Source organism: Salvelinus namaycush, chromosome 19, assembly GCF_016432855.1.
Source record: "Salvelinus namaycush isolate Seneca chromosome 19, SaNama_1.0, whole genome shotgun sequence".
NCBI lineage: Eukaryota > Metazoa > Chordata > Actinopteri > Salmoniformes > Salmonidae > Salvelinus > Salvelinus namaycush.
Genome location: NC_052325.1, coordinates 14461844 through 14533932, shown reverse-complemented (window position 1 = coordinate 14533932; position 72089 = coordinate 14461844). Strand labels below are relative to the sequence as shown.

The following is a 72089-nucleotide window of genomic DNA, read 5'->3' as shown; positions in this document are numbered from 1 at the left end:
CCCAGATCCTCTCATGACTGCGGCCAACCGTCTGCTAGAGGCTTCAAGAAGCACTCAAACCGACTTGATCTAACTGATCTAACTGCTGGTGAAGCCTATGTATTACTTCTTGTCGTTTATTTAGATTTTCATGTGCTTTGAGATTCTGTAATGAAAAGTGCTGTAAAAGTTTTTAATAAATTATTATTATTATTATGTAAATTGACATCTTTGTGGTAGTAACTGGAAGTTACAATTTAAATTCAATAAAAATGTAAATGCTGTACCAGCTAAATTGCAGGAGTCTGAAGGGATAGATCCATTCTGTAAATCCTACTTCTATGATTGAAATGACCTACCTTCTATTCAAGAGGATGCTGTGTCTCAACCAATGTTGGCCGCAACACAAACACCTCCGATTATGTTAATTCGGGTCTAAGACAGAAGATTTGTGAATATTAACTAAATCTGAGTTTAAATGTTAAGACAACTGGGGTTAATGGTAAAAAATTATATATTTTTATTAAAACACAATTTTTCAAGAAATAAAAAAATATTTTGACAAACCTGTTTGTTACCTTTTAAATGATAACAGTCTAAACTGTTAATCTTTTCCCGTGATAAAGACAACTCTTATCTCCGAAATGTTTTGTCATTCAGGTTCAAAAAGTAACTTTCTGACCAGTTTCACTCAAATTAAAAGGGGTGCAGTCAAAAAGTAATTGAAATCAAATGGAACAACCCTTCAGTGTTTCAGATTCCCCACCTCTGCAGTTCTGCTCTCCCACATCACTCCATAATCCACGCCTCCTCCTCTCTCTCCTCATCCCCCTCTCCCATCCCCCAACCCTTTTTCACTCCCACTCTCTTAAACCATGTCTCTCTCTCTCGACCACTCTCACCTCTCTATTTTTTTGTCCCCTTAATATCTTAATTTCTTAGTTCTACTCCCTCTCCTCTCATACCTTCACTCTCTTATTTCATCCTTCTCTCTCTCTCTCTCTCTCTCTCTCTCTCTCTCTCTATGCCCCGACCAGTGGGGGTCCTTACTGTATCATCATATTATTCCATGGGAAAAGCATGCACCATTTAACAATGACCACATTCAATTATGGTTTAATATGAGACATGATATGTTTGAAATCTTGCACACACCCACACAGCTGTTAACTTTCATGTGTGTGTTTAACCCCCCCCAGATACACACACCCCACTCAAGCCCCATTCTCCACACTCCACTCCTCTTACGATCCCAACAGCCACACACACCCCACAGTCCCTAAACCTCTCCCTCTCAAACACTCCTAACACTCAGTGACAGTCCTCCTCCAACACATTAAATGATCAGGGAGCCTATTCTTTCACACCACCACACAACCTTTTCTCTCAGTTGCTCTCTGCCACCCTGTTTCCAATACCACTACTTTTACCCCAGCTCCCTCTCACCCTCCCCCCACACTCCGCTCCAGTTTCATATTTACTCCTGCAAACCGACAGCCCAGGTTCAAATGCGTGTGTATGGACAACACCAGGCACACGCGCACATACACACACGCGCATGCACACACACACACACACACACGAGCACACACACACACACACGAGCACACACACACACACACACACACACACACACACACACACACACACACACACACACACACACACACACACACACACACACACACACACACACACACACACACACACACACACACACACACACACACACACAGGTCCTGACTAGCCCAGACATTGACCCTGACACACAGCCCCTGGCCCACTGACACAGCAGCCAGTTATAGCCCAGGGAAAATAAACAAAGTCTGGAAGGCCACATATCACGTGGCAGGAACAGGCGGCTGATCATCACACAAGGAAGTGTTCTACTCAAAATAACCACTCTTTCACTGTGAGGGGGTGAAATTCATGACTGTAGCAGCCTTTGATGTGTTATATTGACTTGGCAGTGATTAAAGGGATACTGTGAGATTCAGGCAATTAAGACATTTTTCTACTCACCAAATGAACTTGTGGACACCATTTTCATGTTTCTGCGTGCAGTACGAAGGAAGTAAGACGTAGTTTCACAAGCCAACGCTAACTAGTGTTAGCGCAATAACTGGAAGTCTGCAGGTACAGTCATTGCGCTAACGCCAGTTGCCATTGGCTCGCACTACCTTTAACTTCCTTCATACTGAACACCAGGACATAAACATTAGTGATGGCGCCGGAGGGGATGGCTGCCGTTTTATGGGCTCTTCACCAACCGTGCTATTTTGTTCATTTTTTCGCATTGTTTGTAACTCATTTTGTACATACTGTTGCTGCTACCGTCTCTTATGACTGAAAAGAGCTTCTGGAAATCAGAACAGTGATTACTCACCTTGAACTGGATGAAGAATTTCTCTTTAATGAGTCGGACGAGAGGGATTTACTACAGACACACAACCAGGCCCTCATACCCCTTATTTGCAGGAGAAAGAGATGGAAAAGGTATCACAGAAGGAGATCGGAGTGCCTTGTGAGGATCCGCTGACGAGTGGCTAATCTGCCTTTGCCTTTGGTACTATTGGCCAATGTACAATCACTGGATAATAAATTGGACAAACTAAAAGGACGTATATCCTACCAACGGGACATTAAAAAATGTAATATCTTATGTTTCACCGAGTCGTACCTGAACGACAACATGAATAACATACAGCTGGTGGGTTATACACGCTATCGGCAGGATAGAACCGCCACCCCTTGTCTTACCAGAGGCTGCTGTCTATGTATACTTGTAAACAACAGCTGGTGCACGATATCTAAGGAAGTCTCGAGGTTTTGCTTGCCTGACGTAGAGTATCTCATGATAAGCTGTAGATCACACTATCTACCGAGAGAGTTTATTTGTATTTTTCGTAGCTGTCTACATACCACCGCAGACCAATGCTGGCACTAAGACCGCACTCAATGAGCTGTATAACGCCATAAGCAAACAGGAAAACGCTCATCCAGAGGCGGCGCTCCTACTGGCCGGGGACTTTAGTGTAAGGAAACTTACATCAGTTTTACCTCATTTCTACCAGCATGTTAAATGTGCAACCAGAGGGAAAAAAACCTCTAGACCACCTTCATCCACACACAGAGACGCGTACAAAGCTCTCCCTCGCCCTCCATTTGGCAAATCTGACCATAATTCTATCCTTCTGATTCCCGCTTACAAGCTAAAATTAAAGCAGGATGCACAAGTGACTCGGTCAATAAAAAGTGGTCAGATGAAGCAGATGCTAAGCTACAGGACTGTTTTGCTAGCACAGACTGGTATATGTTCCGGGATTCTTCCGATGGCATTGAGGAGTACACCACATCAGTCACTGGCTTCATCAATAAGTGCATCGATGACGTTGTCCCCACAATGGCTGTAGGTACATCCCCCAACCAGAAGCCATGGATTACAGGCAACTTCCACACTGAGCTAAAGGGTAGAGCTGCCGCTTTCAAGGAGCAGGACTCTAACCTGGAAGCTTATAAGAAATCCCGCTATACCCTCCGACGAACCATCAAACAGGCAAAACATCAATACAGGACTAAGATCGAATTGTACTACACCGGCTCCGACGCTCGTTGGATGTGGCAGGGCTTACAAACTATTACAGACTACAAAGGGAAGCACAGCCGAGAGCTGCCCAGTGACACAAGCCTACCAGACAAACTAAATTACTTCTATGCTCGCTTCGAGGCAAGTAACACTGAAACATGCATGAGAGCGTCAGCTGTTCCGGACGACTGTGTGATCACATTCTCCACAGCCGATGTGTGTAAGACCTTTAAACAGGTCAACATTCACAAGGCCACAGGGCCAGACGGATTACCAGGACGTGTACTCTGAGCATGCGCTGACCAACTGGCAAGTGTCTTCACTGACATTTTCAAGCTCTCACTGTCGGAGTCTGTAATACCAACATGTTTCAAGCAGACCACCATAGTCCCTGTGCCCAAGAACACTAAGGTAACCTACCTAAATGACTAACGACCCGTAGCACTCGTGTCTGTAGTGCTTTGAAAGGCTGGTCATGGCTCACATCAACACCATTATCCCAGAAACCCTAGACCCACTCCAATTTGGATACTGCTCCAACAGATCCACAGATAATGCAATCTCTATTGCACTCCACACTGCCCTTTCACACCTGGACAAAAGGAACACCTATGTGAGAATGCTATTCATTGACTACAGCTCAGCGTTCAACACCATAGTGCCCTCAAAGCTCATCACCTAGCTAAGGACACTGGGACTAAACACCTACCTCTGCAACTGGATCCTGGACTTCCTGATTGGCCACCCCCAGGTGGTAAGGGTAGGTAACAAAACATCCGCCACGCTGATCCTCAACACGGAGGCCCCTCAGGGGTGCGTGCTCAGTCCCCTCCTGTACTCCCTGTTCACTCATGACTGCACGGCCAGTCACTACTCCAACACCATCATTAAGTTTGCCGATCACACAACAGTGGTAGGCCTGATCACCAACAACGACGAGACAGCCTATAGGGAGGAGGTCAGAGACCTGGCTGTGTGGTGCCAGGACAACAACCGCTCCCTCAACGTGATCAAGACTAAGGAGATGATAGTGGACTACAGGAAATGAGGACCGAGCACGCCCCCATTCTCATCAACGGGGCTGTAGTGGAGCAGGTTGAGAGCTTCAAGATCCTTGGTGTCCACATCACCAACAAACGAACATGGTCCAAACACCAAAACAGTTGTGAAATTGGCACGACAAAACCTATTCCCCCTCAGGACACTAAAAAGATTTGGCATCGGTCCTCAGATCCTCAAAAGGTTCCACAGCTGCACCATCGAGAGCATCCTGACTGGTTGCATCACTGCCTGGTATGGCAACTGCTCGGTCTCCGATTGCAAGGCACTACAGAGGGTAGTGCGTACGGCCCAGTACATCACTGGGGACAAGCTTCCTGCCATCCAGGACCTCTATACCAGGCGGTCAGAGGAAGGCCCTAAATATTCTCAGACTCCAGCCACTGTAGTCATAGACTGTTCTCTCTGCTACCGCACGGCAAGCCATACCAGAGCGCCATGTCTAGGTCCAAGAGGCTTCTGAACAGCTTCTACCCCCAAGCCGTAAGACACCTGAACACTATTTGCATTGTCCCCCCCATTTTTTGACGCTGCTGCTACTCTGTTACTGTCTAGGAATAAGTCCCATTAATAACCTACATGCACATATTACCTCAATTACCTTGACTAACCGGTGCCCCGCACATTGACTCTGTATATAGCCTCGGTATTGTTATTTTACTGCTCCTCTTTAATTATGTTACTTTTATTTCTTATTTTTCTTTAGGTATTTTTCTAGAAACTGCATTGTTGGTTAAGGGCTTGTAAGTAAACATTTCACTGTAAGGTCTACTACACCTGTTGTATTCTGCACATGTGACAAATACAGTTTGATTTGATTAAAAATCCCTTTGAAAAAGCCCCTTGTGAATCCAATCCATCAACATAATAATCATCATCATCACTCCTGGATAATGTGCTAATGTGAATTCCCAGTCCAAACACAGGGTAAGGTGCAGGTTTTCCTGGCAGTATTCCAGACACGGTATTCCCATTCTTCTTATTTCAGCTGTCTGTCTGTCCCCTCAGCTGTCAGCCCTCTAACATCAGCCACATGAAATGGATCCATCTCGTGTGTGTGTGTGTGTGTGTGTGTGTGTGTGTGTGTGTGTGTGTGTGTGTGTGTGTGTGTGTGTGTGTGTGTGTGTGTGTGTGTGTGTGTGTGTGTGTGTGTGTGTGTGTGTGTCTTTGCAGAGATTCTAGACAAGCCTCAGATCGTGTTCTTAATTTCACCTGCCACATTATTTTACATTATGAAGCTTACCGTAGTTCCCCAGAACAGTTGAGCCAGTCAAGTGTTTGTTTGGAAATAGCACAACGGAAGAAAGTGGGAGCAGGTGAGTCCAGCTGTGTATCAACAGGGGTCACATTTTAGATTGAAAGTCAACAGTGTTTTTTTGCTACAATAGAGTTATCAGGGGCGTGTAACTATAGTTTTTTCCACAGAAAGTACATTCGTGCAACATAATATGCAGAAAATAGCTTCATTTACATCAGATGACAACAGAAGTGCAACGCTATTTGGCTGGCAGCCACACAAGTAAATGAGAGTAGAATGAAAAAGCAAGGTATTTTTGGGCAAAAACAATGCATGGACATCATATTTCTAATGTTTATCATAGAAATGATGTAACCAGCTACAATTCCTAATGTTTTGCTTAAAGGTAATCTTGCATTTTACCAGAGAAAATAGTAGGCTATAGGGCTGTTACGGTGACCATATTACCACCACACCAGAGTCATGACAGCAGTCAAATTCCATGTGACCGTTTAATCACGGTAATTCGGCTTTTCCAAGCTCTGATGCTGCTGATGATCATTAGTAGCATATCAAACTTGCTAACTGCCCGCACTTGTCCCTCTAACCACTCTGACATCAATTCAAATGTAATCACAAATCTGTTTCCAGACAGGTGCATGATAATGGTCCATTCTAAATCAAAACAAATTTCACACATATATGATTTAGTACATGTAAAGACAAGATTAAATCAAGAATAGTGTGATGAGTGACAATATTATCCTTTCACTTGTGAAGGATATATTATAACTTGTGAAGGATATATTATAACTTGTGAATGATATATTATAACTTGTGAATGATATATTATAACTTGTGAATGATGCCCAGCTTAAGGAAAACAGCGCATTATTTTTTTAGCGTCTTTTTCAAATCATAGTCTCACACCTCATGTAGCCTAGCCCGTAGGCCTATATGTTTTGATAAGGTTCATATCACAACTAAAGTGGCCAAATACCGTCTTAAAATTATGCACATTCATCCGCTTTACAAGGGGTGTAGAGCCTAACTGGCATACATAAGCAGCGCGTGAGTTTCAAGTTTGGGGAATATTATTTACACCACAAAAATACACCTTTATAATAAAAGCAATACATGCATAATCACATTTGTGGTCACTTTTGAGAATGGTGTTTTCCTGCTAATGGAACATTTGTGCCTGCCGTGTGTGCATTGCTGTGCTTATTATGTGAAGAAATAGCCTAATAGTTTATCAATATTTTAAGCTAAACGTTCTCATCTGTTGAGGCCGGCTCGTTGCTTAAAATATGTTTTTTGATGTTAGTGGTTGTATTAATTTGGGATCGATTGCATCCCACAACTGTCCCAGACTATGTTAGGAATATTTATATTTCTCACACAGGTCAATAGGTTAACTTTTGTACTATGGGGGATAGTAGATTGACATAGGAGAGTGCGTTTGCTGTTCAGTAAGCCTACTCATCTTGTTGGCTGATGAAAAGTAAATGTGGACTGTTCTTCCAATATCTTCAAAATGCACCTCAGAATTGGATAAGGAAGAGCATGTGTCTGATGTGTCTGTCTTCACTTGTGGCCTGTGACAGAAAGGTGCGTCAGCACACAGCTGGGGGAATTGAAATATAATTATTATATTCAGTCCAAGGGCACAATGGCCACTGGCCACAATAGGTATAGATTTTTTTAGGGGGCATTACGGCCACACAAAGGGGATGCAGCCAGGTAATTCGAGGCATTATCAGGTGCTTGTCAAACTGTGAATGAGAGACTGATGACGTGTGTACAGCCTGCGCAAAACACAAAGCAGAGCTCATGCCTTTCATGCAACTTTTTCCAAATGATTATTAGTCGCATCATACAGACTTAGAATGTATAACACATCTAAACATCTAGCCCAACATTTGTATCACAACGAAAGTTTCATAAATAACTTTAAATTACGCATATACAGTTGAAGTCGGAAGTTTACATACACTTAGGAAGGAGTCATAAAAACTCGTTTTTCAACCACTCCACAAATTTCTTGTTAACAAACTAGTTTTGGCAAGTCGATTAGGACATCTACTTCATTATTGACACAAGTATTTTTTCCAAAAAATTGTATAACCTGTCTGGCTCCGGCGTTCCGCTAGCGGAACTCCTCCCACATTCCACTGAAAAGGCAGAGCGCGAAATTCAAAAGATATTTTTTAGAAATATTTAACTTTCACACATTAACAAGTCCAATACAGCAAATGAAAGAAACACATCTTGTGATTCCAGTCAACATGTCCTATTTTTAAAATGTTTTACAGCGAAAACACCACATATATTTATGTTAACATATATATTTAACATAAATTAATTCACATATATTTATTTTATTTCACATATATTTATGCTCACCACCAAATACAAAAAAGGACAGACATTTTTCACAGCACAGGTAGCATGCACAAAGTCAACCTAACTAACCAAGAACCAACCAAACTAACCAACAAACAACTTCATCAGATGACAGTCTTATAACATGTTATACAATAAATCTATGTTTTGTTCAAAAAATGTGCATATTTGAGGTATAAATCAGTTTTACATTGCAGCTACCATCACAGCTACCGTCAGAAATAGAACTGAAGCAGCCAGAGTAATTACAGACACCAACGTCAAATACCTAAATACTCATCATAAAACATTTCTGAAAAATCGATGGTGTACAGCAAATGAAAGACAAACATCTTGTGAATCCAGCCAATATTTCCGATTTTTTTAAAGTGTTTTACAGCGAAAACACAATATAGCATTATATTAGCTTACTACAATAGCCTACCACACTACCGCATTCATTCATCAAGGCACGTTAGCGATAGCAATAGGCACGTTAGCGATAGGGAATAAACCAGCAAAAGATATTAATTTTCACTAACATTCATAAACCTTCATCAGATGACAGTCCTATAACATCAGGTTATACACTTATGTTTTGTTCGAAAATGTGCATATTTAGAGCTGAAATCAGTGGTTATACATTGTGCTAACGTAGCATCTTTTTCCCAGAATGTGCGGATATTTTTATGACACTCCAACTATTCTGACCAAATAACTATTCATAAATGTTACTAGAAAATACATGTTGTATAGGAAATGATAGATACACTAGTTCTTAATGCAATCGCCGTGTTAGAATTCTAAAAATAACTTCATTACGACATCCAGCTTAGGTATAGCGAGAGAGTGCCCAAACTCTGGGCGCAAACGACTATTTCACATGTTCGACAGATATATGAAATAGCATCATAAAATGGGTCCTACTTTTGATGATCTTTCATCAGAATGTTGTACAAGGGGTCCTTTGTCGGGAACAATCGTTGTTTGGATTTAGAATGTCCTCTTCTCCAGTCAATTAGCACGGAAAGCTAGCAAAGTGGCGCTAAGCTCTCCTTCCTGAACAAAGGCACACAACGCAACACGCCTAACGTCCCAAATAAATTTCAATAATCTAATAAAACTATATTGAAAAAACATACTTTACGATGATATTGTCACATGTATCAAATAAAATCAAAGCCGGAGATATTAGTCGTCCATAACGACAGCTTATCAGAAGGCAAATCCAGGTCCCTTCACGCGCTCTCCAGAAAACAGGAAACTGGTGACACGTCATGCCGAGAGCTATTATTCGACCCCAGATCAAGTTACACACTCCATTTCTTCTCTCACTGCCTGTCGACATCTAGTGGAAGACGTATGAAATGCATGTATTCTAATAAATATCAAGGACATTAATAGGCAGGCCCTAGAACAGTGCATCGATTTCAGATTTTCCACTTCCTGTCAGGAAGTTTGCTGCAAAAGGAGTTCTGTTTTACTCACAGATATAATTCAAACGGTTTTAGAAACTAGAGAGTGTTTTCTATCCAATAGTAATAATAATATGCATATTGTACCAGCAAGAATTGAGTACGAGGCCGTTTAAATTGGGCACGATTTTCCCCCAAAGTGAAAACAGCGCCCTCTGTCCTCAACAGGTTAAAGACAGATTATTTCACTTATAATTCACTGTATTACAATTCCAGTGGGTCAGAAGTTAACATACACTAAATTGACTGTGCCTTTAAACATTTTGGAAAAATCCAGAAAATTATGTCACGCTTCTGATAGGCTAATTGACATCATTTGAATTCAATGATGAGTTGTAGCTGTGGATGTATTTCAAGGCCTATCTTCGAACGCAGTGCCTCTTTGCTTGACATCATGGGAAAATCAAAATAAATCAGCCAACACCTCAGAAAAAAATTGTAGACCTCCACAAGTCTGGTTCATCCTTAGGAGCATTTTCCAAATGCTTGAAGGTACCACGTTCATCTGTACAAACAATAGTATGCAAGTATAAACACCATGGAACCACGCAGCCGTCATAATGCTCAGGAAGGAGACGTGTTCTGTCTCCTAGAGATGAACATACTTTGGTGAGAAAAGTGCAAATCAATCCCAGAACAACAACAAAGGACCTTGTGAAGATTCTGGAAAAAAAGATCTAAAAAGTATCTACATCTACAGTTAAACGAGTCCTATATCGACATAACCTGAAAGGCCTCTCAGCAAGGAAGAAGCCACTGCTCCAAAACCACCATAAAAAAAGCCAGACTAAGGTTTGCAACTGCACATGGGGTCAAAGATTGTTCTTTTTGGAGAAATGTCCTCTGGTCTGATGAAACAAATATAGAACTGTTTGGCCATAATGACCATTGTTATGTTTTGGAGGAAAAAGGGGGATGCTTGCAAGCCGAAGAACACCATCCCACGGGGGTGGCAGCATCATGTTGTGGGGTCACAAACTTGGTTTGCTGCAGGAGGGACTGGTGCACTTCACAAAATAGATGGCTTCATGAGGAAGGAAAATAATGTGGATATATTGAAGCAACAGCTCAAGACATCAGTCAGGAAGTTAAAGCTTGGTCGCAAATGGGTCTTCCAAATGGACAATGACCCCAAGCATACTTTCAAATGTGTGGCAAAATGGCTTAAGCACAACAAATTCAAGGTATTGGAGTGGCCATCACAAAGCCCTGACCTCAATCCCATAGAAAATTTGTGGGCAGAACTGAAAAAGCGTGTGTGAGCAAGGAGGCCTACAAACCTAATTGTTACACCAGCTCTGTCAGGATTCACCTAACTTATTGTGGGAAGCTTGTGGAAGGCTACCTGAAACGTTTGACCCAAGTTAAACAATTTAAAGGAAATGATACCAAATACTAATTGAGTGTATGTAAACTTCTGACCCACTGGGAATGTGATGAAATAAATAAAAGCTGAAATAAATCATTCTCTCTACTATTATTCTGACATTTCACATTCTTAAAATAAAGTGGTGGTCCTAATTTTTACTAGGATTAAATGTCAGGAATTGTGAAAAACTGAGTTTTAAATGTATTTGGCTAAGGTGTATGTAAACTTCCGACTTCAACTGTAGGTGTACCTGTTTCATTGTTAACTGTTCAAAACAGAACAGCCGCATGTGCGCACTCCCTCAAATCGTTTGGAGAAAATATCCTTTCTATTTTATTCAGCTTTTTTCAATTGTATTCTTCATACTATAAAATAATGACTCGGAATTCTAAGTAACTCTTGTCTGCTAAATGAACTAGTGTAGCCCACAGCCATTTGGCATAGCCAGATCAGGGCCTAACATAACGACAACTCAGAGTATGCTATTTTGTTATTTTGAAATAGACTACATTTTCTTCATATCATGCTTCTTTAGACCTGTCTAAAATAAATAATTGATTCATTGTTAAGGTGTAGGCTATATTACATCGACTTATTAGACTTCTTAAAATGTAGATGTTCCAAAGGTCTGCATCAGTGGCTTGTAGGCTATTCGTGGAAGCCAGGAGATGCTAAATGTGTTTGTTAAATAACGGTCAAATCCGTGACACCGGCAGTCATTTGCTTGACAATCACCAGCTGACAAAATCTGCAATGTCTGCTGAATTCCCATCTGAGTGGAGAAGTGCAACTGAAATACAAAATGTTTCTGAGGCCGAGCAGAAATTACCGTAAGAAGCATTTTAGATCTGCATTTACAAAACGCAGAAAGACATTTCTTATGTATTGTATCTTTTGTCTCTGCTAGTTATCTAAGTAAGTGGCTGAATTCTGGATATCGCCCAACCCTACCCAGACTAGTTAGATCAGAGAAATACCCAGCAAGAGTCAGAGGCCAAATACTGTAGATCCAAGCCACATCCATCCATCCAAAAGTATCATACTTCTGAACACGCTTCTCATATCCTTCAAAAACTGCTGCCGTAATCAATCATGCAAAAAGGAGCTCATTTATACTGATCAGTAACTGTGGTAGGTGAACATCTCAACATGGGGGAACTACTTTACATTAATGTCACAACGGGGGAATTATTTTAAGTGAACACCTCTGGAGTTCCAATGGCAGCCAATCCATCAAGCTTTCCTCTGGGGAACCCTTGTCACATATCCCTTCCCTATCTATCCGGTTTCCAGGACAGCCAACAGCATAAATCATCCCATAATTATCATAGGGGGTTGTGACTTGGCAACATGTGTCCCAACAGCTGACCTAAGCCAGGGTCTAAGAGGGCCCAAGAACAATGTGGACTGAGAGGGAAAGGTCTAGAGCTCTCACCATTAGCCTCAAGCTGGCTATACTCGGACCTCATCAGTTGGCACAGACTTTTGGACGGAAACATCTATAGAAATTCAGAATAAAAATGGAATATTAGAAGAAACATATTAGGAAATATATGGTGTATGTGATCACTCAAAATGCAGACAGGGAAAAAATAAGCTTTTTCCTTGCTTTCTTACCACTTCTAAAAACAAACAAACTGTTCTTCTGGGGGTAGACTACACCTGACAAGGGAACAGAGAAACAAAGATGGGTATCAAAGAGAGAGAGGAGGATACGTGTAAGACGGAGGCAAATAGAAAGATAGAGAGAATGTGATGAAGAGAGAGAGAGAGTCAGACGGAAGGAAGGAGAGTAAGTGAGTGGAGCTGGTGATTTCTCCCTGGTGACGAGGAGGCTCCATGCTGTGCTGCTAGTGCCACAAGCCCACACCCTCTACCACCCTCAACCAATCTGGACTGAGCAAGCAGCCAGATGGGTACACACACACCCAACACACATGCACACAAACGCACACGCACGCACGAACGCACATGCAAGGACACACACACACACACACACACACACACACACACACACACACACACACACACACACACACACACACACACACACACACTGAGAAGGGGAGATCCCTGTTGAAAGGAGGCAACAGGGAGACAGCAGAAGGGAGCTGTCAGTGAAAGAGGACCTCTTAAATCAAGTTACCATGATGGATCAGTTACTGAGGCTTCTCCAAGACCAGCCCACATTATACAGCCCAATAAAATCAGGTTAAACGCCAGCAACCTCAAATCTATACACACACAAATATGCATGCACTCGCACACATGTGAGCACGCCCTCACACACACTAGTGTTATCTCAATACCAGAATTTTGATTTCAATACTGATACCAGGTTAAGTATTACAAAACTCAATACCATAACGATATCACCGCCAAATACATAAAGAGGGGGAAAAAATGTGTCTCTATATTTAGTGAGCTTTCAGACCCATCCAGCAACTTTTATTGGTAAAAGAGGCTAGTGACAAATTCAGCTACTTTTCAGGCTGCCTTTGGGGAGTTTTGACACCAAGACTTTCTATGGTTTTGATAGGATTTAGGGACTTTTCCCACTCAATTCTGAGTGGGAGAAGCTGTCCGTGCAACGGAAGTCACAGCAAACAGCGATTCTCACTGGAATAGTTGGCAACACTGCCAGAGTGGTGTCTGAATGAGAGACAAGAATTTTAGACGTCTCTTCGCTAGCAGTTGCTTCCAACTCAAACATTGAAAAACAACCTAACGTGTGAACAAAACGGTATAAATAGCCAAGAAACACCAGGACAAAGTCACACTTCAGTAGAGTTTCGGGTTAATTCGACCAACTTCTATGCCTGTGAGCTTCTAAAAATGAATCAATCAGCACTTCACTCATAGTGCGCAGAGCAAGGCACTGCATCCAGATGGGTGCACGCACGCACACACACACGCACGCACGCACACACACACACACTCTCTCTCAGCATCTGGGTGAGAGCAGCCCAAGGACCTCTGAAAATGGGATGATTCCCAAATGTTGTACTGCCAGAGGGGGGTGTGTGTGTGTGTGTGCCAATAAACCTGGTTTCCCTTTCTGTGGTGCCGCGGGCATGGTCTCAGAGCAAACAACAGCACACAGCAACAACAAAACGTCTGAAATGAGAGAAAACCCCTCCCTTTGAAAAGAAAACAACAAACGGTCTCAACATACTGGAAATACTAGATGATTTTCATAGAGATATGCAGAACAACAATTAACATAGATTTCCTATTTCTACAAAATCATGTTCCCTAAACTCTTAACAATTATGTTCAGTACATTCAGGCATGATTTACATGTTTTATTTTTATTTCACCTTTATTTAGCCAGGTAGGCCAGTTGAGAACAAGTTCTCATTTACAACTGCGACCTGGCCAAGATAAAGCAAAGCAGTGCGACACAAACAACAACACAGAGTTACACATGGAATAAACAAGCGTACAGTCAATAACACAATAGAAAAAAAGAAAGTCACTATACAGTGTGGGCAAATGCATGAGGAGGTAAGGCAATAAATAGGCCATAGTAGTGAAGTAATTACAATTTAGCAAATTAACACTGGAGTGATAGCTGAGCAGATGGTGATGTGCAAGTAGAAATACTGGTGTGCAAAAGAGCAGAAAAGTAAATAAAAACAATATGGGGATGAGATAGGTAGTTTGGGTGGGCTATTTACAGACGGGCTATGTACAGCTGCAGCGATCGGTTACCTGCTCAGATAGCTGATGAAGGGACCATCTAGTACACCTCATGAAGTTAACAAATGAAGTGAGCCTACATTCTTACACACACTGACACACACACACACACACACACACAATCTTGAGCGGTGAACGCTGACATACCTCATAGTGACAGATCCGTGCGCTGCTCGATGCTTCTCTCCAGGTGGGAAGTACAATCCAGGAACTAGCTGGTAGCTTCTCCAAAGAGATGAACACGGTGAGAGAGCGATAGAGCTAGAGAGCGAGAGAGAGAGAGAGAGCGTGCGTGAGAGAGTGAGTGAAATAGAGAGAGTGTGGGTGAGTGAGAGAGCGAGACAGAGTGCAACTCCCTCTGTAACAGCTCTCTCTGCATCTACTCCCATAGGCTAAGAACCTCCACTACTAACCCATCAGAGTCCCTCGCTCAGCAGAGAGAGAGAGATAGAGACAGAGCGAGACAGAGAGCGAAGCCGTAAGCATGTGGGTGAGTGTGGAAGATGGGGGAATAGACAGAAGGAGAGAGCACCAGAAGGGTGTACCAAAGAGAGAGAGAGAGAGAGGCATATCATATCAAATATAAATTCATGCAGAAAATCTGAGAAATGGTTTGATGAAGAATGCAAAAACCTTAGAATGAAATCGAGCAACCTTCCCAACCAAAACACAGACACCCAGAAAACCTGAGTTTTTACTATGTGGGAAAATTAAATCAATACCGGAATACAGTAAGAAAAAGAACAGAAAAATATGGAACTGCATGTCAAAAAACAGCTCAATGTGATTGAAGAATCCATAGAATCTAATATATTCTGGGAAAATTGGAACACACCAAACAACAACACAAAAAGATACCTGTCCAAAATGGAGAGGTATGGATTAACCACTTCTCCAACATTTTTGGCCATATAACAAAGAACAAAAACATATACATGATAATTTACTAAATGGGGGGCTCACCAAGTGGCACAGCGGTCTAAAATACTGCATCTCAGTGCTAGAGACGTCACTACAGAACCCTATAGGGCAGCGCACAATACTTGAATCAGTCATAGAACCCATTGCCCTCCATGGTTGCATGGTCTGGGGTCCTCTCACCAACCAAGAATTCACAAAATGGAATTGAGACTGCATGCAGAATTCTGCTAAAATATGCTTTGTGTACAACAATAAATTCCAAACAATGCATGCAGAGCAGAATTAGGTATATACCCACTAGTTATCAAAATCAAGAAAAGAGCTGTTAAATTCTACAACCACCTAAAAGGAAGCGATGCCCAGACATTCCACCACAAAGCCCTCGCCTACAGAGAGATGAACCGAGACAAGAGTTCCCTCAACCAGCTGGTTCTGGGGCTCTGATCACAAACACAAACAGACCCCAAGAGCCACAGGCCAACAACACAATTACACCACCAAATTATGAGAAAGCAAAAAGCTAACTATTTGACACACTGGAAAGAATCAATGGAGCAAATTGGAATTCTATCTGGCCCTAAACAGAGAGTACACAGTGGCAGAATACCTGACCACTGTGACTGACCCTAAAATAAGAACATCCTTGACTATGTACAAACTCTTGAAAGAAGTCGCTATAGGCAGACCTGGCTCTCAAGAGAAGACAGGTCACTGTCCACAAAATGAGGTGGAAACTGACCTGCACTTCCTAACTTTCTGACAAATGTATGACCACATTAGAGACACATATTTCCCACAGACCCACAAATCATTTGAAAACAAAACCGACATTGATAAACTTCCATATCTGTTAGGTGAAATAGCACAATCTGCGAACAAAGCAGCAAGATTTATGGCCCGTTGCGATGAGAAAAGGGCAACCAATGGAGCACAAAAAACATTGTAAATACCACCAATACTTAACTGTTTATTCATCTTTCCCCGCTAACATACTAGAACTATTTGCATATTGCTGAAACACAGTACATACAGTTGAAGTCGGATGTTTACATACACCTTAGCCAAATACATTTAAACTCAGTTTTTCACAATTCCTGACATTTAATCCTAGTAAAAATTCCCAGTCTTAAGTCAGTTAGGATCACCACTTTATTTTAAGAATGTGAAATGTTAAAATAATAGTAGAGAGAATTATTTATTTCAGCTTTTATTTATTTCATCACATTCCCAGTGGGTCAGAAGTTTACATACACTCAATTAGTATTTGGTAGCATTGCCTTTAAATTGTTTAACTTGGGTCAAATGTTTTGGGTAGCCTTCCACAAGGTACCCACAATAAGTTGGGTGAAATTTGGCCCATTCCTCCTGACAGAGCTGGTGTAACTGAGTCAGGTTTGTAGGCCTTCTTGCTCGCACATGCTTTTTCAGTTCTTTCCACAAATTTTCTATAGGATTGACGGCCGGGGCTTTGTGATGGCCACTCCAATACCTTGACTTTGTTGTCCTTAAGCCAAATGTCCACAACTTTGGAAGTATGCTTGGGGTCATTGTCCATTTGGAAGACCCATTTGCGACCAAGCTTTAACTTCCTGACTGATGTCTTGAGATATTGCTTCAATATATCTACATCATTTTCTCTCCTCATGATGCCATCTATTTTGTGAAGTACACCAGTCCCTCCTGCAGCAAAGCACGCGTCCAACATGATGCTGCCACCCCCGTGCTTCACAGTTGGGATGGTGTTCTTCAGCTTGCAAGCCTCCCCCTTTTTCCTCCAAAACATAACAATGGTCATTATGGCCAAACAGTTCTATTTTTGTTTCATCAGACCAGAGGACATTTCTCCAAAAAGTACGATCTTTGTCCCCATGTGCAGTTGCAAACCGTAGTCTGGCTTTTTTATGGCGGTTTTGGAGCAGTGGCTTCTTCTTTGCTGAGGGGCCTTTCAGGTTATATTGACATAGGACTCATTTTACTGTGGATATAGATACGTTGTACCCGTTTCCTCCAGCATCTTCACAAGGTCCTTTGCTGTTGTTCTGGGATTGATTTGCACTTTTCGCACCAAAGTACGTACATCTCTAGGAGACAGAATGCGTCTCCTTCCTGAGTTGTATGATGGCTGCGTGGTCCCATGGTGTTTAGACTTGCGTACTATTGTTTGTACAGATGAATGTGGTACCTTCAGGCGTTTGGAAATTGCTCCCAAGGATGAGCCAGACTTGTGGAGGTCTACAGTTATTTTTCTGAGGTCTTGCCTGATTTCTTTTGATTTTCCCATGATGTCAAGCAAAGAGGCACTGAGTTTGAAGGTAGGCCTTGAAATACATCCACAGGTACACCTCCAATTGACTGAAATGATGTCAATTAGCCTATCAGAAGCTTCTAAAGCCATGGCATAATTCTCTGGATTTTTCCAAGCTGTTTAAAGGCACAGTCACCTTAGTGTATGTAAACTTCTGACTCACTGGAATTGTGATACAGTGAATTATAAGTGAAATAATCTGTCTGTAAACAATTGTTGGATGTTGTCATTTTGGATTTTGTCATGCACAAAGTAGATGTCCTAACCGACTTGCCAAAGCTATGGTTTGTTAACAAGACATTTGTGGAGTGGTTGAAAAACGAGTTTTAATGACTCCAACCTAAGTGTATGTAAACTTCCGACTTCAACTGTAGCTAATAACATAAAACTTGAACCGTCTTTATCTTTTTGAAACCTCTGAGTGCAATGTGTACTGTTAATTTCTGATAGTTTGTTGATGTTGTTCAATTTGTTTCTTCTCAGTTTTGTTTGTTTATTTCACTTGCTTTTGCGATGTAAACATATGTTTCCCATGCCAATAAAGTCCCTTTGAATTGAATTGAATGAGAGAGAGAGAGCTAGATAGATAGAGTGTCTGTGTGAGTCTGTGTGTGAGAGACAGAAAAACAGGAGTCTAAATCTAAAGCCCACAAGCAGCTGGTGAGAGTGAGTGACACAGAACTTCCCGACATTCTGTGTTTGTGTGTGTGTGAGTGTGTGAGCGTGTGTGTGTATGCTTAAGTACGGCTGGAGGCTCAGGGGTTGTCATTAATATTGCGTCTCTGATCTGCCTCTAACACTCTCACAGAAAATCTTCATACAAAATAACACACACATACACACACACACACACACACACACACAGCAATAGACACAGGAACTGAGGCAGTTAGGGACTGAACTAATGATGAAAAGCACAACATAGGAGAACAAAAGGTATGTGCAACAGAGGTAATGAGCCAAAGGAACCTTCATCATGCCATCCTCCCCTCACGCTCTCCTCCCTTCTACTCTCTCCCCTCCTCTTTTTACTCCCTCCTTTCAGGGGCCTTGTCTGTTTCTCCTCCTCTCTCTGTTGGTTCTGCCCGCCCTGGCCTTCATCAACATGACAAAGACTGCTGGCTGACCTGCAGAGAGAGAGGGGGGGGGGGGGTTAAAGAGAGAGAGGGCAGGAGTGGGAGAGCGGGGGGTTGAGAGAGAGAGAGATGAGGGGAGGAGGAGGAGTGAGTGAGTTTGGAGGAGGAGAGGGGAGATATACACCAGTTAAAAACTTGTGTGAGTAAAACTAAACATAGCAACATCAATTCAATCTAAGTACCAAACACAACGTTTGTGAACTATCTCCAGCTGTCTCGCTCAGAATGTTCAGTTTGAGCTGGTCAGACACTGCCCTATTACTCTACCATGAAAAATACAACCCCAGTTCCTCTCAGGGGGGACCTCTTTCAATGTGACACCAGCAACTAAACTATACACAGACCACTAGCTTTTATGTGTTTACTGTATATCTGCCAGTTCTCTAGCGTAGACCCTTAAAACAGGACTACAGAAACCAGGGGATGTAGAGAGGGGAGAGAGGGAAAGAGAGGGGGGAGAGGAATAGAGGGGGGGTTGAAGGATACAGCTAGAAGGGGGGAAGAGAGGGAGAGAAGGTGTGAGTGGGGAAGAGAGCAGAAGAGAAGAAGAAGAAGGAGGAGCAGATAGAGAAAGATAAGAGAGGGATGGGGGAGAAGATGTGGAGATGTTCATACCACAAAAAAAGCTGAGGGCCGTGAAGGAAGGCCAGAGTATAAAGCATTATTTATCAAACGGACATAATCTGGTTCCACTGTTTTGTCACACGCACAGACACACACAGCTTGTCTTGTTTCTCCAGCTCCACAGTTGGATTCCAGGCAAATGCAGCTAGCGCCATATGAATTATAGATCACCTTATTTGAACAGATCCCATCATGCAGTTAGTCTGGAGAAAAAACAACTCTATGAAATGGTAATGTTACAAATAGCTCCTAAATAAACAAACAACCATTTCAGTCACATGCTGTGGCGAGTATCAATTAGTATCCATACTATCAAATTAAATCACAACAGAAGAGGCAATGTTAATGGCACTATAATGATGATGGTAAGAGTTGCCGGACAGTACCACAGTGTTTGGACTAGCAATCAGACTAGTTCTAACCGGTCTGGTTGGTAACAAGTCAAAGCCCCACTTGCATCAAAAATCCACACTCCAGTCTGCCAGTTCTGCTAGAGGATCTTTGGATTAACCTGATTATGGTGATTTGCTTCGGATCAAAGTAAAGCTGCCTAAATACAAGTGTAGTGCAGAGCGAGTGTGTGTGGTGTTGTAGGGAGGCGTGTGTGTACTGTAGGTGTGTAGATGTATGTGTGTGTGCATGCTTGCGTGCGCTTGTATGCCATGCATGGTGGAGTGTGTGTGTGTGATAGCATGATGCATGGTGGAGTGTGTGTGTGTGTGTGATAGCATGGTGGAGTGTGTGTGTGTGATAGCATGATGCATGGTGGAGTGTGTGTGTGTGATAGCATGATGCATGGTGGAGTGTGTGTGTGTGATAGCATGATGCATGGTGGAGTGTGTGTGTGTGATAGCATGATGCATGGTGGAGTGTGTGTGTGTGATAGCATGATGCAGAAAGAGAGAGCGTGCTGGAGTATGATCCAGATTCAGGAATCACCTTTAGCCCCTATCATCAGCCAGACATGACCAATAGGAGAAGGGGGGAAATTAGAGGGGGAGAGGTAGGTGGGAAACATTGAAATGGTGGTAGAGAGGGAGATGGAATTGGAAAGACCATAGATAGATTGGGTACGGAAGGGGCTGTGGAAGAGAATTTGGGCAATCTCAGGCGCTTGTGTTTTTGTAACTGTGTGAGATTAGATGAGTTTATTAGTCACATGAGCAGTGTAGCAGATGTAGTCGCAGGGTACAGTGAGATTCTTATGCTCCGAGCTGCAACAGTGCAGGTCAAAAAGAGAAGTGAATTAAACAATACATTAAAATAATAATCTATACATATTTACAACTGTAACAATGATACAAGTATGTGTGGGGGGTTTGGGTTAGAATGTCCAAAGGAAATGTCCAGAGGGGGAGCAGCAGGGCGGGAGAAGTGGATGAATAATACATATTTACAACTGTAGCAATTATAATATCTCCACGGCGGGGGCGTGTCCAGGCTGGTTCCTCCTGAAATCCACAATCAGCTCCTTTGTTTTGTTGACGTTGAGGGAGAGGATCAGTCTGGAGGGGGTAAAGTTGCCTACCTTCACCACCTGGGGACGGCCCGTCGGTAAGTCCAGGATCCAGTTGCATAGGAAAGAGTTCAGTCCCAGGGCCGTGAGCTTTGTGGTGAGCTTGGAGGTGTTGGAGGTGTTATTTTTTTCCAAGTGGGAAAGGGCAGTGCAATAGAGATTGCATCATCTGTGGATCTGTTGGGGTGGTATTCGAATTGGAGTGGGTCCAGGGTGTTTGGGATGATGATAACCAGCCTTTCAAAGCATAGAAGGCATCTAGCTGGTATGGTAGGCTAGTGTCACTAGACAGCTTGTGGCTGGATTTCGCCTTGGTAATCTGTGATAGTTTGCCACATCCGACGAGCATCAGAGCCGGTGTAGTAGGATTCGATCTTAGTCCTGTATTGACACTGTCTTTTTGATGGTTCGTCGGAGGGCGTAGCAGGATTTCTTATAAGTGTCCGGTTTAGTGTCCCGCTCCTTGAAAGCGGCAGCTCTAGCCTTTAGCTCAGTGCGGATATTGCCTGTAATCCATAGTTTCTGGTTGGGATATTTACGTACGGTCACTGTAGGGACAATGTAGTCGATGGACTTATTAATGAAGCCATTGACCGAATGCCATCAGATGAATCCTGGAACATATTCCAGTCTGTGCTAGCAAAACAGCCCTGTAGCTTAGCATCATCTTCATCTGACCACTTCTGACTTGAGCGTGACACTGATACTTCCTGTTTGAGTTTTGCTTGTAAGCAGGAATCAGGAAGATAGAGTTATGGTCAGATTTGCCAAATGGAGGGTGAGGGAGAGCTGTGTACGCGTCTCTGTGTGTGGAGTAAAGGTGGTCTAGAGTTTTTTCCCTGGTTGCACATGTAACATGCTGGTAGAAATTAGGTAAAACTGATTTCAATGTATGTGTTTGTGTACACAGTCTCAGCAAGTACACAGCAGGTTTCATTTCCTGATTTCCACCCTGCCACTCATTTCTCTTTGAAAATCGGCTTCCGCCAACACACCAGTCGTTGCCATGGCGCTACACAAATATATTTTTGGGGAGAGGGAGGGGGAGCATCTTGCTTGACACATTCACCCATTAGGAGGACCGATCCCCCTCTCCCCTTCTCTTCCTCCTCCATTGGCGTTTGCACAGCCGGTTGGTGTTTGTAAAGCCATCAAAGAGCTTTAGCTCTCCTTATTTGTTTGAGCTTTGCCTCCACCACTCTCTCTCTAGCTCTCCCTCTCGCACACTGCTTTCTAAACGCCATTGCTCTGTTTATCTAAAATGGTGAATCTCTCTCTCAGTAGTAGTAGCTGGGCGCGATGCCAATGGTCTGATGGGGAGGGGAGCGGGAGACACAGGGCCCAGACTCCAGGGGCAGGACGCCCAGTTAAGAAGTGACTAACCAGGGTGCTTTGTGTCTCTCTCTCCCTGGTGCCCTCACAGACAGAGGGAGTGTGCGGCATGTGTGTGTGTGTGTTTATTGAGAAGGGGGGGGGGGGGGGGGGGGGGCACCATTAGTTGGAACTGGAAAGGGACAAAATCATTGCAGATATATCAAGGTTACAACACAAATCCAAAACACTATGATACAATGCTAGAACCAGGGAAGAGAACACAGTTATACAACCCGTGTGTCCCTTTTTCTGATCCCTGAGGAGGACTTAGTGAGCCGGGGTTTGTTACAATGGCTTCTACAATCAACACATAAAACAACAATACAGCACATTCTGTAACTATAATTCTGACACGTCTCTTTGCTTCTGTATTTCTCTCTCTCTTTCTCGCTCTGTGGCCGTCTGCCACACAGAAAATGATCTCTTTGTCCTCTTCTCTACCTGTAATATCTTAACTCTCACCCCTCTCCTCTCCCTAAGGGTATGTCTCCTCTCTCTCAGACACTGGAACCGAGTTTACGATTTGCCTGGCAGGCACGCATGCCGCACATCTCTCCTTCTCCAGACAGTCTGTGAAAGTGAAAAATAATGACTCAGAAACATTATAATGAGAAAAAGATGTATATATTTTGCATACAGAGGAAACAGATAAGGTCAGTTAGATTAATCTAAACCAGTAAAAGTATTGACTCTATAACAACCAGAAATTACCAATATCATACTGATATTACTAATGATACATGGCGCATGACTCAACATCATCACTACCATCATTATCAGTATAATCAGGCCAGTTGGCCCAAACCATTGACATAATTCATGTCACATATATCTGGTTGAGGGTATAAGGAAGAGAAGAGTTTAAATGTCACCCAATTCTTCTGACAATCCAGGGTGGCGTACAAAGTATGATGATACAGTCTCAGAGGTGAAAACTGTGGCATTTTGATATTTCTATGAGGAGAGAAAACAATTGAACGCTTTAGGGCTGTGGCGGTCACGAAATTTCGTCAGCAAATAACTGCTGGTCTCAAGGTAATTTACTGTAAATTAACACAAACACATTTAGCATCTGCTGGCTTCCACACACAGGCTACAAGCCACTAATGCAGACCTTTGGAACATCTACATTTTAAAAACCCTAATAAATCCATGTAATATAGCCCACACCTTCACAATAAATCCAGTATTTATTTTAGACAGGTCTAAAGAAGCATGATATAAAGAAAATATAGTCTATTTCAGAAGCAAAGAATAGCATACTCTGAGTTGTCCTTATGTTAGGTCCTGATCTGGCTATGCCAAATGGCTGTGAGCTACACTAGGTCATTTAGCAGACAAGATTTGCTTAGAATTCCATGGCATTATATTATATTATTTTATAGTATGAAGAATACAATTGAACAAAGCTGAAAAAATATAATTATTTTCTCAAAACGATGAGGGAGTGCACACATGCGGATATTCTGTGTTGAGCAATTAACAAAGAAATAGGTACTCCTATATGCTTAATTTAAAGTTATTAATGTGACTTTAGTTGTTCTACAAACGTTGGGCTATATGTTTTGATTTTTAGTACATTGTAAGGCTGCATGATGCGACACTAATGATGATTTGAAAAAAGTAGCTTGAAAGGCATGAGCTCTGCTTTGTTTTTTGCGCAGGCTGTACAGTTTATTAGTCTCTGATTCACAATTTGACAAGTACTTGATAATCCCTCAAATTTCACGGTGGCATCCCCTTTGTGGCCGTAATGAATCCTAAAAAAATCCATGCCTTTTGTCCATTCCTTTTGCGGCCGTTGTTCATTATGCCCTGGGCCTGGAGTGCTGCGTTGTGCCCTTCTCCCAGAGTGCTGCCCACTTCTAAGCACCTCTCACTCACATAGCTCTCCATCACTTCTCACTCACATGGCTCTCCATCACGTGATCGGGTCTTTCTCACAGGGTACAAGTGAAGACAGACACATCTGGGACGCAACTGCACACCTCCTTATCCAATTCCCAGGTGCATATTGAAGATATTGAAAGAACTGTCCACATTTACTTTTCATCAGCCAACAAGATTAGTAGGCCTTAACAAACAGCAAAAACACTAGCCTATGTCAATCTACTATCCCCCATAGTAAAAAGGTTTACCTATTCTATTCTGTGATAGAAATAAATATTCCAAACATAGTCTGGGACAGTTGTGGGATGCAATAGATACCACATTAATACAACCACTAGCATCAAAAAAACTGTTTTATGCGATGTGGCTGACACAACAGATCAGAACATTTAGCTTAAAATGTTGATAAACTATTAGGCTATTTCTTCACATTATAAGCAGAGTATTGCGCACATAGGTTCGAAGTGCGAATGTTCCATTAGTGGGAAAACACCATTATAAAAAGTGACCATAAATGCAATTATGCATGTAATGTTTTTATTATAAAGGTGCATTTTTATTGTGAAAATTATCTTCCCCAAACTTGAAAACTCATGTGCTGCTTATGTATGCCAGTTAGGCTGTAAACCCCTTGTAAAGCGGATTAATGTGCTTCATTTTAAGAAGTTATTTGGTCACTTTAGTTGTGATACAAACCTTATTAAAACATACAGGCCTATAAGTGATAATATATCATTCACAAGTGATAGGCTAATATTGTCACCCATCACACTATTCTTGATTTAATCTTGTCTTTAAATATACTAAATAATATATGCATGACATTATTTATTTATTTAGAATGGACCATTATCATGCACCTGTCTGGAAACAGGGGCAGCAGGAAAAAATACATGTCATCTATGCACTTAAGTAGCGAATGGAGGACACTTTTCCCATGGTTCATTTTCATGCCAGCCAGGTAGGCTATACTCCTGTGGTAAAGATAAACAATGTGCTTAATATTAGGAAAGTTACAAAATAAATATAGTAGGCCTAACATCACAGAGCTTGGAGAAGCTTGGAGAAGCCTAATGACCGTGACTAAACCGTGACTAAACAGTCACGTGGAATTTGACTGCCATCATGACTGGTGACCGCCGGTGTGGCGGTAATACGGTCACCACAACAGCCCTATGTTTGACCGATAGATAATGCTATCAAGGGCCTATATTTGACAGAAAGTTGAACATTTTAAAAGATGCCGGTATTTAAAGAAAATACCTCAGCACATCTCCAGTGACTGAAGATGATAGTGCAGCTATTCAGACAGCAACTCATTTGACTGCAACACTGTTAATATGTTTGAAATCGCAAATTGTTTGCATAGTCAACTTACACACACACTTACCCCACCAGATATGCCACCAGTGGTCTTTTCCCATTCCCAGGTCCAGAACACATTCAAGGAAATGAACAATATTATACAGAGAAACAAGTGCTTGGAACTTCCATCTTATACAGTGCATCGAAAGTATTCATATCCCTTGATTTTTTCCCACATTTTGTTACGTTACAGCCTTATTCTAAAATCCTCAATCTACACACAATACCCCATAATGACGAAGTGAAAACAGGTTTTTAGAAATTGTTGCAAATGTTTTAAAAATAAAAAATAGAAATAGCTTATTTACATCAGTGTTCAGGACGTTTGCTCTGAGACTTGAAATTGAGCTCAGGTGCATCCTGTTTTCATTGACCATCCTTGAGACGAACTCCAATCAAGTTGTAGAAACAACTGTGGTAAATTCAATTGATTGGACATGATTTGGAAAGGCACACACCCGTCGATATAAGATCCCACAGTTAAAGTGCATGTCAGAGCAAAAACCAAGCCATGAGTTCGAAGGAATTGTCCGGAGAGAGTAGAGTGCCGAGACAGGATTGTGTCAAGAAAGCATTGAAGGTCCACAAAAACACAGTGGCCTACATCATTCCTAAATGGAACAAGTTTGGAACCCCCAAAACGTTTCCTAAAGCTGGATGCCTGGCCAAACTGAGCAATCGGGTGAGAAGAGCCTTGGTCAGGTCAGGGAGGTGACCAAGAACCCAATGGTCACTCAGAGAGCTCCAGAGTTCCTCTGTGGAGATGGTTGTCCTTCTGGAAGTTTCTCCCATCTCTGCAGCACTCCACCAATCAGGCCTTTATGGTAGAGTGGCCAGACGGAAGCCACTCCTCAGTAAAATGCACGACAGCCTGCTTGGAGTTTGCCAAAACGCCCCTAAAGGACTCTTAAGACCATGAGAAGCAAGATTCTCTGGTCTGATGAAACCAATATTGAAGTCTCTGGCCAGAATGCCAAGCGTCACATCTGGAGGAAACCTGTCTAAACCTGTTTTTGCTTCGTCATTATGCGGTATTGTGTGTAGATTGAGGGGAAAAATATATTTTAATCAATTTTAGAATAAGGCTGTAACATAACAAAATGTGGAAAAAGTCAAGGGGTCTGAATACTTTCCAAATGCACTGTATTGCGCAAGTGAACAGCAAACCTGGTTTCAAAACAAATAAAGCAACCCCTCACTACACAACGTGGTGTGACCTACTTGTTGTGTGGATGTACTGCGTGTGTAACTAATAGATGCGCGCACACACACTACATGTTGTTTTCAAATGTATGGAAATTGTAAAGCCTTTTGTCTGTAATGTCTTTTTCGTTATGTGTCGGATCCCAGTAAGACTAGTTGTCGACATTGGCGTCGGCTAATGAGGACGCAAAAAATTCCAAATGAAATCTCTCAAGGTCTTTTCAGAGGCTTTTCAGACACTTACTGTAACCTACAGACATTAATTAATGAGTCACTCACAGTCACAATCCTCTGTTAGGAATTGCGTTATTTGAACAAACGACTTTATCATACACTAGCTGTATACAAGGAAGTTCAGTGGTAGAGACAGGATGTCCTATCCAAATGACTGTATGAATTATGGGGGGTGAAAGACTCCCTCTCTTATTTGGAAAGGGTAGCCCCATGTCTGTTTGGGCTGTTTAGCTAGACCCACATTATTTATTTGCAAACAGGTACAAACAGGTGCTGTGAATTAAACAAAGAGGCATACCACTGTATCCTCTGAACATAAAATTCCACCAACAGGTCCAGTCTTTGCTGTGCATCTTGTGTATCTTATTCTCCCACTCCCAGGATTTCCTGACAACATTCTCTCTCAGAATAAGACTACAACTCCCCCTGTTTTCAACAGCACCTGTGGTGCTTTGGGATTTCACAGCGGCCATTTCCCTTCCTGTACAGCTACAGTCATTCAGTTTCTATTGAGATAGTCAAAACTATTTTTAAACCTGTACAAAAATTCAGACTTCCTCAGAATTAAGGCCAGTCCAATTCAACATAAAGCAGTATGGATATTCCAAAGATAATGTGATGTTTGTGATTGTGAATCAAGTCTCCCCAAAGACCGCAGAACTAGGCCACATTGAAACGCCTAGGAGCATTTAATCATCACTGCCACAGTTAATATGTATATATATTTTTATTTATTTAACTAAGCAAGTCAGAACAAATTCTTATTTACTATGACTGCCTACCCCGGCCAAACCCGGACGACACTGGGCCAATTGTGAGCCGCCCTATGGGACTCCCAATCACAGCCGGATGTGATACAGGCTGGATTCGAACCAGGGACTGTAGTGACACCTCTTGCACTGAGATGCAGTGCCTTGACCGCTGTGCCTCTCGGGAGCGTTATAATATAGTGCTATTTCTATAGTTTTTTTATTACAATTTTAGTTATTTTATTTCACTTAGTCCTGCATGTTGGAGCTTGAAGCCTAAGATAATCACAACTGCAACCCTGTACATGTGACTATTAATCACGGAATCTGAGCGAGATTCACCATAGAAGCACCAGTACTGTACTGTGCTACACTGCTGTTTCCTGTGGGAAGGTTTCCCTCTGGTGGTCACAAAGGGTACAACTAACCCCCTCTCAGGACGGGATAATATTGCTATCATTACCACCAGCCATAGTGATTAACTGCATTTATTGTAATACATGGTCAGGTGCTGCTTGGGAAACCAATTAATTGAGTGCTGCTGCTCCCTTCTGGTAGAATGATGACAACTCACTCTGCACCATTCAATAACATTGTCATAGACAGGATACAATACCATGAAATACAACAGGGCCTATTTTACTAGTATGCAGGTGGTCAAAATGATCATCAAGGCATCAAAGTGTAGTCATGGCTGGGGCTGTGTAGTCATGGTTGGGGCTGTGTTGTCATGGCTGGGGCTGTGTAGTCATGGTTGGGGCTGTGTAGTCATGGCTGGGGCTGTGTAGTCATGGCTGGGGCTGTGTAGTCATGGCTGGGGCTGTGTAGTCATGGCTGGGGCTGTGTAGTCATGGCTGGGGCTGTGTAGTCATGGCTGGGGCTGTGTAGTCATGGCTGGGGCTGTGTAGTCATGGCTGGGGCTGTGTAGTCATGGCTGTGTGCATTGTATATGATCATAACATTTAAGAAGTTATTGAGTGAATGGTGAGACACCTGCCAGTATAAGCATCAAACATTTCAGATCACACACAGTGACAGAGGCTGACACTGCTGTCATCATCATCATCACTGGCATCATCAGCCAGGCTCTCCAGTAATAGGCCATGATTCTGAGTCTGTCCGTCCGTCCCTCAGTCACTCTGTAAAGCAGATGGCATCATAGTAGAATAGATAATGTTCCATCAGACCCACAAGCCATGGTTCATTTAAAATAATTATTGTACACCACCACCAGTATCTACCAGATCAAAACTTCTAGTACCAGCAGTGTCCATTTCCACATGATGGCAATTGTATCTCCTAGTCCCCCCAGTCCAACTCCCCTGGTCAGGGTCAGGCCAGTCTGACAGCGCCCAGGAAAGTGGAGTCTCCGTCCAGAGAAACTTTGGCTGTAGAGCGAGGGATCAACAGCTCCACACTGTCCCCGACCTCCAGCTTCACTATACCTACAGAGAACACAGTTAACACACTCAGAAACAGCACACAAACACACGCATTCACACACAAAGACAGACTCACCTCCTGTGTAACAGGTGTTGTATGGGTAGACAGGGTTCATGTTCTGGATACAGCGGAACAATGTGACATGCTGAGCTTCATCTCCCACCACGTTCCTCTTCTTCCTGATCACCACATGACCCATGGCAAAGGTCGTATCCATGTAGTACACCTACATGGGGGGGGGGGGGGGGGGGGGGTGATAGTTACTTTTGGGTTTTTGAGCCATTGTGAACACTATTGCAGTACACCTGGAGAGGGGGAGAGTTAGGGCTTGTGAGCTGTCTATGTGATACACCTATTTTCCACCTGAAGGAGACTAGCTCTCACCTGACTGTAGACAAAGTAGTATCCCTCCTCTCTGACCAGGATGCTGTCGCTCTCTGCCTCCAGGGCGGAGCCTCTTCTAAGCCCCGCTTGCCAGGGGATCCCTGTGTAAGGCTCCAACGCAAACTCTGCACAACACCAGAACACACACACCATGCATCAGTCAATCTAAACATGATGAACTATCTAGCCTCAGACTGTATGTCCTTCAATCAACTTAAGTATTTCTGGTTTAAAAAAAAGAATGTGTCTGACTGCATTTCCAGGTTCAGTACCTTTCTGGAATGTTTTCCTGTTGCTATCTGCCAGCATCTGTAGACAAGGCTGAGACACTAGCGGGAGGGGAAGACAGAGGGACAGTTTTGCATTGATTCAATAACCTCACCATGTACAAGATTAGTTATTTCTAGTCAGAGAGAGAGGAGAGGAGAGAGGAGAGAGTGAGCAAGATTATAAACATGAAACTTTGCAGCTTGCCAGAAATAACTCAGTTCAGTGTTCAAATGTTCAAAACAACAGACCCGTTTCACAGAATATGAGCTAAAAATAGCACAGCATTGACACTGACAAAGTGTTATATGAGAGAAAAGTAATGTCCACAACTCTAGTATGCTCCCATGGTGATTTAATCAAATGCACAATAAGACAACGTTTTGATACGAGGTGGATCTTCGTCAGGTTAAATCACTATGGGATCATACCAGAGTTGATACCAGAGTTTGATACGAGGTGGATCTTCGTCAGGTTAAATCACTATGGGATCATACCAGAGTTGATACCAGAGTTTGATACGAGGTGGATCTTCGTCAGGTTAAATCACTATGGGATCATACCAGAGTTGCGGACATTACTTTTTTTCTTTGATACGTTCTTCGGTCCTGCACCAGATAAGTGTGTGCATATTTAAATTTTTTCTAACGTGCTATATGACCCACTTCAACATGTCAAACAGACACAAATAGTCCCACTGAATAGTATTGTTAGTCTTGCCTGAGTTCTCAGTTCCTGTGCCCACACTCCTCTTCCTGACGAAAGACAGCCCAGGCTGGGGGTCAGGGGGGTGTGGAGGGTCTGGGCTGCTCCTTCTGGCTCTGCTGCTCATCTGCTGCATTGTCTGGGTAATGCATCAGAAACTGAAGGTTACTTCCGTAACCCGGGTTCTCTGATAATGAGTGATATGTCTTACAATGAGGGAGTTCGATTAAATGCAACGAGCTATCGGCCTGTGACATAAACAAGCAAAAGCAATGAGGGAGGAACGCCCTTCTCAAATCGCAACAAGCTCTCACAGTCATGTCAGAAGACATTTATCCATGTTTCTCAAAAGTCACATTTCAAAGTTTTTCCAAAGTCAAATTTCTAAATGTTTGGATACTTTTCTGTATCGTTCCAAGGTTAAGTTGAGGCATTAACTCCAAATTCTTACGGTTAGGCATGAACTCTGAATGGTTAGGGTAATGGTTAAGGTTTGGGACGAGCTTAAAACAAAATGATCAAAAACAACTCTCTAGCACTGGATTCGAACATGCAACATTTGGAACCAGAGGTAGATGCTTGTAATCATCCACAACACCCAGGCCAGGGCAATTCCAGTCCTCGGGGGCCTGATTGGTGTCACACTTTCCCCCCATCCCCAGCAAACACACCTGATTTAAACTAATTGCATTTTTAACTGAAGATCACGATTAGTTGATTATTGGAGTCAGGTGTGTTTGAGGTCTTGGCTGATTTATTTTTGGCTGATTCATTACAGTGAATTATAAGTGAAATAATCTGTCTGTAAACAATTGTTGGAAAAATTACTTGTGTCATGCACAAACTAGATGTCCTAACCGACTTGCCAAAACTATAGTTTGTGAAAAATGCATTTGTGGAGTGGTTGAAAAACGAGTTAATGACTCCAACCTAAGTGTATGTAAACTTCCAACTTCAACTGTATATTATGTATGTATGTATGTATATATATTACAGACCACAGCATCAGATATGAACATGTAAATGTCTTACCTCTCCATGCCTAGCCTCTTGTTGCTCCTCTCTCCTGCGGAAGACCTCTGACCGGAGCTCCTCAACCTCGGCCCTAAGGGCCAGCAGGTGGTACAGAGACAGAGCAGAGAGAGACGAGGAGGTGACCGCTGCAAGAGTCAGCAGCAGGACCAGCCAGGACAGCCTCCGACCTCCAGACTCCTGCCCAGAAGCAGGTCCACCACCCTCGGGATTTGGACCTGCAGATGCCATCACAGGGCCCAGACAGCCTCCTCTGTAGTCAAACAGGCTGCATGACCTGCCTTCTGAATCAAATCACATGTATTTGTCACATGTGGCGAATAGAACAGGTGTAGACCTTACCGTGAAATGCTCACTTACAAGCCCTTAACCAACAATGCAGTTGAAGAAATAGATAAACAGCGAGTAGCAGCAATGTAAAAACAAAAGGATGGGGGGGGGGGTCTCCTCTTGGGTTAGTAATGCTGGATCTTTAGCCTTTAGTTAATGTTACTCTCTCTCCGGTCTTACCTTCTCTCCTGTCTCAGTGTCTGCACCCTGTACTGTAATGTTGCATAAGGAAGGGTAGAACAGCAGCTTCCCTCCTCTGTTCCGCTTGATTAACCACACGCAGAACTTCCTGCTCTGATGACGGCCCAGCCAAACCACTCTCCTTCACTTTTTACCCGTCTACGCGCTGTCCATCCTCCCCACTCTAAACGACAAACTCTGCTTGCTCCATCCACATTAGTCTGAAAGGGCACAGCAGGGGTGAGACATCTGATCCAGATTATAGTCACAGCTGATATGCCAAGCTTTAAAACGTGTCAAATCACACAATGTGGCGTGGAAGAGGAAAGGGTAGAAATATGATGACTCTTAGATGGCTAAGTAAAAAAGGAAGTGCAGAAATCACCCTTGCCTCTTAAAAACCTGCATAGCAAAACTAAACTGCATTAACAAAAAGTATTTGCAGCCAACTTCTTTCAGGGAATGTGGAACCAGACATTTTACAGACAAAAACATTTGTCTGAACATCACAGACAGTTGAGCAGAATCCTGACTTTATTCAGTTATTGCATGTTACTGTACAGAGAATAGAAAGTGAGATTGTGTACTTAGAAAAGAAGAATGAATATAAAAAAAAACATCAACACTAGAGTAGGGAAATGAGTGCAATGGTTGTTTTCCTAAACAGAATGGATGAACAGTACAAATTCAGTTAATGAAAAGGTACAGAGCGCTCAACTACAATACCCATAAGCCTCCTGTTCAGAGAAGAGTGAACATTCATCACCATCATCATGCATTTAGTGCTTCAACATATCAGTATGTTAACATATGAACACTTCAGTACATCAATAATACCCATGCATCCTTCTCTCCTGCATATTGTCAGCTTCCACACCATTCTGAGAAGAATTCATCATCGAATAACTGTACAAAGGCTATTTTACACAATGCCAGTGCAAACATGTAGAATAGCAATTGCTTTGAGACAAAACATTCAGTTCGATTTTAAATGATTTCACAATGGGACCTCGTCGGTGGTTGGTAATCGGGCAGGGCCAAAGATTCTATCAGCAAAGTATTTGAAAAAAAGTCCCACACCTATCAACTCGATCAACAACTTTGGTGTGAGTCTGGGCCAATTCCAGTCAATTCAGAAATTGCATTGCACTCTTAGAACGTCTAACTATGTCCAAGTTATCTTACAGTAATTTAAAAGAAATGGGTATTGACTCCCGCTGTTTATGGCACATTGCCAGGTCATTGTCTACAGGTAGTGGTGTGTGTAACTGACAGGATCTGATTGTGACAGCACAGCACACACTCACACACACTTTGATATGGCAGCAAGCCAGTCAGTTCCTGCCATTGAAATATTTTGGCAGTCTACTCTCAGAGAGGGTAGACTGGTACTATAAGGTCTATAAACACAAATGCATCAACACAGACTCAGTAAAGTGTTTGTCCATCATACACACACAACAAGCCAACCACTGCAGACAAAGCATGCACCCCTTGCTGGGTTACAAAACGTCCCACATAACGCTGTATAATGCTGGGGATCTCACACTGTGCAGAGCTTCTCTTCATGTAAAGCACACTGGTAGACTCACATCCACACTGACTGTACATTCAGTAGGTAATTGCCTATATATTGTAAAATAAGTGCGCTATTTAAAAGTTAACAGTTAAAACCAGAAACGTCACCAACACTGAGACGGTTTCATCTCACTGTGATGGAAAGAGTTTAGTCTGAAGTTAGACTCTAGAGCCAACATGTCTGCTGAGTGTCTCTGTTGTGTCAGAATGGCTTTGATACTGTAGAACTGCACTGCAGCATGCTGCACTGAGACTGAGAGCAGGGTCATATTCATTAGGGCACAATGTAGCAAAACATTTTACAATGGACAACTAAACATTAGCATTTCTTTTTGGACATGTTTCATTACATTTCCTTTTGTTTGGTGCATAATGAATAGGACCCAGCACAGTAAGAGTGTATTCTTGTCTAGCTCACAAGCACACCTGAATCAACTTCTCAACTAATCATCAAGCCCTCAATGAGCAGTGTTTTCCAAGGCTACAACAAAAATGTGTACTGTTGGGGGTACTCAAGGACCAGGGTTGGGAAACACCGGTCTAGCTCACCTTCAGTCACTGGGAGACATGCAGGAAAGGTTAATTAGCTTGTGAAAAGCACTCCAAGAGGATAAAGGCATTTCTCCACAAGAGCCATGGGGAGAGATGAGACACTAGCCTACTTGAAGGAACAATTATGTTGAGAAGAATAGAATACAAATAATAATACAACTTAGTCCCACTCAAGTCTCAAGGCAATAACACAGGGATCAGAATTCAATCATTACACACCCAACACACACTCTATCTAACCAAAGCCTGTGTGTACCTGGCTCAAAGGAAGTATAAAGTAGAGCCAGGTGTTTTTTCAGGCCATGGTATTTGGAAGAGTGCACTTTGATTTTTAATAGTGTGCAGAACATTGCAGATAGATGTGTATTGTACAGACAGACACGGCTCACGTCATAACCTGAAGTTCACATCCAACTAAAAGCCCTGGTGTTGCCGACCAAGATAAAGGGTCATGGGTAAACTACGCAAAAAGTTGACAAACAGTTCCGGCCACATCTGAGTTTATATTTATTGTCAGAGAACATAAGAACGGGACCTTTGCAAAAAAGGAATATAATCTGGGAATTTATAACAAAACAGTTTGGGAGTGAAACTTGCAGTTTGTGCATGCAGCTTTTCAATGTGCCACACAGTCTACAGAGAACCAATATGGTACAGCCCATATGGTAATCTACCAGCTGATATGAACATGATTTTATATTATGAAGCCTTTAAGATACTCACACATTTAACTTTAAACAGCGTGTCCTGAAATAGCATAGATTATATAATTTTAAAAAATGCCAATATCTTGGGTCTTACGTCCTTACAACAGGCACAACTTTTATTGAATTAGTGAAAAGCTATCATATTTGTCAAACATTTCTTATTGAGTTACTGAAATGCTATTACGCTAATCAAACATTTTTATTGATTTACTGAAATTCTGTTATGTTCTTTGCAAAAACTGTGGTTGTGTTGTGTCTGACAGTATGAACATGGTTGTGTGTATGGTGTGTGTGTAAGCCATTCAAAGAAGGCCATAACAAGTACATATTCACCCATGCATTCATAGTTCAAACACAAAAGCATTTCCATGTTAATCATCCCCCCACATCAAACACTGTCCCCCTCCAAAAATACTCCCCAATTGTTTGATCTGGTACAATTACACCAACGGAATAAGATGATAAAAACCAAACCCCCCAAAAAACATAGAAATGTACATTCTCTCCAACCTGACCCTAGTAGTTGAGCCCAGTTTAGTTACTCCTGTTCATTCAAATGGAGTCAATACCCACTCTCCTGTATCCTACTATCACACCAACTCCATGACCTGGTCCAGGAACAACCCATAACCCACCATAGGTACTTAAAGTAGATCATAAAGAACTGGACAGGTATAAGCAATAAGGTAGTGGTTGGCTGCACCTTGCCCTAGCTTTTCCATTTTGCTTATTAGACTTATTCAATCATTTCCGATCTACACAACTGCCTAGGGAGTATGGAATGCAGGGTTATCTCTAGACCAGACACAGTCTTCCTCCGTCCCCACTAGACTAGATGATGGTGACGCTGGCAGTGGACTGGACGCTCTCCTCGTGGGCGTGGCTCTTCATCAGGTCCTTGACAAACTGCTCGAGGGCGGCGAAGTAGCCCTGGCACTGCCACGTGTCGTTGTGCGTGCCCTCTGGGAAGATGGCCAGCCGTTTAGTCCGCGCCGGCGACAGCTCGTACAGCTGCTTCATCATGACGGGTGGGATGAGCTGGTCTGACAGGCCTGACACGAACAGCGAGGGCATCCGGCACAGCGCCACCTGTCTGTAGGACAAGAACTGGTTCCGGTAGCACAATAGGGGCAGTAGCCTCATTGGCAAGAAGGAGAAGAGTGTGGCGGCCATGTGGGGGATGCTGAGGAAGGTGTTCTCTACCACGATGGCCGCCACGCGGTGAGGGTTGGCCGAGGCCAGGCGTACCGCCACCGCCCCCCCCAGAGAGCGGCCGAACAGCATCACCTTGGTCTTGTCTAGGTCGGGCCGGGTCATCACATAGTCCAGAGTGGCCTGTGCGTCCAGGTACAGGCCATCCTCACTTGGCTCACCTTCACTCTTCCCATACCCCCGGTAGTCCACCAGCACCACGTTGGCCTTCAGGTTCACCAGCATCAGGAGTGCGTTGGGCACCCGGTGCCCGATGTTGCCCGCATTGCCGTGGAAATAGAGGATGGTGGGTGGGGCCGTGGAGCAGGGGTTAGATGCATTGCCGGGGGCGACCCCGGGTTTGCCCAGGCTGTCTCCACCGGTGTAGCGGAGCAAGATAAGATTGAGGCGCACGCCGTCCTTGGTGTGGATGTAGACATTCTCATGGGGGATGCCTATGGGCAAGGGCACGTATAGACGGGAGGAGGAGGGCTGGTCGGGGAAGTAGAGCAGCACGTCCTGGAACTTGTAAAGAATGCCAGCCACCGAGGCCAGGATGAGAGCCAGGAGGAAGAAGCCTCCATAGAGGTGGAAGGTGAGGATGAGGGCCAGGAGGGAGATGCGACAGGCACCCCAGGACCAGGAGGCCAAGGCCAGGGCACAGCGCTCCACCGAGCCCCACAGCCTCCACGGCTTCTCCATGGCACAGAGAAGACACACAGGATCACACCACCACACACACTCTGTGCAGAGAGAGAGGAGGAAGTAGATTGGGGGGAAGGGGAGTGGGGGAGAAGAAATTGAGTGGGGGAGAAGAAATTCAAAGTTGTGACTCATGCACTGCACTAGACGATACCACTTGAGGTTCTTCACCTCCTCTCACAATTTACAGATCAGCCAGCCTACCACAGGTGGTAACAAGGTCATTAAATAAATAATGTAAACCTTAGAGATATGAGACACCAGTGGAGCCAAACACACACAAAATGACACTATCAGCCGATATGCTGCCTGGCCTCAATGTTAAAGTATGCGTGTCTTTGGAATAACTCCAGTCTCAGTGGTGGTTAAACTGGAGAATTAGGCTGATGGCTTTCACCCTTGGGTCATTAACATTGTACTATATGAGAGTAGCGAGTACTTTCCCCGCATCATTCCAATGTTTGGCATTAATCTGCCAGGCCATTAAACGGATTAGAACCAAACACGCCTCAGTTACACAAAACCTGGTTGCTACTGCGAATCAGCACCACTGTGAATTGGTTGGCAAATATGAGACAGGTCTTTCACCATACAAAATATAGTATGGTTGGTTCTAATGCACATCTGAATAAGTAATTGTAATAGAACACAGATTTGCTGATAAATTCCCTCCATGTTACATAAGAGGTGGTGTTTTAGAGCTGAAAACACTCGAGGCATGACATGCCAAACTGACAAATGGATCAAATAAGGAATGCAGCCTTGTCAACATCATCAGACAAGTTGCCAACATAAACAATTAATGACATGTAGTCGTCAACAACAAAGACTATTTGAACAATTAGTTAACTATTTACTACACTGTAAGTTAACTTGAAAAGGGGCGGCTAGTGGTAACCAGGCAGTGCATGCAGAAACGTTAGCTAGTTAACATTAACTATGTAAAAGTCACCAAGTTGTCAAGTTTGAAAATGTGTATGCACCGAAATACTACATTACTTTGGCTAGCAAGCAAGCATGCCGCTCATCTCTGTGTGAACTACGATTTGCAATTCACAGTGGAAAATGCCAGTTAGCTAGCCACATAATTAGCCACCTTGTTGTTGGCTAACAAGCTAGCCACAATTTGGCACGTATAGCTAGCGAGCTACACACTTACCTCCCTCTCATAATTTTTCGATTCAACTGCATGCAGCGAGGTAAACAAATTGCACATTAAACGCAGTCAATGCCATTCGGTCCAGAAGCTAACACAAAATGTATATTCAGATATGAGCAGCTATAAATAAACAACCCGACAGACAAGCTAATGCAGTTATGCAGCTAGCTACTTCCTGTATAGTGTTTCTTCACTCATGTCACTTTGATAAATTCCGTGTAGAACGTGGCAAACAAAGAACAAGGTTCCACATTAACTTAAACGTGCAAAAAACAGATGTAGTTCCACTGGTCTCCACTAGATGGTAATGTGTGAATATGGCTTTTGCTGGCCAAGGCCCACTGAGTGATGCCAAACTGGAGCGTCTCACAGTAATCCATGGTCCACAGGCATAAGAAGAACAAATGAGCAGTATTTAGACAAATGCAACACCTCTAAATTATGGCAAAGTAAGTGAAAACCTCTGTTCAGTTATTATTTTCATAAAACATTGTAGAATATCAGTAGTGCTATCAACTGCAAGGTAGAGAAACAATTAAAATAGCTAGTGACTGATGGTGATAAAGCAGAATCATGGGACCCCCGTGGAAGTTGAAAATATTTTAAGCAGAATGTGTCAGCACTAAAACTTTGTCGGAATATCTCATGATAGAACAGCATTCAGTCAAAAGTTTTAACACACCTACTCATTGCAGGGTTTTTCTTTATTGTTACTGTTTTCTACATTGTAGAAAAATAGTGAAGACATCAAAACGATGAAATAACACGTATAGAATCATGTAGTAACCAAAAAAGTGTTAAACAATTTAAAATATATTTGAGATTTGAGATTCTTCAAAGTACACGGCCTTTGCCTTGACAACAGCTTTGCACAAGCTTGACATTCTCTCAATCAGCTTCATGAGTCACCTGGAATGCATTTCAATTTACAGGTGTGCCTTGTCAAAAGTTAATTTGTGGAATTTCTTTCCTTCATAATACATTTGAGCCAATCAGTTGTCTTAGGAGTAGGAGTAGTAGGAGTAGTATACAGAAGTAGGAGTAGTATACAGAAGATAGCCCTATTTGGTAAAAGACCAAGTCCATATTATGACAGGAACAGTTCAAATAAGCAAAGAATAATGACAGTCCATCATTACGTGGAAAATCTCAAGAACTTTGAAAGTTTCTTCAAGTGCAGTCACAAAAACCATCAAGTGCCATGATGAAACTGGCTCTCATGAGGACCGCCACAGGAAAGGAAGACCCAGAGTTACTTCTGCTACAGAGGATACGTTCATTAGAGTTAACTGCATGTCAGATTGCTACCCAAATACATGCTTCACAGACTTCAAGTAGCAGACACATCTCAACATCAACTGTTCAGAGGAGACTGCAGGGTCGAATTACTGCAAAGAAACCCCTACTAAAGGAGACCAATAAGAAGAAGAGACTTGCTTGGGCCAAGAAACACAAGCAATGGACATTTTTTATGAAAAAAAATATTTTACCTTTATTTAACTAGGCAAGTCAGTTAAGAAGAAATTCGTATTTACAATGACGGCCTAGGAACAGTGGGTTAACTGCATTGTTTAGGGGCAGATTGACAGATTTTTACCTAGACCGGTGGAAATCTGTCCTTTGGTATGATGAGTCCAAATTTGAGATTTTTGGTTCCAACTGCAGTGTCTTTGTGAGATGCAGAGTAGGTGAACGGATGATCTCCGCATGTGTGGATCCCATCATGAAGCATGGAGGAAGAGGTGTGATGGTGTTGGGGTGCTTTGCTGGTGACACTGTCTGTGATTTATTTAGAATTCAAGGCACACTTAACCAGCATGGCAACCACAGCATTCTGCAGCGATTTGCCATCCCATCTGGTTTGAGCTTAGTCAGACTATCATTTGTTTTTCAACAGGACAATGACCCAAAACACACCTCCAGGCTGTCTAAGGACTATTTGACCAGAAGGGGAGTGATGGTGTGCTGCATCAGATGACTTGGCCTCCACAATCACCCGATCTCAACCCAATTGAGATGGTTTGGGATGAGTTGGACTGCAGAGTGAAGGAAAGCAGACAAAAAGTGCACAGCATATGTGGGAACTCCTTCAAGACTGTTGGAAAATCATTCCTCATGAAGCTGGTTGAGAGAATGCCAAGTGTGCAAAGGGTGGCTACTTTGAAGAATCTCAAATATAAAATATATTTTGATTTGTTTAACACTTTTTTGGTGACTACATGATTCCATATGTGTTATTTCATAGTTTTGATATCTTCACTATTATTCTACAATGTAGAAAATAGTAAAAATAAAGAAAAACCCTTGAATGAGTAGGTGTGTCCAAACATTTGACTGGTACTGTACATCATGATCACTTAATTCTCAACCCACCATAAAAACAGTGACACTGAGGAAATAAATAGGGTCGTGGTGTGTGTGTTTGTCTAACGACATATACTGTACAAACAAAAACAAACATGCAACTACATGGTTATGTCAGCACGTATTTGAGTACACAAACAGCGGTGTCATACACAGGGTATCAATTTCTATCCAACATAATTATTTAAAATGATGGAAACAGCACAGTGTTGTTTACTGCTGACATCAATTGCTCCATCTCTCAACTCCCACCCCAGTGTCCTTTTAATGAAAGGCAGAGCTACAGAAGAATAAACTGCATCCCCACAGCATACACATCTCACCCCATATTCTGCTGATCAACAAGAACACTAGCAAGAGTGACTCTGCTGCTTTGATACCAGAGGTTTAGGTTAGCCACAGAGAGCTCAATAAACCAAACACATAAATAGGCTACCGTTCTACAGTTGAATGTATGTAACAATAAAAGCAGGACTTACAATAAAACAACCATACAGCATTTTGTTTCCCCCCCCAAAAAACACACAGGGTGACTCTGAGGGTAGGTTCTGGTGTGTTTAATGTTACTAACTTGTCGTCCTCCGCAGGAGGACCTTGCTAGGAAGGAACAGACAGACAGACAGACAGACAGACAGACAGACAGACAGACAGACAGACAGACAGACAGACAGACAGACAGACAGACAGACAGACAGACAGACAGACAGACAGACAGACAGACAGACAGACAGACAGACAGACAGACAGACAGACAGACAGACAGACAGACAGACAGACAGACAGACGATGTGTAGAGACTGAGACACAGCTCTTGACCACTCTGCTCCTCAGTCCTTCAACTTGATTTATCTGATTATCTGATTCACAGATGTTAACTCACAACAGAATCCTTGAGAAGGAGAGTCGGTTTTCTCTGGATCTTGTAAGACAAATGGAATAGAATGTGAGATAGATAGAGAGAGATTTAAGGTATAGTATTGAGTAAATGAATAAAACAGGTAAATTAGATATGTGCATCAAAGTACATGTTCAATAACAAGTGGCATTGTTGATACTGAGGTGTGTGAAGAGCATGATACCATATAGTCATAGAAGTCATCATAGAGAGACAGACAATCACCCCTGTCAACAAGATTCCCTGCTGTCGTTCACACTCTATAGGCCCCAGCTGTGTCTAAGAGGTGGGGTCACCAGAGGTCAGGAGCTGTCACTCCAGGATGACAGCTAAGGGGGTCAAAGATCAGTGTTCACAGCAACATTAACTTCCTGGAAACGGTGTATCTGTTCATGTCGACATTACCCTATTGGAAGTCCTTTATCCACAGGACTGAAAGACAGTCTCATGTCTAGATTGTTTACTGAAATGGACTTGTGGGAAGAGCTTAGCTGCTTGCTGTGTATTTCTGCCCGATTGGCATCAAGAGTAGAGTACAGCTGGATCCAAGCATATCTTCACTTCTGTCAATGGGTAATGAGTAATGTATAAGCTATAAAGATATATTCAAGACAGCCCCCACTGTTAGGAAAAGAAAAGTAATTAGCATGAATGAGCCAACAATACAACATAAATTCACATGAGGACACACCCAATCCCACAGAAGTATGCGCAGGCTTGCACACGCACGCATGCATTCGCATGCATGCAGGCACGCTCAAGCGCATAAATGCACAACACACACATGTTTGTCTTGGGTTATAGGAGACTGACATTGTGTTGGGTGCAGTTTATAAGAGATTGACAGCTGGCAAGTTCACTTTATCTACCTACGACTCAATTACCTTAGTCATGCCAGTCAAAACAGCTATTATACGTACGTACGCATGCATGCACGCACGCACACACAAACACACACACACACACACACACACACTCTTCTGGGCACTTTCCCCAATCCCACGACTCAATTACTTTAGATGTGGCAGCAGTCTAAACAGCCGGCGGCCCCCTGCTCAATAACAGTTAATATAACACAGAGGCACTGGGACGGGCTGGCTGGGGATATGATAGCATCACACCAAGAGACACGCTTGTCATTCACCTCACGTCACTCAGAGGAGTGCTTGGACCATACAGTAGGACGCAATGAATGAGATAAAATGTCAGCCTCTTGAATCAAGTGAGTGAAAAATATTTCAAGCAAAGAAGTACTCTCTATTTCTTTTTCAAGTAATGGAATGTGCTTAGCATCCCCTCTATCCATTTTTGTCACACATGTCACACAATTTTGGCTTAAATGTTATGGCATTGGTCTTGATTGCTGTTGCTTATTTGTATAGATGACTATATGTTGAATATTGTGTTATTGATGTGATACTGCCCAGCCATTGGTTGTGATACTCAAGGTGACAGATTTGAAGTCTGTGACTATAGTACAGTAGACAAGTGGTCACCTTGGAGACGAGCATGGCAGTGAGTCAGAGAGTACAGCTATAGCAACAACTCAGTTAGACATTTCATCCATTACTGCCCACACCTAGCCCCAGGCCCAGTATGTGTGTGTGGGACAACCTGAGGATGACACAGACCTCACCTGACAGAGACATCAGAGCGGTAAAGTGCATCCTCCATTTTCTCCAGATTCGTAATTAACAGAAGCTGCTGCTCAACTCTGCTCTGATGTCTTTGTTCTCAACGCCAATCACTGAGCGCTAACGCCAGTGTGTCCAGTACAGTGAGGGCCTGATAGCTAAGAGTAATAGCTGGTCCTATCTGGGCCCACTAGGCTGCTCCACACCATGCCTGCCAGGAATAAATTGGGTGGAAATTGCTGCATGTCTCAGGCGGCAATTAGAGGGCCTCCTGTGGCGAAGAGGCAGACATTAACTAATAAAGGCTACATTTCCCTTGCAAATGAGCATCCCAGCATCCAGCTCTCTCTCTTGCCCGCCTCACCCACCCGAGCAGATGAATGCATATCATTCCCTTAACCCAAGGATGGGGGAAGGAGAGATGGGGGGGAGCATGGGTGACCTCAAGGTAGATAAAAGGGACGCCTCAAACCGAACCTTTAAAGTCATCTGAAGAATAACATAGAAAGTCTAAGTCGCAGCACACTACACTCTCTGTGTGATCCATACACAGCACCATCATCATCCTTTCCGTCTAACTAAATCCTCTCTCTGTTACTGTAACTGCACCTGATTGTAACTATGGTGATGGACTAATGTGGTAATAGCTCAGTGCTGAAAATGCGTCACAACAGGTAGGCGGTGGGCCAGAGCATCGTATCTGCTTTAGTTTTCGAGATGATCGGTCTCTGGTGAGGGAGTAGCTGTTTTTTACGTTCTTTTTTTCTGAACACATTTCTGTTTGTTGGCAATGTCAATTCTTGCTATTTAAAAAAATACTTACTTTTATGTTCACTATCTGGACAGGCAAACGCTGCAAAGCACTAAAAAGTAAATCAATCAAAACTCATTGTAACGGTTCCATAACCACAGATGCTGGGAATCGGGAAGCAAGTACAGGGTGAGGATTTAATAATAAATAGACATGAAACTAACAAGAACAGTATCTGGACTAGAGAAACAAAACAATATAAATAAAGACACGGGAATGAAACTGAGGAAGTGACAGATTTAGGAGAGGCAATCATTGACGTGATGGAGTCCAGGCGAGTCTGATGAAGCACGGGTGCGCGTAATGATTGTGCCAGGTGTGCGTAATGATGAGCAGCCTGGCGAGCTTGAGCGCAAGAGAAGGGGAGCGGGAGCAGACATGACAGTACCCACCCCCTCTAGGGGCGCCACATGGCGTCCTACCTGGGCGAGCCTGACAGGCCGGCTGAGGCAAGAGAGCTCTACGAGCCGGCAGAGGCGTGGGAGCCCGACGAGCCGGCTGAGGTGCGGGAGCCCGACGAGCCGGCTGAGGTGCGGAAGCCCGACAAGCCAGCTGAGGCATGGCTTGGGAGCCTGCCGAGCCAACTGAGGCTTGTGAGCCTCTCGAGTCAGTTGAGGCAACCCCGGTTGCTTCAGCAGCGGCACTCGGACCCGACGTCACCCAAAAGATTATTTAAAAAATCCCTGATACTTCCAATTGCGGTGTCTTGATTCTGTAACGGTTCCGTAACCACAGGCGCTGGGAAATGGGATGCAAGTACAGGGTGAGGATTTAATAATAAATAGAAATTAAACAAAACAAGAACAGCGTCTGGATAAGAGAAACAAAACAATATCAATGCAGACACAGGAATGAAACTGAGGAAGTGACAGATTTAGGGGAGGCAATCAATGACGTGATGGAGTCCAGATGAGTCCGATGAAGCGCGGATGCGCGTAACGACGGTGACAGGTGTGCATAATGATGAGCAGCCTGGCGACCTCGAGCTCCAGAGAGGGGGAGCGGGAGCAGACATGACACTTGTGTACTATTCAGCTACCATCTCTGCTGATCACGTCTGCCGCTCACATTCTCTGTACGTACCTAAGGTACATAAACACAGCTAGTGACAGCTCGAGAGAGATTTTTATCCAAGAAACTGCTATCAGGTAGTCTTTTTTCAATATTTGTAATCTATGTACTTATAGAAACGTGATACAGTTAATGCAATCTGTAAAATAACGCAACCATAGAAAAATAACTGGTTAGCTAAAACAACTATACCTGTTGCTAGCTAGCAGGAGCAGATAGCTTCATCACTAGCATGCCGTTTGGCAGAGGGAGATTTTCTTATCTTTATTCCAAGTAATAATTTAAGACTACACAAATCTATAGGACAAGCCTGTTGTCTTTTCTTTGTGGGTTTTGTCTTACACTCCTAAGGATCTGACCTTTTTTTTTTTTTTTTTTTTTCGCCTGAAATGACATACCCAAATCTAACTGCAAATCTAATATTCTTGACACCATTTGAAAGGAAACACTTTGAAGTTTGTGGAAATGTGAAATTCATGTAGGAGATTATAACTCAATAAATCTGGTAAAAGATAATAAAACCAAAAAACAATGCGTTTTCGATTGTTGTTTTTTTCATAATTTTTGAAATGCAAGAGAAAGGCCATAATATAATATAGGGACACCGATCCTGTAGAGGCTACACTGCCTAGTACTGCCTGTACTTCTCAATCTCTACATCGGTTTGCTACATTAGTGACCAGGGTGGGATTCTTTCGATACACCTATTGGGCCTGGGTATACAAATGTACATTGAAGCATTTGTTGATGACAGTTCTACTGTCTATATCAGAGGCTCAGGCTTTTGGCATACAGTGCATGCGAAAAGTATTCGGAACCCTTGACTTTTTCCAAATGTTGCTACGTTACAGCCTTATTTTAAAATGTATACAAAAAAATATTATCAATCTACACCCAATACCCCATAATGAAAAAGCAAAAAATGTTTTTTAGACATTTTTGCAATATCAAAATTACATAAGTATTCAGTCCCTTTACTCAGTACTTTGTTGAAGCACCTTCGGCAGCGATTACAGACTTGAGTCTTCTTGGGTATGTCGCTACAAGCTTGGCACATCTGTATTTGGGGAGTTTCTTCCATTCTTCTCTGCAGATCCTCTCAAGCTATGTCAGGTTGAATGGTGAGCGTCGCTGGACAGCTATTTTCAGGTCTCTCCAGAGATGTTCGATGGGGTTCAAGTCCGAGCTATGACTGGGCCACTCAAGGACATTCAGAGACTTGTGCTGAAGTCACTCTTGCGTGGTCTTGGCTGTGTACTTAGGGTCGTTGTCCTGTTGGAAGGTGAACCTTTGCCCCAGTCTGAGGTCCTGAGCGCTCTGGAACAGGTAGGTTTTCATCAAGGATCTCTCTGTACTTTGCACCGTTCATCTTTCCCTCTGTCCTAATTAGTCTCCCTATCCCTGCTGCTGAAAAACATCCCCACAGCATGATGCTGCCCCCACCATGCTTCACCGTAGGGATGGTGCCAGGTTTCCTCCAGACGTGACGCTTGGTATTCAGGCCAAAGAGTTCAATCTTAGTTTCATCAGACCAGAGAATCTTGTTTCTCATGGTCTGAAGGTCCTTTAGGTGTCTTTTCGCAAACTCCAAGCAATCTGTCATGTTCCCTATACTGAGGATTGGCTTCCGTTTGGCCACTCTACCATAAAGGCCTGATTTGTGGAGTGCTGCAGAGATGGTTGTCCTTCTGGAAGGTTCTCCCATCTCCACAGAGGAACTCTGGAGCTCTGTCAGAGTGACCATTGGGTTCTTGGTCACCACGCTGACCAAGACCCTTCTCCTCCGATTTCTCAGTTTGGCTAGCTCTCGGAAGAGTCTTGGTGGTTCCAAACTTCTTCCATTTAAGAATGATGGAGGCCACTGTGTTCTTGGGGACCTTCAATGCTGCAGAAATTATTTGGCACCCTTCCACAGATCTGTGCCTCGACATCATCCTTTCTTGGAAATCTACGGACAATTCCTTTTACCTCGTGGGTTGTTTTTTGCTCTGACATGCCAAGTTATCTGTGGGACCTTACATAGACAGTTGTGTGCCTTTCCAAGTCATGTCCAATCTATTGAATTCACCACAGGTGGACTCCAATCAAGTTGTACAAACATCTCAAGGATGATCAACAGGATTCACCTGATCTCAATATCGAGCCTCATAGCAAAGGGTCTGAATAATTATGTCAATAAGGTATTTCTTTTTTTAAATGTTAATAAGTTTGAAAAAAATTCTAAAAGCCTGCTTTTGCTTTGTCATTATGGGGTATTGTGTGTAGATTGATGAGTAAAGAAAATATGTAATACATTTTAGAATAACGCTGTAATGTGGAAAAAATGTGGAAAAAGTAAAGGGGCCTGAATACTTTAGATGGTAAAGCTCTCATTTATAGACTACAACATTGTGCGATTTTGTGACCCACGGCACTTATCTCCATACAGTGCATTCGGAAAGTATTCAGACCCTTAGACTTTTTCCACATTTTGTTAAGTATATATGCATGAAACATACATTATGGGAAACGTCTCACTCAGTCAGTAGTAGAATAATGGATTGACAATAATTTGGCACCGTCAACTTTTAGAAGGTTAGTAGGAAAGTTACCCTATTCTTTAAACCACATAAATATATCACAACATTTAGTATTTGAAACTCAAACATTAATTTCTATAATTCTGCAGACTCTTTATCATTCTCCATACCTTATATTCCACTGCATCCAACATTATACATGCCCACCATGGTATTGGGCAGCTGCTAACATTTGAGAACTCATCTGGTTAAGAAATCAAACCGTGGTCATCTTATTGCAGAGAACATTGTATACATTTTGCCCAGCTGTTTTTTAGAGAATATTGTATATCAAGGTACAGTATATGTGTAGGATATGCCGTGTCGGCTGATACGGATAAGCAGCTGTAGTTTTAAAACCTCCATTCTAGCATACATACACATATTTCCATCTACATGCTTTTGTTTGGGTTTCTACGCCAATTATATGATTGAATGTTTCTTTATGCCTGCAGCTAGTTACTTGAAATGAGACATATAACCATGCTAAGACATGATTCAAAAATTGAATTATACAACTAATTGTATGCTAATGAAACACTAGTATCCTGAGCAAGCAAATTTACATTTACAGTAGCTGGCTAGCCTAGTCAAACGGTAACATTGGCTAGCTTTCAATAAATTTGCTAAATGGTCAATGGAGTTACCTCTTCATAGTTAAGGCTGTGTTTACATCTTAGAGGGAAGCAGGCCATTGGCTGCCTTCATCATGAGGGGTATGTAGGGTAGTTTTGATTGGTTCCAAGCTTAGCAGTTCGGCAATTGAAGGTGCCAACAAATGTTATAGTCATCATTAGAATGTTTTACTGTCATATACAACAAATCAGCTCTTCCCTCGATGGGGATCAATCAACTTCACATTCTTCAGATTCGGCCTACCACCTAAAGCAATATTGAATTCACAAGAGCATGCATGTGCGGTCTGGTCCTTTTCAGTCACTAAACATCTTGGACTCAGTCCCACTCTCGTCTGGACTGGAACCTAGCTTTGTTTACATCCCCTAGCATCATTATCAATAGTGCCATCACAGTTGTTGTCATTACCATCATTATCATCTCTTTACTCCCACGCACTCCTCTGAAAGGGTATCAGAGATGACCTCGTTACACGTTGACCTTTCGAGTCGTGATCGTTCCGGTGCTCTGTAGTCCACATTAGAGTTTAGGATGTTTATTAAAGGATAGGATATGGTACTGTTTTGTAGGGTTTTGTGGTACTCTCTTTTTGAAGGGGACACTCAGTGTGCTAAGGGCATAGTTAATTACTGTGTGGAGAGTGGACTCTGTGGAGAATTATACTCACTCTAATAATAGTGTTTGGAGGATACTGTACTTGCGAAGGGCACATTCACTTACTTCATGAAAGGTATGCACTTTGTGAAAAATCCATACGCTTTTGTTAAATCCATACTGTTTTTATGGTATACTGTACTTAGGATTAGCTTTGTGTTACAAAGTTAACACTTTCATTCTGTAGAGCATACTCTCTTTGTGTGTAGTTGGGAAGGTAATCTCATACAATGCACAGTCTACTGTCATGTAAATGGAGGCAGAGTCACTTTGTTGAGTACACAGTGGCCGTGGCCACATCTGTCTTGCTTACTACTTATTAAAACGACATACTGTGTACTAATAATATTACATACTATTTTGAACGTACTGTTTAGTAAAAAATAATGCAGTAAGCAGCACATATCAACATAGTAGGCTTAACCATACTTGGAATGTGTTATCTAATAAACAATTGCATTGATTCCCACCATTCGTTCATTTTGATACAGTGCATCACCTTCTGATTATCAGCTGATGTCAAACACACATGGGTCTGGAAATCCTCTTCCTCAATAGTGTGCAGTGAACTATACTAGATAAAAACCTTAAATTAGTATGACATCTTGTTATTAAACATGCACTATGCAGAAATCGCTCCGCCATTTCCTGGTGGCAAAAAATGTAAATAGTTAGCCTAATTTGAGTTTATGTTACAAAATCATTGTACCATCTAAACCGCTATGAACATTTTTATAATATAATATTGTATTTTCAGATGTTTGAAGCTGGTGTACAAAACTGAAAGTAAAAGCTTAAAAATGGGAAGAATAGGAATTGCACACATAGAACAGATCTACTGCTTCTTAGAGTTGCTTTCAATGAAAATGATACATCTAGAACTCACATTTCTATGTGAATTGTGTTGGGTCTCCCCAAAAGCAAAATATTGCAGCTTTAAAAGCATACTACATTTTTGAAATTTCATACAACTTTTTATTTTACGATATCCAAAACGCTTACTATTTAGAACACAATTATGGTTATTCGGACAAAGCAAGTCACTTTGTGAAGGTCACTCAGCCCGATAATAAGTGATGGATGGAGTTGTTTTGTGTTTTTCTCCTCTGATTGACTTGATGTCTGGGGACACACAGACTCTGGTCTCCAGTAGTAACGGACAGGCCTGCAGTCCACACTAAAGGTTACTGAGCTACCCTGTGGAATAAAATGCCATCTCGCATCACTCATCACTATGTATGTGTGTGCGTTTGCGTGTGTGTGTGCATGTGTGCAAAATGGACGATGCCCCACACTCTATGACATGCAAACTGTCTTGTGTCTATGTGTTATATATTGTATGTGTTGCTGTGCATTTGTGTGTTGCTGTACATTCTTATGAGCGTGGGTTTGAGCATTTTCACCTCATATTCTGTGTTTTGTGATATTGGATTTCCCCCACTCCTTTCATGTTGATGAGATATAATCCATTTATCTGAATTAAATAATTGACCACAGTATAATTGCTGTTCTGTATGTGTTCTGTGCAGTTCCACTCCAAGGCTTTTTACAGAAATTATGGAGGGAAAACACAACTCAGATCATTACTCACACACAAACACACACACATCAGACACATGCACAGGCAGGGAGACACTCAGACAGGCAGGGACACACACATGCACACGCACGGACGTATACACAAACACACAGACACACACAGGCCATGGCATTTTGCTTAAATGGTAGAGGACGATCCAGAGCAGAGCAACAGTTTGTGTGTGCGTCAGAGCTGTGGTCTGTGGTCTGTGTTCTTTAGCTGATCATAGCCATTAATTCATTTAGACTGGTGCTTCATTTGATGCCATGGGGGAGGAGAGGAGCATTTTATCACTAAGTGTCACCAGGCCACACTCTATAATGCAGGATGGCATTGCCCTGGCTCATGGTTTTGCCTGAAAACAGATAGAAACACAGCTTGGCAAAATTCCCACCTGAAAGATGGGTTCAACTACAGTTGAAGTATGAAGTTTACATACACGTTGGTTGGAGTCATTAAAACTAATTTTTCGACCACTCCACAATTTTTTTGTTAAGAAACTATAGTTTTGCCAAGTCGGTTAGGACATCTACTTTGTGCATGACACAAGTGATTTTTCCAACAATTGTTTCTAGACAGATTATTTCACTTATAATTCACTGTATCACAATTCCAGTGGGTCAGAAGTTTACATACACTATGTTGACTGTGCCTTTAAACAGCTTGGAAAATTCCAGAAAATAATGTCATGGCTGTTGAAGCTTCTGATAGGCTAATTTACATTTTCTGAGTCAATTGGAGGCATTTGGAGGTGTACCTGTGGATGTATTTCAAGGCCTACCTTAAAACTCAGTGCCTCTTTGCTTGACATCATGGGAAAATCTAAAGAAATCAGCCAAGACCTCAGAAAAACAAGTGTAGACCTCCACAAGTCTGGTTCATCTTTGGGATCAATTTCCAAACGCCTGAAGGTACCACGTTCATCTGTACAATCAATAATACGCAAGTATAAACACCATGGGACCACGCAGCTGTCATACCGCTCAGGAAGGAGATGCGTTCTGTCTCCTAGAGACGAACGTACTTTGGTGCGAAAAGTGCAAATCAATCCCAGAGCAACAGCAAAGGACATGTGAAGATGCTGGAGGAAACGGGTACAAAAGTATCTATATCCACAGTAAAACGAGTCCTATATCGACATAACCTGAAAGGCAGTTCAGCAAGGAGAAGCCACTGCTCCAAAATTGCCATAAAAAAGCCAGACTACGGTTTGCAACTGCACATGGCGAAAAAGATCGTACTTTTTGGAGAAATGTCCTCTGACCCACTGGGAATGTGATGAAAGAAATAAAAGCTGAATTAAATCATTCTCTCTACTATTATTATGACATTTCACATTCTTAAAATAAAGTGGTGACCTAACTGACTGAAGACAGGGAATTTTTACTAGGATTAAATGTCAGGAATTCTGAAAGACTGAGTTTAAATGTATTTGGCTAAGGTGTTCGTAAACTTCCGACTTCAACTGTATGTAATAGCATAGAATTAATGCAGGCTATAAAGGCTATAAAGGCATACGATACCATGCTTGTTAAACTTTACTGTAAAGGACTTTTCTGTCAAGCACATATCTATTAGGTTAACCGTTAGCCACGTAACCGGTAAAACAAATCATTAGGGACACTAGATAACCAATTAAAAAGTTCCCAAACCCAACTAGGGAAGCTGATTGATCAGTTAGTCATCCAACCAAATCAATAAGACTATTCAATCACCTGCCCAACAGACCAATCAGCCGACCAACTGACCAGCGTAAACAAGTCATAGCAACCAATCAATATGGCCCAGTCACTACACAGAGAATGAGAGAAAGCCCTTACTAACCAACTGACCAACCAGTAAGCCACCTAGCTAGTAAACCCTGGAATACTACTCATCAGATGGGGAAGAACATGTAGTGAGGGGGTTATTCAAGTAAATATCATGTTTATCTAAAAATCCATAGACATGATCTCATCAGAAGAGAGGGTAATATGATAAAGTCAAAGAAAGGTGTGTGTGTGTGTGTGGGGGGGGGGGGGGGTAAAGAATGAGAAAGAGGAAGGAAAACAAGGGAAGGGAGAGGAGAGAAAAATAGAAAGAATACACAGAGAGAGAAAGAGAGAGAGTGTGGTAGGTCAAGAAAAAAGAGAGAGAGAGAGAAATAAATAGAGAGAGAGAAAGACAGAGTGGGTGTAGAGCTATGGAGACAGATCAGCATGCAGGCTTTGCGTAGCTGTCTGTCTGCACCCCATATCTCACCACCCCCTGCAGACCCCATGACCTGGCAGTAAGTCAGTGGAATGGCTACTGCCCAGGGAGCCCTTTGATTAAAAGACAAGAATTTAAACCTATACATCAGAGTTGTATATCACTCCCCTCCCTCTGTTGCTCCCTCTCTCCCGTCTCACTCTTTCCCCTGTCTCTCTCTCTCTCGCTCTCTCTCTCTCACACACACATACGCACGCACGCACGCACGCACGCACGCATGCACACACACACACACACACACACACACTAACACACACACACACTGCCCCCTGAGGCCGGCACAGTAAGAGCTTAATGAAAAGGCACTTTACACTAGCCGATGTGAGCCAGGGAGACATCTTTTAATGTCACTGTTAAAAGGGGGGACTCAACACAGAGGACGCTGATGATGAACGAATGCTCTATGTGAAGAAGTATGTGTGTACAGTGCATTCAGAAAGTATTCAGACCCCTTAACTTTTTACACATTTGATACATTACAGCCTTATTCTAAAATTCATTAAATATTTTTTTCCCTCATCAATCTACACACAATACCTCATTAAGACAAAGCAAAAACAGTTTTTGGACATTTCACATTTACATAGGCCTTGGGGAGAGTTTGCGCTGCGAGCCGGCAACACAACAACGCAGGGCACAGTGTGTCTTTTGTTCCTGCATGCCGACTAATGCCGAGCACTGTCCTGCAGTAAGGAGAGGAATGTAGCTAGATTATGTAGCCAATATCAGGCCAGGGTTACCGCTACAGCACATTTATTGTAGTGATTTTCACTGAAAATGTACAACTTTGGCATTAATGTGTACATTTTTGTAAAAATATCAGATAAAAAAAGAATAATTCTGGAGACTCTCCCAAGTCCCAACTTCGGCAGACAAGTTTCAAATTCTCGTTGAAGTTTCTAGCCACAAGCATAAACTAGCTAGTTGGGAAGGGCTTATTAGGACGACAGACTGAACTGACTGAACCCAATCTGTTCAGCTCCACTGTTATAAACTAGCTAGTTGGGAAGGGCTCATTAGGACGACAGACTGAACTGACTGAACTGACTGAACCTAATCTGTTCAGCTCCACTGTTATAAACTAGCTAGCTGGGAAGGGCTCATTAGGACGACGGACTGAACTGACTGAACTGACTGAACCCAATCTGTTCAGCTCCACTGTTATAAACTAGCTAGCCTGGAAGGGCTCATTAGTACGACAGACTGAACTGACTGAACTGACTGAACTGACTGAACCCAATCTGTTCAGCTCCACTGTTATAAACTAGCTAGCCTGGAAGGGCTCATTAGGACGACAGACTGAACTGACTGAACTGACTGAACTGACTGAACCCAATCTGTTCAGCTCCACTGTTATAAACTAGCTAGCCTGGAAGGGCTCATTAGGACGACAGACTGAACTGACTGAACTGACTGAACTGACTGAACCCAATCTGTTCAGCTCCACTGTTATAAACTAGCTAGCCTGGAAGGGCTCATTAGGACGACAGACTGAACTGACTGAACCGAATCCGTTTGTCCCCACTCAACTCTCTCTACATTACATACTGTACGTCATCAATTTTGGGCACCAGGCCAGTTCCGTATAGCTTCTCACGTACATGTTACACTTGGGGAAAAGCGCAACTGGACGTACGAGCTCCGTACAGGGCAGATCAACAGGCGTAACCGGGTGGGGGGTGGCAAATGTTTTTTGGGAAATTATACCACCACCCAAAAGGGATCTTTGGAGAGGGCAAAGGGGCATGTGTTCTCCACAGGTAGAGCCCTATCTGTGTCTGTCTGTCTGTCTGTCTGTCTGTCTGTCTGTCTGTCTGTCTGTCTGTCTGTCTGTCTGTCTGTCTGTCTGTCTGTCTGTCTGTCTGTCTGTCTGTCTGTCTGTCTGTCTGTCTGTCTGTCTGTCTGTGCTCACCTATTTGTATCTATGTGTGTAGGACTCTCTTACTGTTCAAATCAAATCAAATGCTATTTGTCACATGCGCCGAATACAACAGTTCTACTGTAGACCATGCCGTGAAATGCTTACTTACAAGCCCTTAACCAACAATGCTTTAAGAAGTTTTAAGAAAAAATAACCACCGGTTAGTCGAAGTAATTTAGGTAATATGTACATGTAGGTAGAGTGTATAAATAGTGTGTATGAGAAAGTACAGTATGTGTGATGGTCAATGTTGTTTAGTTGTCTCCTGAAGGTAAAAGAGAGAAGTGTGTATAGTAGTGTGTGTATGCCCAAGGGTGCTTACATGCATGCCTGTGTATGTGTCTGTAAACTATCACATATATTCAGCAGTATATGACTGCAAGTGGTCAATTTACATCCCCCTGCACCCCTCCCTCTGAAGGACCCTGGCTGATTAGAGTCTCTCAGCACACATAGTCATGACCCCGCCATGACCCCATCAATCAGCCCAACTGTCTGATGGAAGCTTCTAAAGTCAGATGATGGGCAACCACAGGGACAGAGGTGTGCACGTGACTCCCTCCCTGACTGCAGAGTACTGTGTCTGCCAAGTCATCTGAGGTCACCAACCCAGCTAGTCCTCGACTGATGATGTCACTGATGCAGAGACCTGCCTGTGATGCCTAGTACCAATCCCACTGAGGCTCGCACCGAGAACACACTCTGCATGTATATATGAGCAACACACAAATGCACATGCAGCTATACTCACACACGCACGTGTGCACACAAGAACACTCGGTCTGCATATGTGAGTGGCTAGATATTGAGCCCACACGCTGTCAACACACACAGCACACACACCAAGGAGAAGAATGTTCCTGGATCATCTAAATGCTGATGTAACCTACATGCCTCCAGCCAAGGAGCTAACCGCTCTCTTCAGGTGTCAGGCCAGGAGAATGGGAACATTGAGATGTGGGGGAGACGGAGATTGTGATGTGTGTTGTTGGGTAAAGTGCAGCCTTGGGGAAGATGTTTTAATTCATAGCCAGAGTGACCATATTTTATTTCTACTCTGACCGAATTTGTTGTCAGCTCACGTCCACTCCTGCTCTTTTGTAGTTTAGTTGGCTTTGCGAGCAGGAATAGGAAAATGAAGAAGTCAGCGAGCGAGAGAGAAAGAGACAGACAGAAGAGAGAGAGATGGAGAGGAAATGGTGGTGGAGCTCTGCCAGTACCCCTGCTGGCTGCCTTGCGGGTAAAGGGAGATGCGGGAATAGGGGGCGACGGGGGAGATTGCGAGGGTAAGAGAATCGTCTGTAGTGTTCTGAAGCTCAGCAAGGCACTCCGGCTGGGACAGACATAGCATCGGAGCGGAGCTGAGCTGGCCTCTCTCCAGCCACCACAGCCCCGGGCGAGATCTGGGAATTAGTTGCATGTTTTTTCCGGTGGCAGTGACTGCCACTCTACCACTGGGACTGGATGAGATGTGAATCCTGGTGTAGCATCCTAGTGAAGCTCGGTGGCAGCTAGCTAAGCCAGGCTAGCAACATGGGGACTTGACTGAGCTCCCAGTCCTTCGAAAATAGTGCTATGGGGTTTCCTGTGTTGGTTCCAGGGGCAGGCAAACATCTCCCTTTCATCAGAGCAGGCTTTTCCCTGACAGAGCAGATTAGCAAGGGAGAGGAGAATGCATTTAGAACAGACTGGCTCATCATCTCTACCCACACTAAGCACTCACTCACTATACTCTGTTTAAGTGGCTCATTGAATGTAATGCTATGCTGCTGTTGTTGTTTTAACTTTAATTGAATCACGACGATAGAAATCTACCTCTTAATCGCTGCATTGGTAGAATTTACTGTAACCGTGATAAGGACAAGAATTCAAATTACAGTATGCTCATGGAAAAAGTAAAGACCACTGAAAAAGGTTGTGGGAAGTGAAACAAGTCTAAACATGATCAGTTGTCTTCAGCATACATTGACAAAATACTGTATTTTGTAGTTGATTACACGCTAGAAGCTGAAATACTGTTCCCCTTCCTTCCATCTTTTCCTGATTCTTGCCTCACTGGTCATGTATTGTGGATGCACTCTATTTGTATTATCCAGGTGACCTCTCCAGCGAGCCACCAGGCTAGAGGTGGGGGGATAAGAGGGGGGCAGGTTGAGAGCTCTGGGCTGGGCTCCAGCTATCTCTGCTGGGGTATGGAGGCTCAGTCTCAGCCTGGGGCCCCTGGAGCTCCAGCCTTCTGCTGTTTACACTGGGGCTAACGCTACCGCTAGCAAGGGCCTGCTCCTTCCATCTGGACCTGGGAGTGGAGGTGGGAGTGGGAAGGGGGGATGGGAATCAGACGTCAGACCACCGCCTCAGGGGGGCTGGCGTCCTGGGGAATATTGGCAGAGAAGGACGTGTGTTGTGTGGTATGTGTGTGCGAATGTTGGGTGGTGGGGTGTTTGTGTGTGTGTGTGTGTGTGTGCGCGTGTGTGTGCGTGTGCGTGTGCGTGTGTGTGTGGTTGTTTGGGGGCTAAGGAGAGTGGGAATAGGCAGCCTTCATGTTTGTGGTCTTGGTGATGATCAAGAGACCGTTTGAATTTAAGACCTCTTCACACGAACAAAGGAAGCTCTGATCTAACTAATGGAAGATCATTGAGCTGATTAAATAACTTATTTGATCAAGCTTTTATAATATGGTCTGAAGCCAACTCTGAAAGTAGTATTCCAACTATCATTGACATCATCTTCCTCATTGTTCTCCTCATCATCATCACACGTACGTACACATCTTAGTACACCTTTGTTCAAACCTGTATACTCCAGCTCCTGTGCTGGAGACTAGCTGAGACCGAGGGAGTGAGAGGAGGATGCACAGATTCAAGCAGTCATGATGAAACACTAAGGCAAGACCTTTGCTCGTATATAGATTGATAGAGAGAGAGAGAGAGCATGTGCACATTTGGCTTTCAGTCGGCATTCAGTGCTGTATTTCCACATGCTTTTGCAAACATTGGTATATTGTGGATGTAGATATGTGAGGGAGTAGGCCTACTTCAAAGCAGAGTGTTTTCCGAGTCTCTCTATATTCTGTGTAAGACAGAGGCAATGATACTCCCTGACAGAAAAAAACATGAATCAATAAACACAAGGCATATCAGAACCAAACAGCACATACCCCAACACTATTAAAATAATTCAAATTACTTTCATTCTAACGTTGATAGGACTGAAATCAATATTTTGGAAAACATGACATGGAAGAATTCCCATTTCAGATAAAATAATGCTGTCACATTCGTTGTTGTAAGAATCGGACCAAAATGCAGCATTGTTTGGGTTCTTCATCTTTTATTATGAGAACCGGCTCAAAAACAATAAAGAGCAAAGAAACGAACGTGCAGCTTTGTCGTGCTCAAAGGCAACAATACAAAAACAAGATCCCACAACAAACAGGTGGGAAAAGGCTGCCTAAATATGATCCCCAATCAGAGACAACGATAGACAGCTGCCTCTGATTGGGAACCATACCAATCCAACCTAGAAATAAAGAAACTAGAATGCCAACCCTAGTCACACCCCGACCTAACCAAAATAGAGAATAAAGGATCTCAAACGTCAGGGCGTGACAGTACCCCCCCCCCCCCCAAAGGTGCGGACTCCGGCCGCAAAACCTAACTCTATAGGGGAGGGTCCGGGTGGGCATCTAGCCTCGGTGGCGGCTCCGGTGCAGGACGTAGACCCCGCTCCGCTCGCGGATCTGCCCGCTTCGGTGGCGACTCTGGTGCGGGGATCGTCGCCGGAAGCTCCGGACCATGGATCGTCGCCGGAGGAACCGGGCCGTGGATCATCGCCGGGGACTCCGGACCGTGGATCGTCGCCGGAGGAACCGGGCCGTGGATCGTTGCCGTAAGCTCCGGCCCGTAGATCGTCGCCGGAGGTACCAGACCGTGGATCGTCGCCAGAGGCTCTGGACTGCAGACCGTCGCTGGAGGCCTGGTGCGTGGAGCTGGCACAGGGCGTACCGGGCTGTAGAGGCGCACTGGAGGCCTGGTGCGTGGAGCTGGCACAGGGCGTACCGGGCTGTGGAGGCTCACTGGAGGTCTGGAGTGTAGAGCTGGCACAATGTGTCCTGGACAGATGACAACCTGCTCACGGCAAGTGCGGGGGGCTGGCACAGGACGCACTGGGCTGTGGAGGCGCACTGGAGACATGGTGCGTAGAACCGGCACAGGACGTACTGGGCTGTGGAGGCGCACTGGAGACACGGTGCGTAGAACCGGCACAGGACGTACTGGGCTGTGGAGGCGCACTGGAGACACGGTGCGTAGAACCGGCACACAGTGTACCGGAACGATGACACTCTCCTCGAAGCGAGTGCGGAGAGCTGGCACAGGTGGCATCGGACGGCTAACACGCTCCTCAGGGTGACTGTCTTGCCTCTCCAGCCAAACCAACAGCTCTTCCACTTCACTCTCTTCACATTTCACCAACCACTCCTCGAAGGTCTCTATCTCACCCCTCTGTTCACTCTCAATCTATCCAACGCTTCCTCCATTGTCTCTGACTCACCCCTCAGCGTCGCCAACCACCCCGTGTGCCCCCCTCAAATTTTTTGGGGAGGCTGCTTCTTGGGCCTACGTCGTGGCCGTGAACCCCAGTGTCGTCACTTTCCCTCCTTCGTTGCTTCCGTCTGCTTCCGCCTGCTTCCATGGCAGGCTTTTGTCTCCTGCCATTATTTCGTCCCAAGTCCAGGATGTCCTCCACTCCTGGCTTTCCTCCCAGGCCCAGGATCCCTGCTCCTCCTGGGCACGCTGCTTGGTCCGTGGGTGGTGGGATCTTCTGTCACGATCGTTGTTGTAAGAATCGGACCAAAATGCAGCGTAGTTTGGGTTCATCATCTTTTATTATGAGAACCGGCACAAAAACAATAAAGAGCAAAGAAACGAACGTGCAGCTTTGTCATGCTCAAAGGCAACAATACAAAAACAAGATCCCACAACAAACAGGTGGGAAAAGGCTGCCTAAATATGATCCCCAATCAGAGACAACGATAGACAGCTGCCTCTGATTAGGAACCATACCAAGCCAACCTAGAAATAAAGAAACTAGAATGCCCACCCTAGTCACACCCTGACCTAACTGTAACGGAATTCCTCCTCCTCTTCATACGAAGAGGAGGAGTAGTGATTCGACCAAAATGCAGCGTGGTTATGTGACATAATGATTTATTAAACAAGACGAAGACGAAACGAAATACACTTGATAAACTACAAAACAAATAAACGATGTAGACAGACCTGGACACGAACTTACATATAACGTGAAGAACGCATGAACAGGAAACAGACTACATACAAAACGAACGAACGAACGATACCGAAACAGTCCCGTGTGGCGTAACATACAGACACTGACACAGGAGACAACCACCCACAAACAAACAATGTGACACCACCTACCTTAATATGATTCTCAATCAGAGGAGATGAAAACCACCTGCCTCTAATTGAGAACCATATCAGGTACCCATTAAACCAACATAGAAACACAAAACATAGACTGCCCACCCAAACTCACGTCCTGACCAACTAACACATACAAAACTAACAGAAAACAGGTCAGGAACGTGACACTAACCAAAATAGAGAATAAAGGATCTCTAAGGTCAGGGCGTGACAACTGCATTGTTTGTTGTGGGATATTAGTTGCAGTAACACAAAACAATTCTGGTAAAATACTGGTTGGAAGATTCCTAGAATCAGAAGGGAATAAGCAGCAAATCCAGGAAATCCAGGAATCCTCCAATCAGGTTACTGGAATGTTGCAAACCTTATGCCTTGATTGAGTCAGAGTGTGAATTAATTAATTGAACTAAAGAATCCATGTCATACCTATAGGGCAGAGAGATTCCCACATGGATATCTACAAATCCAAATCCTTCCCAGTATTGATATTCCGGATGTTTCCTGGGAAGCAGAGGAGTCTGTCGGGAAGAACTATAGGAGGATGGGCTCATTGTAATGGCTGGTGGAACAAATGGAACGGAATCAAACATGTGGTTTGCATATGTTTGATGTGTTTCATACTGTTACATTTAATTCCATTCCAGCCATTACAATAACCCCATCCTTCTATAGTTCCTCCCAACAGCCTCTTCTGCTGGGAAGCTTCCCCGGAATGGGAACATGCTAATGAGATGGATTCTTGTAATTCTCGGAATGGGAACATGGCCAGTATATCTCCTCTGAATGCCTGAATCGGATAAACCATATTACAACATGCAATAAAATACAATACTAGACAGTTCATTTCACTATTACAGAAAACAAAATATTATGCATCAGCTGTCACAGACACAGCCTAGTGGGGAAAAAGGGGGAGGAAAGAGGACAGAGCGTTATAGAGAGAGAGAAAGGGAGAGAGAAAGTGAGAGAGAGATTTGCCATCCTCCGTGGGAGCTCAGTTAATGTAAACCCCACTTCCATGTCGCTTCCTGACAGGAGGAGGCCAGAGGGTGTCGGCTCTCACCGACCAATCCTGAGAGAGACCCTGGCAAGCCTGGCCCCACCCCTCCAGCAATGTCAGTCAGATGAGAGGAGCGGAGTAAGAGAGAGAGAAGGAGAGAGAGAGTCGGGTCAGGTGAGTGGGAGACAAGGAGTGAGAGAGAAAGAGAGTGAGCGGGGAGATAATGAGCATGAGAGAGAGGCAGTGAGAGAAATAGAGAGAAGAAAAGACAGAGACAATGGGGGTGGCATGGCTGAGAGGGGGGAGATCATGTGAGAAAAGGAGGAGAAATAGCAGAGAGAGGGAGGGGAACAGCTGAGGGGGGGGGCAGCTGAGAAAGGGAGGGGGAATAGCAGAGAAAGGTAGGGGAAGAGCTGAGAGGGGGAGGGGGGACATCTGAGAGAGAGAGAGAGAGGGGGGGGGAACAGCTGAGAGAGGGAGGGGGAAAACAGCTGAGAGAGAATATAAGTGGGTGAAGAAGAGAAAGATTGGCAGAAGGGACAGAAAGAGAGAGAGACCCAGGGAGTTGGAGGAGAGAGAAGAAGGGACAGAGAGAGAGAGAGAGAGACGCCTTCACTAACTCATCCTAGAATATCCAAGGCCTGAGGTGTTCTGCCTTTGGCCTAAAGAGCAGGAACCTGGACTTCATCAAAGAAATCAGAAATACAGACATTGTCATCCTACAAGAAACATGGAATAGAGGAGATGGACCCACTGTGTTTTATTTATTTAACCTTTATTTAACCTTTATTTAACTAGAACAATTCTCATTTACAATGACGGCCTACTCCGGCCAAACACTAACCCTGGTGACGCTAGGCCAATTGTGCGTCGCCCTATGGGACTCCCAATCACGGCCAGTTGTGATACAGCCTGGAATTGAAACAGGGTCTGTAGTGACGCCTCTAGCACTGAGATGCAGTGCCTTAGATCGCCGCACCACTCAGTTGCCCCCTAGGTTACAGAGAGCTGGTAGTCCCATCCACCAAACTAGCAGGTGTGAAACAGGGAAGGGACTCAGGGGGTATGCTAATTTGGTTTAGAGCAGACCTAACTCACTCTATTAAATGATTCAAAACAGGAACATTTTACATTTGGCTAGAAATTCAAAAGGAAATTATCTCAACAGAGAAAAACGTCCTCCTGTGTGCTACCTATACCTCCCCACTAGAATCCCCATACTTTAATGAAGACAGCTTCTCCATCCTGGAGGGGGAAATCAATCATTTCCAGGCCCAGGGACATGTAAATGTAATCTGTGGCAACCTAAATGCCAGAACTGGACAAGAACCTAACACCCTCAGACACACAGGGGGACAAAGACCTACCTGGAGGTGACAGTATTCCCTCCCCCCAACTACGACAACATAGCCAACAAAAACGGGTCACAACTGCAGCTCTGTCGCACGCTGAGTATTTACATAGTTAATGGTAGGCTTCGAGGGGACTCCTATGGTAGGTACACCTATATCTCATCTCTTGGCAGTGGTACTGTAGACTACTTTATCACTGACCTCAACCCAGAAGTCTCAGCCTTCACAGTCAGCCCACTGACACCCCTATCAGATCACAGCAAAATCACAGTCTACTTGAACAGAGCAATACTCAATCATGAAGCATGAAAGCCAAAGGAACCTAAATGCTATAGATGGAATGAAAGTAGTGTGGAAACCTACCAAAAAACAATTAGTCAACAACAAATTCAATCCCTTTTAGACAACTTCCTGGACAAAATGTTCCACTGTAATAGTGAAAGTGTAAACTTGGCAGTAGAAAACCTAAACAGTATATTTGACCTCTCGGCTTCCCTATCAAATCTAAAAATGTCAAACAGAAAACCGAAGAAAATGAACAACAATGACAAATGGTTTGATGAAGAACGTAAAAACCTAATAAAGAAATTGAGAAACCTATCCAACCAAAAACATAGAGACCCAGAAAACCTGAGACTACGCTTTCAATACGGTGAACCACTAAAACAATACAGAAATACACTACGGAAAAAGAAGGAACAGCACGTCAGAAATCAGCTCAATGTAATTGAAGAATCCATAGACTCTAACCACTTCTGGGAAAATTGGAAAACACTAAACAAACAACAACACGAAGAGTTATCTATCCAAAATGGAGATGTATGGGTAAACCACTTCTCTAATCTTTTTGGCCCTATAACAAAGAACAAACAGCAAAAATATATACATGATCAAATACAAATCTTAAAATCAACTATTAAAGACTACCAGAACCCACTGGATTCTCCAATTACAATAAATGAAGTACACGACAAAATACAAATCCTCCAACCCAAAAAGGCCTGGGGTGTTGATAAGAGAATTTTGTTCTCCAGGTTCATAACCCAATTTAAATATATTACTCAGTCTGCAAACCAGAATTTGTAAGATCCTGGTTGAATGAAACAGACGGAAGCCCAGCTAAATAGTCAAAAAGGTTTATTCACGGAACGTTCTAAAGTCAGGAATACAAAACAATTCATTTTATACTGACTTCTCACGCCCACACATTCACACAACTTTACGCACACACACACACACACACACACACACACACACACACACACACACACACACACACACACACACACACACACACACACACACACACACACACACACACACACACACACACACACACACATACAAACAGACGCACACACACACACACACACATGCATACAAACAGACGCACACACATGTCCTGCTACCCAGCCGCCAGAGATTAGTGACCTTGTCCTTGAGACATACTCCCTGTTCTTCTCCCAAATCTCTAGTCAGGTCGGCACCAAGCTCAGACAGTCTGTGTTTATAATACCATAAAGACATATTGTCTTTACCCTAATTCTGACTAGACTACACGTTTATTGATTATGATGTTATACATTCTAATCACTTCCATACAATTATATGTTTCAGGGCGGAATATTCTAATCATTCAATTAACCGATAATTCTCACCTAACAGGTGTTGATTGTATCCTCAATAAAATGATAAAATATACAGACCACAAATTGGCTATACTTAAACTCTTTAACATCATCCTTAGCTCTGGCATCTTCCCCAATCCAAGAACTGATCACCCCAATCCACAGAAGTGTAGACAAATTTGACCCCAATCACCACCGTGGGATATGTGTCAACAGCAACCTTGGAAAAACATACAACATTATAAAATCCATATACACAAACACCAAGTGTGCGGTTAAAATTGGAAACAAACACGCACATTTCTTTCCACAGGGCCGTGGGGTGAGACAAGGATGCAGCTTGAGCCCCACCCTCTTCAACACACATATATATATATATATATATATATATATATACATGAATAGGTTAGGACACTTGAACAGTCTGCAGCACCTGGCCTCACCCTACAAGAATCTGAACTCAAATGTCTACTGTTTGCTGATGACCTGGTGTCCCAAACCAAGGAGGGCCTACAGCAGCAGATAGATTTTCTGCACATATTCTGTCAGACCTGGGCAATGACAGTACATCTCAATGAGAAAAAAAATGGTGTTCAAAAAGGTTCCAGCAGCCACTACCACAAATACAGACACCACAATCTATACACCGTTGCCCTAGAGCAGGTATTTACAGGGGTACGCGCTAATGCCGGAGTAGCCTCGTTTCACCGCCAAAAATAAAATGAAACCATCTAGTGTTCAGCGAAATAACAACACAATGTCAAATACAGGTAGCTTAGTCAAATACTTAACATCCAATCACATTAACCGTTGCTCTCACACGGGAATTCCACTAACGGTCCGTATGTAGCCAAACGTAGCTGCTGCTCATTCTGTTTGCTTGAAAATTGATAAATGGTAAAAAAAGTAAGGCTCGTCTCTGTAGGGACGCATACCAGCTCTACTGGTAGTGCTGCTACTACCAGCAGTACTACACCTGCACCTGTCGACGACACAAGTATTTCTGCTTCCACGAGCACATCCAATGCTAGCATCAGTAATTCTACATTTGTTGTTAGCCCAGCTAGCATGGACACTGACAGTTGTGAATCTGATGCAGCCGAAAAGCTACTGCCCCGTTACCCAGGAAAGCACTGAACAACAGACAGGGAAGTTGAACCATCAAAGAGGTGCAAATATGATGAGAACTACATTGATTTGGGGTTCACTTAAATTCAGAGTAGTGCCTTTCCTCAGCCACAGTGTGTTATATGTGTAAAAGTAATCTCTCACAACTCGATGAAACCTTCACTCTTGCGCAGACATTTATAAACAAAACATTCCAATTTGAAAAATAAGCCACGGGAGTTTTTTGAGCAAGAATTAAGATGCCTTTCAAGTAGTAAGACATGTATAAAGCAACAGATACCATTAATAAGAAGGGGCTAGAATCGTTTTATATGGTGAGCTATCGAGTGGCTAGCACAAGCAAGCCCCATACTTTTGTGGAGGATATTGTGGATATTGATATTGTGGAGGATATTCCACAATGCTGGTGGAAAAGGTAAAAAAAATAAAATACAGACAATGCCTTCATCAAACAGCACTGTTTCACGATGCATCAGTGACATGGCAGGAGATGTTTTTAAACAATTAATGCTTCGCATACAAGCCTGTGAACTCTATGCATACAGCTGGATGAGTCAACAGACGTGGCGGACCTGGCACAGCTCCTGGTATATGTCCGTAACATTTATGGGGGGTCGATTAAGGAAGATATCCTCTTCTGCAAACCACTGGAAACCAGCACAACAGGAGAGAATATTTTTTAAGTACTGGACAGCTTTGTGACATCAAATGAACTTTGGTGGTCAAGATGTGTTGGTATCTGCACTGATGGTGCAAAAGCCATAACAGGGAGACATAGTGGAGTGGTAACGTGCATGCAAGCAGTTGCTCCCGACACCACTTGGATACACTGCAGCATCCACCGAGAGGCTCTTACTGCCAAAGGAATGCCTGACAGCTTGAAAGACGTTTTGGACACTACAGTGAAAATGGTTAACTTTGTTGAAGCAAGGCCCCTGAACTCTTGTGTATTTTCTGCACAATGCAATGATATGGGCAGAGACCATGGAAACCTTTTACAACATACAGAAGTGCGCTGGTTATCAAGGGGCAAAGTACTGACACGTTTTTTTAAATTGCGAGACGAGCTTAAAGTTTTCTTTACTGACCATCATTTTCACTTGTCTGACCACTTGCATGATGACGAGTTTCTCACATGACTGGCCTATCTGGGGGGATGTTTTTTCCAGCCTGAATGATCTGAATCTAGGATTACAGGGACTCTCCGCAACTATACTCAATGTGCGAGACAAAATTGAGGCTATGATTACGTTGGAGCGCTTCTTCGTCTGCATTAACAAGGACAACACACAGGTCTTTCCATAATTGTATGATTTTTTTGTGTGAATTTGAACTCAAGCTTACAGACAATGTTAAATGTGATATAGCGAAGCACCTGAGTGAGTTGGGTGCGCAATTACGCAGGTACTTTCCCGAAACGGATGACACAAACAACTGGATTTGTTTTTCCTTTTCATGCCTGCTTCCAGTCCACTTACCGATATCTGAACAAGAGAGCCTCATCGAAATTGCAACAAGCTGTTCTGTGAAAATGTAATTTAATCAGAAGCCATTGCAAGATTTCTGGATCGGGCTGCGCTCAGAGTATCCTGCCTTGGCAAATCGCGCTGTTAAAACACTGATGCCCTTTGCAACCACGTACCTATCTGAGAGTGGATTTTCTGCCCTCACTAGAATGAAAACTAAATACAGGCACAGACTGTCACGTTCTGACCTTAGTTCCTTTGTTATGTCTTTATTTTAGTTTGGTCAGGGCGCGAGTTGGGTGAGCATTCTATGTTGGTTTTTCTATGTTTTGTTCTATTGTTCTATTTCTATGTGTTTGGCCTAGTATGGTTCTCAATCAGAGGCAGGTGTCTGTCATTGTCTCTGATTGGGAGCCATATTTAGGTAGCCTGTTTTTCATTGTGGTTTGTGGGTGATTGTATTTTCTGTTCTGGTTTTTGTTTTCACCGTACAGGAGTGTTCGTTTGTCGTTGTATTGTTTTTGTTCAGTGTTCATTTTTGCGTATTAAACAATATGGACACTTACCACGCTGCGGATTGGTCCTCCTCTTCTTCCAACCACGACAAGCGTTACAGAATCACCCACCAACCAAGTACCAAGCAGCGTGGTATCGGGCAGCAGCGAGTTCTGGACTCATGGACATGGGAGGACCTTCTAGACGGCAAGGGATCCTACACATGGGAGGAGATCCTGGCTGGTAGGGATCGCCTCCCATGGGAACAGGTGGAGGCAGCCAGGAGAGCGGAGGCAGCAGAAAAAGGGAACCGGCGTTACGAGGGAACACGGCTGGCAAGGAAGCCCGAGAGGCAGCCCCAAAAATTTCTTGGGGGTGGCACACGGTGTGGCTAAGTCAGGTAGGAGACCTGAGCCAACTTCCTGTGCTTTCCGTGGAGAGAGGTGGTCCGGGCAGGCACCGTGTTTTGCGCACGATGTCCCCAGTGCGCACGCATAGCCCGGTGCGCTACATTGCCGCTCCTCGTATCGGCCCTGGCTAGAGTGGGCATTGAGCCAGGTGCGATGAAGCCTGCTCAGCGCATCTGGTCTCCAGTGCGTCTCCTCGGTCCGTGTTATATGGCACCAGCCCTACGCACTGTGTCTCCCGTGGGTCTGCACAGCCCAGTGCGTCCTGTGCCTGCGCCCCGCAAGTGCCGGGCTAAAATCAACATCCAGCCTGGACGGGTTGTTCAGGCCCTTAGTTCGAGACCTCCAGTGCGCCTCCACGGACCGGTCTATCCTGTGCCTCCTCCAAGGACCAGGCCTCCAGTACATCTCTCCAGCCTGGTGAGTACTGTGCCTGTTCTAAGAACCAAGTCTCCTGTGTGTTCCTCCAGTCCGGATGCTCCAGAGCCTCCCTCCAGTCCGGACCCTCCAGAGCCGCCCGTCTGTCCTGAGCCGCCTGAGCCGCCCGTCTGTCCTGAGCCGCCTGAGCCGCCCGTCTGTCCTGAGCCGCCTGAGCTGCCCGTCTGTCCTGAGCCGCCTGAGCCGCCCGTCTGTCCTGAGCCGCCTGAGCCGCCCGTCTGTCCTGAGCCGCCTGAGCCGCCCGTCTGTCCTGAGCCGCCTGAGCCGCCCGTCAGTCAGGAGCCGCCTGAGCCGCCCTTCAGTCAGGAGCCGCCTGAGCCGCCCTTCAGTCCAGAGGCGCCTGAGCCGCCCTTCAGTCCAGAGGCGCCTGAGCCGCCCTTCAGTCAGGAGCCGCCTGAGCCGCCCTTCAGTCAGGAGCCGCTGGAGCCGCCCTTCAGTCAGGAGCCGCCTGAGCCGCCCATCAGTCCAGAGGCGCCCGTCAGTCCAGAGGCGCTCGTCAGTCCAGAGGCGCCCCTCAGTCCAGTGGTGCCCTTTACTAGGGTGTTCAATCCAGGGTCGGTGACGAGGGTCGCCGCTCCTAAGGTGTCACAGAAGTGGGCCGAGACTATGGTGGAGTGGGGTCCTCGTCCCGCTCCAGAACCGCCACCGCGGTAAATGCCCACCCAGACCCTCCCCTATAAGTTCAGGTTTTTCTGGATGGATTCCGCACCTTTGGGGGGGGGGATAATGTCACGTTCTGCCCTTAGTTCCTTTGTTTTGTCTTTATTTTAGTTTGGTCAGGGCGTGAGTTGGGGTGGGCATTCTATGTTTTGTTCTATTGTTATATTTCTATGTGTTTGGCCTAGTATGGTTCTCAATCAGAGGCAGGTGTCTGTCGTTGTCTCTGATTGGGAGCCATATTTAGGTAGCCTGTTTTTCATTGTGGTTTGTGGGTGAATGTATTTTCTGTTCTGGTTTTTGTTTTCACCGTACAGGAGTGTTCGTTTGTCTTTGTATTGTTTTTGTTCAGTGTTCATTTTTGCGTATTATACAATATGGACACTTACCAAGCTACGCATTGGTCCTCCTCTTCTTCCAACCACGACAAGCGTTACACAGACTGTGTGTGGAAAATTATTTAAGACTGAGACTCGCCAATACAACACAACATTGCAGAGTTATGTGCATCCTTTGACACACCCTTCTCATTAACCTGTGGTGAGTTATTAACAATTTTTGATGAACAAATAAAGTTTTATATGTAAGATGGCTAAATAAAGAGCAAAATGATTGATTATTATTATATTATTATTTGTGCCCTGGTCCAATAAGGGCTCTTTGTCATTTCCCACTAGCCGGGTTGTGGCAAAAACTCACACTCATTCCTATATTTAATAAACATATCGTATAGTGTGTGTGTGGCAAGGTTAAACATTATAGCAACGTTAAATATGCGCTGACCCTGTTGCTAGACGGATTACGCAGTTGGAGGTTGAATGTTTGAAGGGGTACGGGACTATAAAAAGTTGGGGAACCACTGCCCTAGATCACATAAAAAATATACATACCTCGGCCTAAACATCAGTGCCACAGGTAACTTACACAAAACTGTGAACGATCTGAGCGACAAGGCAAGAAGGGCCTTTTACGCCATCAAAAGGAACATAAAATTTGACATACTAATTAGGATCTGGCTAAAAATAGTTGAATCATTTATAGAATGCATTGCCATTTATGGTTGTGAGGTCTGGGGTCTGCTCACCAAGCAAGAATTCACAAAATGGGACAAACACCAAATTGAGACTCCTCAAGCAGAAATCTGCAAAAATATCCTCAGTGTACATCATAAAACACAAAATAATGCATGCAGAGCAGAATTAGGCCGATACCCGCTAATGATCAAAATCCAGAAAAGAGCCGTTAAATTCCACAACCACCTAAAAGGAAGCGATTCCCAAACCTTTCATAACAAAGCCATCACCTACAGAGAGAAAAACCTTGAGAAGAGCCCCTAAGCAAGCTGCTCTATTCACTAACAAAACCAGACCCCACAGAGCCCCAGGACAGCAACACAATTAGACCCAACCAAATCATGAGAAAACTAAAAGATAACTACTTGACACATTGGAAAGAACTAACAAAATATCTGAGCAAACTAGAATGCTATCTGGCTCCAAACAGAGAGTACACACTGGCAGAATACCTGACCACTGTGACTGACCCGAAATTAAGGAAAGCTTTGACTATGTACAGACTCAGTGAGCATAGCTTTGCTATTGAGAGAGGCCGCCGTAGGCAGACCTGGCTCTCAAGAGAAGACAGGATATGTGTACACTGCCCACAAAATGAGGTGGAAACTGAGCTGCACTTCCTAACCTCCTTCCAAATGTATGACCATATTAGAGACACATATTTCCCTCAGATTACACAGACCAACAAAGAATTCGAAAACAACTCCAATTTTGATAAACTCCCATATCTATTGGGTGAAATACCACAGTGTGCCATCACAGCAGCAATATTTGTGACCTGTTACCACAATAAAAGGGCAACCAGTGAAGAACGAACACCATTGTAAATACAACCCATATTTATGTTTATTTATTTTCCCTTTTGTACCTTAACTAAGCCCTTTGAATTGAATTGACAGAGAGAGAGAGAGAGAGAGAGCAGCTGGATAGGGAGAGACAGACTGAGAGGATAGGTCTAAGTGTTGGGGCCCTAAGCTAACCATTTTCATACTGACACACTGTGTCAGAGGTGTGAAGGTTGTGAACTAACACAATTTTGCAAATGGTAATATACGCAGAGGAGTGATGTCATCCCATGCCCTCTCCCCTCCTCCACCTCCTCCCTCAGGCCAGGGACACACTGAGCTGTGTGGGAGGTAGTCTACAGTAAGTGAGGCTGAGTGGAGTGTAGTGGGTAAGAGGCCATCGCAGATACATGCTGCTCTTGGCCATACCAAATAAGAGCTAAGCACCAGAAAAGCACTTTAGAGAAGTTAGCCGGGCTGGTTGTAGCTAATAGGGGCAACAGCATACCTGAGATTATGACTCAAAGACAGTGTGGCTATGAAAATAGAGAAAGCCGAGGCCACAGAGACCTTCAGTGACTGAGACAGTATTCTTATGCTGTTGCCCTACAAATGTGACCTACAAATGGGAAGCTTTTGTTTGACTCACATTGTGTGGAAACATGGCTGTTGCTATTGTATAATAATGAAGTTGTGTCACTCGCGTCCTGTGTATGGGCAGAACACGGGAGTGGTATAGAAGGAGAGATATATCCCTATTATTCAGATGCACATAGTGTGAAAAACCTTTCATTTAGCATCTGTCATCTTTAGGGCTGTTGAAGTGACCGTATTACCGCGACACTGGCAGTCATGACCGCAGTACAATTCCATGTGAATGTTTAGTCACAGTAATCTCCTATTATGCACTCTGGACATGCTTTGGTAGTACCCAACTTCTTAACGACCATCAGGTCCTAATGGCCTGGGGATCAGGACTCTTTTGTCCCTCTAACCACTCTGTCATGAATGCAAATGAAATCAAAAATCACAACACTTATCATCAGAACAGCATGATGCTTTTAAATCTCACCTCACTGTGACGATCAATTTGAAGAAAGAAGTTCAACAACAGGTTGAAACTGAGTGGAAAACATGGTTGTTGTGGATGTTGTTTCAAAGCCTAACACAATGAAATGGACAGCGCTTTCTAAGGTGATGACTAATTCAAAACACCCATACGCATATTAGAGCTTATGCATAAGCTTAGGAGGCCAAACCCGAAGAAAAAATGTTTTATCGAAATTATGATTGTGCAGTTATACAATATATAGCCTACCGCATATTATGCATGACAGAAGAAAAAAAAAATATATATATATTTTTTAGATTTCTTTGGTACATCATTTGTCTAGCCTATAATGCAAAATTAAACTCATTTTAGTTATCGCCTTTGAGTGTGGACTGTATTATTATGCATAATCGATGGACTGGTTACCTTGTGCGATGCTCCAAAATTTCA

The 72089-nt window shown here is 43.6% G+C and overlaps 2 protein-coding genes across 2 annotated transcripts; both read right to left on the bottom strand.

The window, feature by feature from the left end:
- Nucleotides 1-28237: 28237 nt before the first annotated feature.
- LOC120063752 (tumor necrosis factor ligand superfamily member 13B-like) lies at nt 28238-32560 on the bottom strand. The gene is made up of 7 exons (XM_039014045.1): nt 32451-32560; nt 31941-32224; nt 30924-31047; nt 30209-30265; nt 29937-30061; nt 29628-29778; nt 28238-29554 (listed from the first exon to the last, which is right to left on the bottom strand). The coding sequence occupies exons 2-7, from the start codon at nt 32169-32171 to the stop codon at nt 29442-29444; spliced, it is 801 nt and encodes a 266-aa protein (XP_038869973.1). The 5' UTR covers nt 32172-32224; nt 32451-32560; the 3' UTR covers nt 28238-29441.
- A 2503-nt stretch (nt 32561-35063) lies between these two features.
- Nucleotides 35064-38524, bottom strand: LOC120064166 (protein ABHD13-like). Its single transcript, XM_039014550.1, has 2 exons — nt 38340-38524; nt 35064-37221 (listed from the first exon to the last, which is right to left on the bottom strand). Exon 2 carries the CDS (start codon nt 37178-37180, stop codon nt 36119-36121), a length of 1062 nt encoding a protein of 353 aa, XP_038870478.1. The 5' UTR covers nt 37181-37221; nt 38340-38524; the 3' UTR covers nt 35064-36118.
- Nucleotides 38525-72089: the final 33565 nt, after the last annotated feature.

Coding starts and splice junctions, on each gene's coding strand:
- LOC120063752 (XM_039014045.1), bottom strand. CDS start 32,171: ATGGCATCTGCAGGTCCAAATCCCGAGGGTGGTGGACCTGCTTCTGGG. Junction 30,266..30,923: donor CACAGGAACTGAGAACTCAG/GCAAGACTAACA, acceptor CCCTCCCGCTAG/TGTCTCAGCCTTGTCTACAG. Junction 29,779..29,936: donor ACTACTTTGTCTACAGTCAG/GTGAGAGCTAGT, acceptor CCCCCCATGTAG/GTGTACTACATGGATACGAC.
- LOC120064166 (XM_039014550.1), bottom strand. CDS start 37,180: ATGGAGAAGCCGTGGAGGCTGTGGGGCTCGGTGGAGCGCTGTGCCCTG.